The 71,145-nt window shown below is 43.3% G+C and overlaps 5 protein-coding genes and 1 long non-coding RNA gene across 13 annotated transcripts in view; 3 read left to right on the top strand and 3 right to left on the bottom strand.

Annotated features, from left to right (window-relative positions):
- Nucleotides 1–11,420: 11,420 nt before the first annotated feature.
- LOC106610947 (beta-soluble NSF attachment protein) lies at nt 11,421–15,807 on the bottom strand. The gene is made up of 10 exons (XM_014210652.3): nt 15,603–15,807; nt 13,857–13,939; nt 13,658–13,774; nt 13,195–13,241; nt 12,908–12,985; nt 12,769–12,824; nt 12,379–12,463; nt 12,040–12,144; nt 11,827–11,895; nt 11,421–11,700 (listed from the first exon to the last, which is right to left on the bottom strand). The coding sequence occupies exons 1-10, from the start codon at nt 15,698–15,700 to the stop codon at nt 11,548–11,550; spliced, it is 891 nt and encodes a 296-aa protein (XP_014066127.1). The 5' UTR covers nt 15,701–15,807; the 3' UTR covers nt 11,421–11,547.
- LOC106610948 (uncharacterized) lies at nt 15,147–24,982 on the top strand. 3 transcript variants are annotated; one of them, XR_014378729.1, is made up of 4 exons: nt 15,147–15,266; nt 22,069–22,206; nt 24,445–24,534; nt 24,645–24,982. It is a non-coding gene; the product is annotated as an uncharacterized LOC106610948 (long non-coding RNA). The 3 variants fall into 3 exon arrangements; XR_014378730.1 differs by lacking the exon at nt 15,147–15,266 and adding an exon at nt 16,079–16,251; XR_001330028.3 differs by lacking the exon at nt 15,147–15,266 and adding an exon at nt 21,545–21,805.
- A 337-nt stretch (nt 24,983–25,319) lies between these two features.
- Nucleotides 25,320–28,067, bottom strand: hao1 (hydroxyacid oxidase (glycolate oxidase) 1). 3 transcript variants are annotated; one of them, XM_082955473.1, is made up of 9 exons: nt 27,766–28,067; nt 27,049–27,182; nt 26,847–26,947; nt 26,602–26,756; nt 26,318–26,493; nt 26,114–26,205; nt 25,876–26,034; nt 25,712–25,781; nt 25,320–25,579 (listed from the first exon to the last, which is right to left on the bottom strand). In XM_082955473.1, the coding sequence occupies exons 1-9, from the start codon at nt 27,930–27,932 to the stop codon at nt 25,512–25,514; spliced, it is 1,122 nt and encodes a 373-aa protein (XP_082811599.1). In that variant the 5' UTR covers nt 27,933–28,067; the 3' UTR covers nt 25,320–25,511. The 3 variants fall into 3 exon arrangements, with proteins under 3 accessions (XP_082811599.1, XP_014066067.1, NP_001135240.1); XM_014210592.3 differs by having other exon boundaries at nt 27,049–27,221; nt 27,766–28,063; NM_001141768.1 differs by having other exon boundaries at nt 25,322–25,579; nt 27,049–27,200; nt 27,766–28,014.
- Nucleotides 28,068–28,303: 236 nt separating this feature from the next.
- On the bottom strand, nt 28,304–39,511 carry LOC106610949 (thioredoxin-related transmembrane protein 1). The gene is made up of 8 exons (XM_014210654.3): nt 39,250–39,511; nt 38,619–38,734; nt 38,411–38,456; nt 38,182–38,310; nt 30,597–30,642; nt 30,393–30,494; nt 29,690–29,753; nt 28,304–29,592 (listed from the first exon to the last, which is right to left on the bottom strand). The coding sequence occupies exons 1-8, from the start codon at nt 39,465–39,467 to the stop codon at nt 29,471–29,473; spliced, it is 843 nt and encodes a 280-aa protein (XP_014066129.2). The 5' UTR covers nt 39,468–39,511; the 3' UTR covers nt 28,304–29,470.
- A 5,380-nt stretch (nt 39,512–44,891) lies between these two features.
- Nucleotides 44,892–57,379, top strand: LOC106610916 (1-phosphatidylinositol 4,5-bisphosphate phosphodiesterase beta-1). Its single transcript, XM_082955488.1, has 19 exons — nt 44,892–45,388; nt 48,254–48,331; nt 48,632–48,700; nt 48,945–49,085; nt 49,224–49,303; nt 49,696–49,749; nt 50,488–51,690; nt 51,827–51,990; nt 52,161–52,307; nt 54,245–54,385; nt 54,542–54,696; nt 54,792–54,956; nt 55,208–55,307; nt 55,423–55,527; nt 55,687–55,799; nt 55,909–56,030; nt 56,145–56,578; nt 56,667–56,743; nt 56,863–57,379. Exons 1-17 carry the CDS (start codon nt 45,290–45,292, stop codon nt 56,341–56,343), a joined length of 3,135 nt encoding a protein of 1,044 aa, XP_082811614.1. The 5' UTR covers nt 44,892–45,289; the 3' UTR covers nt 56,344–56,578; nt 56,667–56,743; nt 56,863–57,379.
- A 12,924-nt stretch (nt 57,380–70,303) lies between these two features.
- The window catches only part of LOC106610950 (uncharacterized), an 8,631-nt gene continuing 7,789 nt past the window's right edge, over nt 70,304–71,145 (top strand). For 3 of the 4 annotated variants that reach the window (XM_014210655.3, XM_045723525.2, XM_045723523.2), the window contains exon 1: nt 70,304–70,625. The gene's annotated coding sequence lies outside the window, so the exon portion shown is untranslated. The remainder of the gene's footprint in view (nt 70,626–71,145) is intronic. The other variant, XM_014210656.3, reaches the window with a different exon arrangement.

Raw genomic sequence — 71,145 nt, 5'->3', positions numbered from 1 at the left:
AGGCTTGCAAGCTGAAGAACACCATCCCAACCGTGAAGCACAGGGGTGGCAGCATCATGTTGTGGGGGTGCTTTGCTGCAGGAGGGACTGGTGCACTTCACAAAATAGATGGCATCATGAGGGAGGAAAAGTATGTTGATATATTGAAGCAACATCTCAAGACATCAGTCAGGAATTTAAAGCTTGGTCGCAAATGGGTCTTCCAAATGGACATTGACCCCAAGCATACTTCCAAAGTTGTGGCAAAATGGCTTAAGGACAACAAAGTCAAGGTATTGCAGTGATCATCACAAAGCCCTGACCTCAATCCTATAGAACATTTGTGGGCAGAACTGAAAAAGCATGTGTGAGCAAGGAGGCCTACAAACCTGACTCAGTTACACCAGCTCAGTCAGGAGGAATAGGCCAAAATTCACCCAACTTATTGTGGGAAGTTTGTGGAAGGCTACCTGAAGGCTACCTGGGAAGTAAACAATTCAAAGGCAATGCTACCAAATACTAATTTAGTGTATGTAAACTTCTGAACCACTGGGAATGTGATGAAAGAAATAAAAGCTGAAATAAATCATTCTCTTTACTATTATTCTGACATTTCACATTCTTAAAATAAAGTGGTGATCCTAACTGACCTAAGACAGGGAATTTTTACTAGGATTAAATGCCAGGAATTGTGAAACTGAGTTTAAATGTATTTGGCTAAGGTGTATGTAAACTTCTGACTTCAACTGTACATCACGTGAAGCAGCCACAACGGTCAGTAAGAGTGTCCATGATTTAGTCTTTGAATGAAGAAGTGGAGATAAAACTGTCCAGTTTTAGTGGGGTTTTTTGCAGCTTGTTCCAGTCGCAGCGAAATGAAAAGAGGAGTGACCCAGGGATGTGTGTGCTTTGGGGACCTTTAACAGAATGTGACTGGCAGAACGGGTGTTGTAACTATTTATTATTCATATCTTACTTTTTTGGGGGGTATTTTCTTAAAACTGCATTGTTGGTTAAGGGCTTTTAATTAAGCATTTCACTGTAAGGTCTACTACACCTGCTGTATTCGATGCATGTGACAAATACAATTTGATTTGTATGTGGAGGATGAGGGCTGCAGTAGGTATCTCAGATAGGGGGGAGTAAGGCCTAGGAGGGTTTTATAAATAAGCATCAACTAGTAGGTCTTGCGACGGGTATACAAAGATGACCAGTTTACAGAGGAGTATAGAGTGCAGTGATGTGCCCTATAAGGAGCATTGGTAGCAAATCTGATGGCCGAATGGTAAATGACTCCCGAGTGGCGCAGCGGTCTAAGGCACTGCATCTCAGTGCTATAGGCGTCACTACAGACCCTGATTCGATTCCAGGCTGTATCACAACCGGCCGTGATTGGGAGTCCCATAGGGCGGCGCACAATTGGCCCAGCGTCATTCGGGTTAGGACATCGTTGCATTTCGCTACACTCGCAATAACATCTGCTAACCATGTATATGAGACAAATAAAATTTGACTTGCCTAGTTAAAAAGGTTACATTTAAAAATGAATGTAAAAAAAAAAGTAAAGAACATCTTGCCACTGAGAGTACCCTAACCTGCCGATCTATAAATAGTCATAGTGGGCAGAGTCAAGCACGAGATAGCAAGATCCTATTGGAGCATTCTAGCAGACATTTGCATATTTCCATAATGGGTGCCTACTCTGAAGTGCACGTGTGCATTAACTCAATTCGCCTTTGTATTGTCACAAATAGAACAATAAATATACAGAACAACGAGACAGATATTTCACCGGATGTATAAATGTGAAGCATCCGGTTAGCGCACTCGCAAATGCTTCACAATGTATTTCTTTGTAGGCTATAAGCCTTGATATAATTAAGCAATAAGGCAGGAGGGGGTGTGGTATATGGCCAATATACCACGGCTAAGGGCTGTTCTTAGGCACAAGGCATTGCCTGGACATAGCCCTTAGCCGTGGTATATTGGCCATATACCACAAACCCCAGAGGTGCTATAGGCGTCACTTATGGGGTTACCAACGTACAAACTGGTTACCAACGTAATTAGAGCAGTAAAAATAAATGTTTTGTCATACAGTGGTATACATATACCACAGCTGTCAGCCAATCAGCATTCAGGGCTTGAATCACCCAGTTTAAAATGGAAATAATATGTCTGGCTCCTGACCTATTTAGTGTTAATATGCTGTTTAATATGACATTTAGCTTATTTAAAATGATGAGCACTTCATACATTCACCTTTTCATGTTTATTAAAATACTTAATTCAAATCCCATGGTTTGGTTTGAATAATTCAAAACCAAAACGTAGGTCCAGGTAGTCACAAAAATAGATGGGTGTTGGTTAAATTGGGGGTTTTCAATGAATTTGGAACTGCAGTTTTTTTCTCCTGTGAGTGCGGAGCGGTTTTTAACAGAGCGTTTGGAAAGGACATGTGCTCCCATGAGCGGGATTTCTGACCGCTCAACTCCGCTCACATACTCTGTAACCAACTATAGACCATTTATACACATTCATCATTACTACCAACACACCAAGAGTGAGTTAGCTATATCGACAATTCTATTTTTAGTAACAGAGTGTTTTCCATACAAGGGTAGAATAGATGGATACTAGATTGAGTTATTCTTATTTGCTAAGGTTAGTCAAAACTAGAGTGAAAAGACAAACATGTTTACTCTGCTGAAGGTAACTAACGTTACCAGTTTAGCAGTGACTACCAGGACTGTAAATTAGCTAACGTAGGTTATTTACCTAGTCCAGCTAACATTACGTTACTTCTAATCAAGAATATTCCGCTTTGATGTGAAGGTATCACATCACTTCTCAGCTGTCGTCTAAAATTCGTTCAGCCTGAAAATCCTTCTGATAATCTTTGGTCCCCATAAGCATCATTCTTGATAGCCGCAGACCACGGGCAACATCTGGATAAAACCCTGGTAGGTAGAATGGTAAAAAATAACTCAATTTCGCGCTTGTTTGTAATTAACACCGCCAGACAGAACACCACACGGGCATGATGACAAACGTTAGTGGAAAAACAAACATTTTAAAAAAATGTGCAAGAAAACATTTCTCAGATTACTATGTGTTGGTCGTTTGAAGTAAACAATGCCATGAACCAAATTCATGGGCACGTCCCATCTACCTACTGGAGTGGTTTCTGCATTCGCTGTGAATGCTGGCCTTTCTGGTTCACTATGAGCAGACGAATACACAGGAAGTTGAAACTGGTCAGATTGGACCGGTTGGCCAGATAGGACCTTGTGCAGGTTGGAAACAAATGGTGGACAGCGGGCCAAAAGTGCCAAGTTTGGGCCGCAGACATGAAGGAAAGAACATAACTGTTACCAACTTAAATGTAAATACTTATTGAAAATATCTGCACAACAAATACTTCTCTTGCATTTTGTATCTTAGGTTTCTGGCTGTAATGGGTGCCAAGGACCTGAAGTCGACAGTGTGGCAGATGCTACCTTGCATTCTGTCAAACAGTCTCGCCATCACCGCCGCCTGGGCAGGGGATGAGGCCTGTTTCAGGAACTTGTTTCTGATGACCATTCTTCACAATAAGATTTGATATTAAATGTGTTACATTTGTTTTGTGTACTTTTAAGTAAATTCTTAAACGTGTTTAAGACCATGTGGGATTCAACTGTAACTCCATGTTCTTTCTTTGTGTTTAGGAGCCATTCTGAAGAACCCTGCAACCCGGGATGCCACGGATGAAGGGGTCCAGATTCAGATCACCCGTTACCTGAAAGGGGACTCTGATTGTGTTGGCAGTGCACAGGGGAGAGGGATCCACTGCAGTGAAGGTCAACATCAAGTCTTGGACCACCCTGTGTCAAAGCCAGCCCCTTCCCCCAAGCCACGAGACTAATCCAACAACTGAACCCTGGACTGACTACTGCACCACACACTTACCATTTATTCATATTCTGTACACATCAAGAATGGTCCACCACCCAAAAGACATCCAGCCAACTTGACTTAAGTGTGGGAAGTATTGGCGTCAACATGGGCCAGTATCCCTGTGGAATCATTTCGACACCTTGTAGAGTCCCGACGAATTGAAGGTTGCAACTCAATATTAGGAAGGTGTTCTTAATGTTAATGTTTTGTACTCTACGTATATACTTTCATATAATAATTATATGCTGTCACTGCACTGTACTTATTCCACTCACTATACACATTTCCATAGCCTACTATGTCCCTATAGGCTTTTTAAAAATCTTATTTTCATTTACATATTTTGTTTTATATGCATGCTTCTTGTACTTGATTTAGTATTTTCATTAGCATATATTTACAATGTTACTTATTTTATTACTATGACACCTTTGTCACCATTGCACTGTGTGAGAAGCCTGCAAGTACATGACAATAAAATTAGATTTGACTGGATTTGATTTGTAGTTATTAGTGGATCCAGGTGACCAGGACTGCCCTCGTTATCTGATATACCGTATTTTGCACACATTCTATTTTACAGTAATTTTCCAAATGAACATGGCATCCAATGTACCTTGAATAATAAAAAGCTATAAATATTTATAAAAATAAGTGGCGATAGGGAGAAGGCATGCCGCTGGCTTTATGTTGAAAAGTCTTCTTGCCTCCCGCTAGCAGCAGTAGTGTCACCGGTCGGGAGAAGGGCGGGTCGTGGGTGGGCTGTGTGAGGAAAATGGCACGTGAACGGCAGGAGCACGGCCGCAGGCACCCCGAGAATGAGGCGATGGGGGAAAAAAGCTGTTGCACGGTGTGTGCGACCGCTCTGGAGGGACGCCGGCCTCCCGATTGCTCATTGCTAACTGGGTACTCACACAAATCCTCTCAGGATCCCTCCCCTTGACCCATTTTCCTCAACTTTCTTCACTGCCTCAGCATACGACACCCTCTGCTCTACTCTAACCCTGGTAACCTCAACCTGCTTCTCTCACACCGGACATTTCTGATCTTCAGCCCCATGGGCATCCCTACAATTAGCAGAAACCACTTCATTCCCCATTGCTACACCTTCCTTTGTCTCATGCTCTTCTGCACACTTTTCACACCTAAGAACCTCCTTCCTACACACTGCTGCCAGATGCCCATAAGCTTGGCACCTGTAAGAACTTAATGTATTTGGCATATATGCTCGTACAGGATAACTGACATATCCTAACATCACTTTGTCTTCACGCCACCCTGTCTGTCTGTCTGTCTGCGTTGCATCAAACAACGAGCGTCACAAACACGTGAATCTTTCCCTTCAGTTGGTCCACTTTCACATTTACCGTTACCCCAGTAATCACAAGTCACAATGCTTGTCCCAATTGGTTTGGCCCAAAGCGCCTGCTCCCTCTGACCAGCAGAAATGCAAACAATCACAAGACTACTTCTGGTTACCTTCACCGATTCCACAGCACCAAACTCCTTTTTCACCCACCCTGAAACCACAAATGGATCAGCCAAAAGGCAGGGGTCCACTTTCTCCAGAAATGTCACTCCTACTGTCACAGACTCATCTTTATCCTGACCATCGGTGCAAGCATCGGGCTCTGAGGACTTCACCGAACCTGCCTCCTCCGATAAATCGCCTTCCATAAATTAACTTCCATTTCTCCTCCAGACCTACGGCGTACGGCTCACTCTGCTCCTACTTTCTAACATTCTTCTTCGACAAACCATCTCTCTTTTTTCACAATTTTTACCCGACTCAAGCTCACCCTCTTCCCAGGGGCGAAAATCTGATATCCACTTTGGAGGGGACAATTACATGAAATTTTCTCAAGAGCAATTCCTGAGGGGGACACCAAAAGTAGTGCTGTAACACATAGCCTACATTGTAATATGGTAAATGTATATTGAGGAACCAAAGAAATAAGGTGTTTGCCGTACTCCTAACTACCAGTACCCAAAACTACCCAACTAATCACAACAGCAATACCATTGCCTTTAACAAATTTTAGTTCAGTCACCAGTTTAAGTTGAGAGTGGGGGTATCCATGGCATTTTCCAATTATGTTCCTATTTTACAAGTCAAAAAAATTGAGAACCTTTCATAATGTTGCCAAACAAAGACTCAACAAACTTACCTGAGACTCCCTGTCTCTGCCAGTCTGTCCCTGCCTATCTGTCCCCAGCTCTTCTGTCTGTGTGCCATCTGTTGCCTGCTCTGCCTAATGATATCATTGTGAAACATTTCCATTAGAATTTAATTTCTTTCTTATGAACATTTTATCAACTAGTCTGAGATATTAGGCTACGAGGGTTCTTACTATGCGTTTTGGTGTATTGAAAAATACTCTGATGTTCGCCATTTTTCTACCTGGCTGGCTGGCTGGCTGGCTACACACACAGTGTGTAGGTTATTTACAGTAGGAGATGGGCTTCTATCATCTTCAATCATTCTATATGGGCTTCGATCTAAAAGGTAGCTAGCAAATGTGAAACGGATTAAAATGACAAGAGTTGACAGCTGTATGAGTTCACCATTTACACAACATATGCTGCAACCTTTTGTAATTTTAACCGTTTGTTTCATATTGGCTGGCTTCCAACAATAGCTGAATTTGCAAAGCTAGCGAGCACCAATTCAGTTTCAGTGGTGTTTGCTATAATCTTTGCTACCCGGGTTAAATAAAGGTGAAATAAAATAAATAAATAAAAGTTCCCTTGCGAAAATTTAGCTTTTGCAACGAGACCATTAAATCTATTTAAGACAATGGTAGAAGAGAGTGTAGTTCTGTTCAGTTTGGACTTCAGTTTATCGCTAACCTTATCACAGGGACTTTGAAGCACTAACTTACATCATCTGCATGCTGATTCCATCTTTGACGACGCCACATAAATGGAATAGGTACTAGCTAGCTTAATAGTCAATATTTGCGTGCTAGCTCTGCATATTCAGCTAGTGTGTGTGTGCGCGATTGACTGAATGAACCTCACGGCAGTTACGTAGCAAGCTAAGGAACTGGCAGTGGATCAAACCATTGTGAGGCAAAGGCGCGGGGGGGTCGCAATCTTTTGAAACTTAAAAACGCGCTATTAAGTGTCTATAATCAGCACAATTGCTTTCATTGCGTATTATTAATATTATTTAAATTACATAGTTATGTTTCAGTGATATATTGGGGGGGACAAATCATATTTTTCCCAGGATGGGGGGGTCGTGTCCCCCCCGTCCCCCCCGGGATTTCCGCCCCTGCCTCTTCCTCCGTCTCTCTCTTTGACCTCCAAATTAATCATAGAGGGCAGAACAAGCAAGGAGTTGGGCAGAGCCAAGCACAAGCTAATGAGATCCTATTGGCGCATTCTAGCATTTATTAGCATATTTCTGTTAGGGAACGCCTACTCTGTGAAGTGTGAGTGTGCATTCTAGAAAACGTAGTCCACTTGGTTTGTTACAGATTCTTGTTGTGGAAACAGAAAACTGTATGGTGATCACATTTTTTATCGAAATTTGCAGAATGTCGGCCAAAATCTATCTCTCTCCATCTTCTCTCACTGCCGGCCACTGGGCTTCCTCTCATCACAATATTTGGTAGTGAGTGGAAACGCCAATCCGATGCTTCACATTTATACATCTGGTTAAATATCTGACTCATTGTTCTATCTATGATTGTACAGATGGTAGAGCTTCATACTGTATATAGTATATACTGTACAGTCATTGGCATAGAGTCACAGAATTACATGTAATCTAACATCTCAAAAAAAATACTCAGTTGTATATTTATATTATTCTGATGTGGCTCATGGAATAGAATGCATTTTTATAATGTTGATTGTAACAATAGGAAACATTAAATGGTACAATACAGAAACTCAAGAGTTGAGTTGACATTCATGCAGTCTGTCACGCCTACTCCCGCTCCCCCTCTCCAGCGCACAACGTCGCTGGTCTACTAACCACCGGTCCAGGCACCATCATTACGCACATCTGCTCCCCATCATTACGCACACCTGGACTTCATCATCACCTTGATTACCTTCCCTTTATTTAGTCCTCAGTAGCCTCAGTCATCAGGCAGTATTGGTTTTGTTCACATTCAGTACGCTTCTCACATTTTGATTATTTGGCTTGTTCATGTTTATTAAACTCACCTTTTGCACCTGCTTCCTGACTCCAAGCGCATACGTTACAGAATACTGCCTCAATAATTATGGAACCAGCAGAAGATAAAGAAATCTCCCAGACGGTTGGTGAGTAGGGATACCTACTTTGCCAACACCACAATCAGCTGACGCAACTAAGTGCGGCTATGGATGAGGTCGAGGTCCTCCACTGCCTCGACACCAGCCGAGAGGTTTCACCTCCAACTAGCGGAGGGCCTCCTACCACGAGTCGTCTCAGCGAGCCAGCCCCCAGCCTACCCAGCAATCCCCCAGACTGTCCCTCCCGGACAAGTATGACGGGACTCCATCCAAATGCCGTGGCTACCTACTCCAGTGCTCCCTCTATTTCGCCCATCTCTCCTCGCCCTCCTCCTTTGACCATCCTGTGGCAGAGTGTGAACCTATGGAGGTAGGGGCCACACACCTCTCTGTGGCAGAGTGGCGTCGCCGGAGACAGCTGGGGCTGTGTTCCTATTGCGACAAGGAGGGGCACCAGCTTCAGCGGTGTCCGATGCATCCCAACCCAGGATGCACTGGGGCAGAGAGGTGGGCCTGTGATCACCTGTCTGTAATGAACACGAAGGGAGACAGAGAACTGGTTTCAAGCGCAGGGCGCAGCAGGTGTTTATTGCAAAGTAACACAGGAGGAGGCAGGTAGCTGGGTCCAGGGGCAGGCAGGTCATACACAGGGGGTCCAAAAGGGGGGTCATGGGGGGTCAAAAGGGGGTCATGGGGGTCAGCTTCAGTATCTGGTGGACTGGGAGGGGTACGCTGTTGGGTCCCGGTGGCTGACATCCTGGATCCAAACATCGTCTGGGATTCCCATCTCCGCCATCCGGAACGGCCCGCTCCTCGCCCTCGGGCCCGTACTAATAGCCGGCGTCATCCTGCGGCTGGAGCTGCATGTTGTGAGGGGGTACTGTCACGCCTACTCCCGCTCTCCATCTCCAGCGCACAACGTGGCCGGTCCACTAACTATTTGATTCAACTAGGGTGAAAGTTAGGGTGAAAGTTAATCAACAATATATACAACTATAATAATAGAGCATATCAGACAGCGAGCCTGCGAGGTTAGTATGGCCCCCACCCTCGTGTTTGTCGAGCCCCGACAGGGTAGCAGCCCAATAGCGGCGCATGGAGGATTATTCCTAGAGACCAGACAGCTGTAGCCGGAGCACAGACCCACAGAGGCCAGAGACATACCCAGGTCCTGGGCTGCAATAGTGGGAGGGGTTTCCTTCCTGCATTATGACTGCATCATCCAAGCTCTCCAGCATCTACAGGGTTCTGATACACACACACAAACAAGGAAAACACTTTGATTGATGCATGCACACACAAAAACATGCCTACACACACTCACACGCAACTCTCCTTGTTCTTGAAGACAAAGTTATTCAGCTTGAGGTCTCTGAGCAGTCCGTTGTCATGGCGATGTGCCACGGCCGGCACCGGCTGTCGGAACAGGCATCGGGCTCCATTTGCTGGTAGCCGCCAGCACTGGGCTCGGAGCAGCGCCTCTGGGTTCCCATAGGAACGTGGGAAGAACAAGTAAGCACAGGCATCCTCGACAACCACATCACACAGCTCGATAATGTTGGGGGGGGGGGGGGGGGGGGGGAGCAGTAGCATGAACACAGAACCTACCGTGAGACAGGAAGCACCTAGAACACAGAAACACTGTTGAGAGGTCATACAGATTCTACAATATTAGCCTATATTATAGATGGAACACCTGGAATACAGGAATACTGTTGAGGCCCTATATGAAACCAGTAAGACAAGATCTGCATTATGGCGTTAGCACAGCCTACATACAAACACAGGCCTATTGTACATGAGCATCAACTGTCCTGTTTCTGTTGAGCTTGGTGGCACATGCAGTAAGAAGAGGAGATGAGGGGGAAAGGCTGAAGTTTGGAGACAAGGAGAGAAGACACATGATAGTGCTCCCTTACCTCCTTTCATCTCTTTTCCATCTCAATAGTTGGCTTCTTCTTCTAGTTTTCCGAAAATAAATAATAAATACCTTTATATATTTTAATCCACCGATCTTGCACACCAGCTCGTTTATATAGGCTACTCTGCTAGCGTGTCGTGGAACACACCATCCACGTTGTTCATCATTTTCCATTGAATGCATAGTTCCTCGTTGATGATCCCTTACATAGATCCATCTCTCTATCTCTTTCTCACACACACGGCAGCAAATGCAAGTTTGTTGAAGTTTAATTTTTTGTACATTATGCACGTGATAATGAACATAGCGATACATTGAGATAACCTATAGTTTGACAATAACACTGAACACACACATCATTACCATGGCAACATGCTGAGAGGAATACACACACAGCACAAAAGCACAACACAGCAACACACTACAACACAGACACTTGCCCTAACCTCTGACTCCTAACACCTGTGTAGATCTGAGAGAATTGAATGTGTGCTTATACCTATCCAATTTCTTCCAGATCATTAGCGTCTAGCGGGCTAGGGAACGTGTCTATGGGGTAGTGCATAAGGGTCCAGGGGTTAAGGGAAGTGTGTAGAGGCTAGTGGAAGTGTGAAGGGGCTAGGAGGATTGTCTAGGTGTTAGGGGAGAAGCGTGTAGGGAGGAGTGTTGTGATATGAGGGAGGGGCAAGAGGAGAGGAAAGTAAAGGGTTCAAACATATATACATATTTTCATAGGAGAATAATCAATAGAAACACTTTTATAACAGAGGACTCCGTTTTGACAAGAATTATTAACACACCGTTATATGACCATGATACAGTCCCACAGAACAAGTGTTCATTCCCTTTGGTTTCTCTCTCTCACACACATGCGTACACACACAAACATACACACACACACACACACAACTACAACAAGCATTGGCACAGATATATTGGCTTCAATGTGATACATTGGACGCACACACACACACACACACACACACACACACACACACACACACACACGACCTTTACATACACTTTACATACACTATCTGTATAGCCCTACACTTTAAAACATGAACCTGTACAGGGTCCAATCAAGGGAAGATATTCAGTGGAGACGTTAGGAAGGTTAAGTGTGTCATACACTGTAAAAAAAAAAGTGTACTGATTCACCTTAAAAACATGAGTGTAAGAGTACCCCACTTTTTTTTCAACTCCTGGGTAACTCCTACTTGTAAAGTTGAAACAGCTAAGGTTTTTGACAGTGTGCGAGTCTGAGGGGAGATATGGTAAGACATGATGAACTACAGAGTCATGGAGTTCTTTACACTGAACACATCAAACACATAGACCTGTCTCCCTTCACCCCACTGACCTAACCCTATATCTCACCTCCATCTCTTTCATCTCTCCATCCTCTCTCCCTACCTAGATCTTTCTCTATCCCTCCCTTCTGTATCCCTCCCCCCCAACCCACCCCTCTTTTCTCTTTATTTGAGATCTCCAGCATCTCCCTGGATGGTCTTCTTGATACGGAGCAGCATGGTGGTGAGCCATTGGTCCAGACGAGAGATGGAGTCAAACTCTTTAACAGCTTCAGTAAACGCCTCACAGTTCTGCTCCTCATGGGCATCCAGCAACTTCTACAGAGAGACAGAGAGGGGGAGGGAGATGGGTGTGGGCTTGTGAAGAAGGAAGCTATGCTGTTAAACAAGCAACGTGAAGTCCGTTAACACACACACACACACAAAGGCGCTCATCATGTCTACCTTCAGCAGCTTGCACTCTCTGGAGTCTGCAAAAGCAGGAAACATCTCCTCATACTTCTCTATGGCCAGCTGTAAAAACACACACACACTTGTAATCACTAATAATTGACAGGTACTCTCTCGGTTCAGTTGGAATATCTGAATAATATATGTCTACTCTGTGTGTCTTGTTTTAAAACAGACAACTACTACCATTAATAATGATAATAATACCTTTGCGTTGAGTTCGTCCACAATGAAGTGACAGAGGGAGGCTTTAAAGAAGTACTCTTTGGCATTATACTTCAGCAGGGGGTTGTCCATAGTATTGGTGGCCACCTGACCACACACACACACACACACACACACACACACACACACACACACACACACACACACACACACACACACACACACACACACACACACACACACACACACACACACACACACACACACACACACACACACACACACACACACACACACACACCATTACATCACTCAGAGAGAGCTGATCACATTTCAGGGCTTTAAAATACATGCAAAGCAGACACAAACACACATACACACCTGCTCGTAGATCTCAATAGCTTTCGGATACTGCTCCAGCTGAGCGCTGTAGTGGCCCACCTTCAGCAGACACTTGTTAGCAGAACTGAGAGAGAGAGAGAGAGAGAGAGAGAGAGAGAGAGAGAGAGAGAGAGAGAGAGAGAGAGAGAGAGAGAGAGAGAGAGAGAGAGAGAGAGAGAGAGAGAGAGAGAAACATAAGGAACAGCATAGGTCCTAGTATAGAGCTCTGGGGAACCCCTTATGACGACTCCCACTGAACCCTAATCTCTGTGATAAATAGTACTAGAGTAGTATAATACAAAAGCATTTGAGTACAGTATAGTAGTAGTAGAGTGTAGCATAACTGAATAGTATAGTATTCATTTATACTACAGAACACTGGATACTCACCTGTTGGACTCCTCCCCTTTATAATAATCGGCTGCCTGCTCATAGTGGGCAATTGCCTGGGCAACAGGAGACACACACGTAAAGTATTGTTCATAAGGAGTTAGATGTGAGTGAGTGTGTGTGTGTGTGTGTTCTGTACCTTCTCTATGTCCACCAGCTCAGACTCGTACACCTCTGCGATGGTGATGTGATGTTTGGCTGCGATAGTAAACCTACCCTGTAATACACATGTGGACAACACTGATACATAATCATTAGAATATACACTGTATCAGCCTTCATATCAGGTGGAATCAGCCAATGATGGCTATTGCACACTATTGCACATAGAAATGGGTGAAGCAGGTTAATAAGATGACAGTGGTATGGTTAGCGGTCACAGGTTAGGAATTAGAGGTCAGGGCTCAAGGGTTGGACCAGGCTTACCATGTCAGTGTAAATATCGATGGCTGCATTTATACAGTTGATAGCCTCTTCAGGAGAGATGGGGAGAGGGAGGAGTGAAAGGGGAGAGAGAAAAAGAAAGGGGGGCAGAGAGATAGAGAGAGCAGGGAGTAAGAGAGGTTAGGTTTTCCTACCAGAGAGAGTGAAAGAGAAAGAACACAGACAGAAACATATAGTACCTACTAGTAGGGGCTTCTATTAGGGAGGCTTTGCCCTCTGGGACGGCAGCTAGTGGTTAGAGCGCTGGACTAGTTAACCGTAAGGTTGCAAGATCAAATCCCCGAGCTGACAAGGTAAAAATCTGTTGTTCTGCCCCTGAACAAGGCAGTTAACCCACTGTTCCTAGGCTGTCATTGAAAATAAGAATTTGTTCTTAACTGACTTGCCTAGTTAAATAAAGGTAAAATAAATAAATAGTCTAGTATGTATTGGAGTGTGTTCCTACCCTGAGGATCAGCCTTCTTGTAAGCATTTCCTGCGTCGACGAAGCTGGTGGCTGAGTCCAGTTTATTCTGCAGCTGCATGTGAAGCCGGGCCCCCTGGCAGAACGCATTACCAGCAGCTACACACACACACAAACACATAATGATCATATCTATGGAACATATGTAGTGTGTGTGTGTGTGTGTGTGTGTGAGACCCACCGGTCCAGTTCTTGACCATCTTGAACATGTTGGCTGCTCTGGCGTACATCTCACATGCATCTTCTACTTTGTGGTGACTTCCCCTGAAATACACACATATTTAACAACACAGGTATACGAGTTCAAGACCTGGACACCATCAGAAAATGTGTTTTTGTCTAGTGGGTCTCATTCAGGAGGATGCAAACTGAATGTTGTCTACTGAAGAAAATCTATACTGAACAAAACTATAAATGCAACACTCAACAATTTCAAAGATTTTACTGAGTTACACTTCATAGAAGAAAATCAGTCAATTGAAATAAATTCATTAGGTCCTAATCCATGGATAGGGCATAGGCCCACCCACTTGGGTGCCAGGTCCACCCACTGGGGAGCCAGGCCCAGCCAATCAGAATGAGTTTTTCCCCACAAAAGAGCTTTATTAGAGACAGAAATACTCCTCAGCACCCCCCTTCCCCTCCTCAGATGATCCTGCAGGTGAAGAAGCCGTATGTGGAGGTCCTGGACTGGTGTGGTTACACATTGTCTGCGGTTGTGAGGCCGGTTGGATGTACTGCCAAATTCTCTAAAATGACGTTGGAGGCGGCTTATGGTAGAGACATTAACATTACATTCTCTGGCAACAGCTCTTATGGGCATTCCTGCAGTCAGTATGCCAATTGCACACTCCCTTAAAACTTGGGACATAGGTGGCATTGTTTTGTGTGACAAAACTGCACATTTTAGAGTGGCTTTTTATTGTCCCCAGCACAAGGTGCACCGGTTTAATGATCATGCTGTTTAATCAGCTTCTTCACATGCCACACTGGTCAGGTGGATGGATTATCTTGGGAAATGAGAAATGAAATGCTCACTAACAGGGATGTAAACTAATTTGTACACAACATTTGAGAGAAATACGCTTTCTGTGGATATAGAACATTTCTGTGATCTTTTATGAAAAATGGGACTAAGACTTTACATGTTGCATTTATATTTTTGTTCAGTATAATTGAATATCTCATGAATAGAGCTGGCCTACTCTACATGTCAGAGAGCCATGTCCGTTCTGCAGAATATATCATGGCCCACTACCAATAAGCACCCTACTGTTGTCGGTAATGAGCAACAACCCGGGCCGGGTGGCGCAGCGGTTCGTTACAGATCCGGGTTCGATACCGGGCTGTGTCGCAGCAACCAGGAGTCCCATAAAGCCGACCGGGACGTCCCTGTCCCGCGCACGCACGCTGACATGGTCGCCAGGTGTACAGTGTTTCCTCCCACACATTGGTGCGGCTGGCTTCCGGGTTAAGCGAGCAGTGTGTGAAGAAGCAGTGCGGCTTGGCGGGTCGTGTTTCGGAGGACGCATGGCTCTCGACCTTCTCCTCTCCCGAGTCCGTAAGGGAGTTGCTGCGATAGGACAAGACCGTAAGTACCAATTGGGGGTAAAACAAAAGAAGCAACAACCCCGGTGGTCAAATGGTTTCTGTTGTCAGATGACCTGAGCACAGAACATATTTTCCCTGAGGCCTGACTGCGACAAACAGGACCGTCATCCTCCCCCTCACTACTGCAAAATTATACTTATTTACATTTACATTAATATAGGCCTAACCATCATACAGCTAACCAATACACTCGCGATGTGTTGTGTCTAATGTCAAGAAAAATAGACACATCCCCTTGCCGTGATGCAGCAGTAGTGAATCTGCGCTCGTGTACTGACTCGGTAGGATACATGAGAACCAGGGCATCTCATCTCACCCGAACATCCCTCCCAAGAACGAGCCGGAGGATTTGACCTTCTTGTCTGCTTCGGCCATCAGCTGCATGGCCTCCTTCTCTTTTCCGGAGGTATCCATCGCTGTTTGGGCTGTGTGTGTGTGTCGTCGACAAGGTAAAAACAAATATTCAGCTGGGAATGGATTCCGAGAGATGGTGCTGATGAGAGTCCTCCTCGGTCGTATGACTTTATCTATTGATTCCCTCTTGGTGCATTACCGCCACCTATCGATCTGGATAAAATTTCAACAAGTTTGACTCCAGCACGACTTATTTGTAAGAATCATACTGCATTTATATATTTTTTTCTACCATAACAAGTGCACTATATAGCGTTTCATACAAGACTGAAAACAAAACTCTGCAAAGTATGTTTTATGCATTTGAGACTTGAGTGGTTCTTCTGAAAAATCCTGCAGCGAAGCGATGCGGAAGTTGCGTCAAAATGGCTCCAAAGTTGAAAACATAAACACAGCCATCTTCAGAAACTGTCGTTTTAACTACTATTGTTTGCTAGCTATTACATTTTCAACATAGCTCATTATTAAAGCAGCGTAACCAAAGAATATCGATTAATCTTTAAAGGTTGTCTTCAGAGAAGTCACGTTCGCTTCCCCAACAAGAAACTCGGGTGAGCAGCAACGTTCGTCTTCCAATGACTAGCTAACGTTAGCTGTTCTTCTAGTAGCAGGTGAGGTAGCTAATTTTAGCTAAGTGGTAACGTTAACTTTTCAGCATAAATTGTGAGTTTGATTGCTGGAGAGGAAACGCACGGACCTGCCTTGTTGACAGTGTTGTTAAGAAGGTAGAGCAGCACTTTATTATGGACAGACTTGTTGTATCAATACTCCAAGCAGTTTAGTCATCTCAACGTGCTCAATTTCCACATTATTCATTAAGAGATGTAGTTGAGGTTTAGGGTTTAGTGAATAATTTGTCCCAAATACAATGCTTTTAGTTTTGGAAATATTTAGGACTAACTTATTCCTTGCTACCCATTCTGAAACCAACTGCAGCTCTTTGTTAAGTGTTGCAGTCATTTCAGTCGCTGTAGTAGCTGACTAGTGTATAGTGTTGAGCCATCCACATACAGACACACTGGCTTTACTCAAGGCCCGTGGCATGTCGTCAGTAAATATTTAAAAAAACTAGTGGCCTAAACAGCTACCCTGGGGAATTCCTTATTCTACCTGGATTATGTTGGAGGCTTCCATTAAATAACAGCCTCTGTGTTCTGTTAGACAAGTAACTCTTTATCCACATTATAGCAGGGGGTGTAAAGCCCTGGATAATGTGTGAAATGCTTGATAATGTATGTGATAAATATGTTTTCTGGGTGATTTAAATATTGACTGGCTCTCATCAATCTGCCCACTCAAGAAAAAACTTAACTGTAAGCAGTGCCTGCAATCTGGTTCAGGTTGTCAGTCAACCTACCATGGTAGTTAAACAGCACAGGAATGAAATCATCAAAATTGCTTTAAAGCAGTATCCAAATCCATAGGATGTAGTGATCACAATATAATAGCCATATCTAGGAAAACCAAAGTTCCGAAGGCTGGACCTAATATAGTGTAGAAGAGGTCATACAATACGTTTTGTAGTGATTCATATGTTGATGATGTAAAGAACATTGTGTGTGATAATGTAGCACTTGGTGGTCTACAGCAGCTTTCCACAGGAATGGGCTTTAGGTGAGGTAGATAAACCTGTAGCCATATTACTTCAACAGTATTTAACATTAGATTGTCTCTAAGCTTTACTGGAATGTGGTTCTTTATATAGACCACAACACTGCCTCCGTTGGCATTTCTGTCTTTTCAGTAAATGTAATAACCATGTATTGCTACCACTATCAAAGGTACAGTTGAAGTCAGAAGTTTACATACACCTTAGCCAAATACACATTTAAACTCAGTTTAACAATTCCTGACATTTAATCCTAGTAAAAATGTCCTGTCAGTTAGGATCACCACTTTATTTTAAGAATGTGAAATGTCAGAATAATAGTAGAGTGATTTATGAGCTTTTATTTCTTTCATCTCATTCCCAGTGGGTCAGAAGTTTACATACACCCAATTAGTATTTGGTAGCATTGCCTTTAAATTGTTTAACTTGTGTCAAGTGTTTCGGGTTGCTTTCCACAATAAGTTGGGTGAATTTTGGCCCATTCCTCCTGACAGTTGGTGTAACTGAGTCAGGTTTGTAGGCCTCCTTGCTCACACACGCTTTTTCAGTTCTGCCCACAAGTTTTCTATAGGATTGAGGTCAGGGCTTTGTGATGGCCACTCTAATACCTTGACTTTGTTGTCCTTAAGCCATTTTGCCACAACTTTGGAAGTATGCTTGGGGTCATTGGTCGCAAATGGGTCTTCCAAATGGACAATCTTTAACTTCCTGACTGATGTCTTGAGATGTTGCTTCAATATATCCACATACTTTTCCTCCCTCGTGATGCCATCTATTTTGTGAAGTGCACCAGTCCCTCCTGCAGCAAAGCACCCCCACAACATGATGCTGCCACCCCCGTACTTCACGGTTGGGATGGTGTTCTTCGGCTTGCAAGCCTCCCCCTTTTTCCTCCAAACATAACGATGGTCATTATGGCCAAACATTAATATTTTTGTTTCATCAGACCAGAGGATATTTCTCAAAAAGTACGATCTTTGTCCCCATGTGCAGTTGCAAACCGTAGTCAGGCTTTTTTAATACGGTTTTGGAGCAGTGGTTTCTTCCTTGCTGAGCAGCCTTTCAGGTTATGACGATATAAGACTGGTTTAACTGTGGATATAGATATATTTGTACCTGTTTCCTCCAGCATCTTCACAAGGTCCTTTGCTGTTGTTCTGGGCTTGATTTGCACTTTTCGCACCAAAGTACATTAATCTCTAGGAGACAGAACGTGTCTCCTTCCTGAGCGGTATGACAGCTGCGTGGTCCCATGGTGTTAATACTTGCGTACTATTGTTTGTACAGATGAACGTGGTACCTTCAGGCATTTGGAAAATGCTCCCAAGGATGAACCAGACTTGTGGAGGTCAACTTTTTTTTTTTTCTTCTTCTGAGGTCTTGGCTGATTTCTTTTCATTTTCTCATGATGTCAAGCAAAGAGGCATTGAGTTTGAAGATAGGCCTTGAAATACATCCACAGGTACACCCCCAATTGACTCATGTCAATTAGCCTATCAGAAGCTTCTAAAGCCATGACATCATTTTCTGGAATTTTCCAAGCTGTTTAAAGGCACAGTCAACTTAGTGTATGTAAACTTCTGACCCACTGGAATTGTGATACAGTGAAATAACTGTAAACAATTGTTGGAAAAATTACTTGTCATGCACAAAGTAGATGTCCTAACCGACTTGCCAAAACTATAGTTTGTTAACAAGAAATTTGTGGAGTGGTTGAAAAACGAGTTTTAATGGCTCCAACCTAACTGTATGTAAACTTCTGACTTCAACTGTATTATCTAAGTGAGTTTCAGAGATAGTCAGAATATGAATGTCATCTGTTACAAGCAAGTTATTGACTTCATGGACCTTGTTTCTCAGGCTGCTTATGTTAATATGGGCTGTTTTTAGCACTTTTCTGGGTTGCTTGATTGTTTTGAATGTTTTACTGGGAAGCTTATCAGAAGTAAACTTGATAGTGCAGGGTGAGCTGTACAAAGTCGTCTTCCTGCTAGGGCAAACCGCCTTAGTGCTAACAGTGTAACTGGTTCATAGGCTCATGATTACGGCATACAATAGCTGTAGGATCAAACAGGTATTCGGGGACATAAGTTACTTACTTTTTGTCTGCTAGCACCCCTAGGATAATGTACTTTTGATGCAGCATTATGACGACTCATTGTCACAATGGTAGGGATTAACTGAGCTGGTCTTGGTCCATTGATATGTCATCGTTTCAACTCAGACTTGAAATGCGAGTCCAGGAGCCAAGATGATTTGGATGGACTCCGTCATTCCTGTAGAGCAGTGGTCAACCGGTGAATCGCCAAACATATCTGTAAAAAACCCAACGATAAAGCCTTGTGTTCCTATTTTATTTTATTGGTGTCTGTTGATGGTAGGTGCAGCCAATTCAGCTGGCCTGCGCGCCAGGTAGACAAACTGTTGCAATTTCATGTGTCTGAAGGTACAAACTCTGCCTTCCTGGTGGGCCTGGAGAGGAAATCAAGTGCACTATGCTACCGCTGGCCAATCAGATTGCTCAGATGACCGAGTCTGCAGTAACGTTGCAGGCATAAAAGAAAGCTGCGGCAAAATTGATACTGAGATTTCAAAACCCATGACTAGAGAGAGGCTGTCAACGAATACAGCAAAGAGCTGCTGTTTTTATGAGTGAGTTCTTACTCAGCACTGTCAACACTTATAACCCATAAAATGCGCGTTCTTCCCATTTCCACTCAACGCTACAACAAGCAGTGCAGCAGTAATGAGTAAGAAAGTGTATTGATAGGCTTGGGTCTTTTTTTATATTGAGGAATATTTCACTTTCTCTGGTCATAGGAGTAACAAAATTAATTTGTGCATGAGGCAGAAATAATGCCGTGCGACTCGAGTTTCACAATCAGCTGGAAGACTGTGCCCCTTTTTGGTCAGTGGAGGAAAGGGAGAGCAGAGGGATGTTGAGAGACGGACCCTCAGTCTGCTGCTCTCTCCCTCTGCTGAGACTGACCATCAGATGCAGGCACCATCAGTCCAGTAAAATAAAAAGCAAATGATTTAAATGTATGTTCACTTAGCTGTGCCTCACAAGTAATACAACAACTGATCTATTGTGTTGATCATGATAGTGTGATCATATTTCTCCTCCTCGCTGGTCTGCAGGTACATGACTTAATGACGTGGCTGTCAAATGTCATGTACATTGCACTAGAACAACAAATAGCTGTATCAGACATTTTCAGGAAAATCAGCATGCCAATAAAATGTATCATTGCATTGGTTCGATATTGACATCTAGCTATATAATTAAGATAGCTTCTCTGCAAGCAAGAAGTACTCTTACAAGTACACATTTTTACAAAACTTTTTGGCACAGGTTCGACACAAGCAAATGTAGTTTTGATTCACCAGTTGCAAAATATTATTTGGATTTTCTCACGTTACATGTTTGCAAGTGTTGTATTTATTCACACATCACCTGCTTGCTAGTGTTGTTGCATTTGTCAAAAGTTACATGTTTGCAAATATTTTTTGCAAGTACAAAACTGATTAGACAGGCGCAACTCATTTTACACGCTTGTACACTTATGACATTAATTTACCTGTATACTCGAGGCTGTGTGTGGTAAAATAAATCAGCTACAAATATTACGAACATTTTAGTAAAATAAAGTAGCTCCTAATGGACTCTTTACAGCTGCGCAGAGGCGATGTTTGTTCAGCTGTGGCGCAAATGTATTTTGGTCAAGGATCTCGCTGAGTGAGCAGGAGTGAAATAGTTAACATTTGCACAGAAAAGGAGGCAGGGTACAAGATGAAATTCTGAACCATCAAGCTAGTTGGTTACACGTCCTGCATACTCGGATTTATAATTACCCAAACTATCACAGCGAGCTTAGTGTTATTTTAAAGTGACATCCACCAACACGACGTAAAACTCTCGGAATACGGCTGAAAACATGGATTTATCGGCTGGAGTTGCTGGCTGGATAAGAAGTAAACGGGGAAAAATATGAACTGGCGAGGTGTTAAACAGCAGGATATGTGTAAAGAGGAGTAGATGAGGTTAGTTTAAGTCGCGTCTTGTTCGCGGTTTTGAATGTTTTTCTTGTCGGTTTGTAAAAATAACTTTGTGCGCGCGCGAGGGCACCTAGTTAATGTAATGCGATGAGAAGTGTGTGTTGGTCAACTGCGTCATGGCGGCAGCAGACAGGTGTGTGTGTGAGGGCAGAGCTGAAGAGGCTGCAAAGACTAAAATGCACACCCCACAGGACACGAATATCCCAATCCTGTCGACCCCAGAGGTTACCGGCCAGCGTCAACCGATACTATCGCTGGAGAGGATGCAGGGTAACGAAAACGGCTTTAGATTATATCCGAAGGACTCTCGGCTGAGGTTGTGCCCGGTGAGGTCTGGAGAGGTATTTGTAATGGAAGACCGGCCAACAGCACACCTGGAGAGGACCTGAGGGAAACCACCCGATCCTGGCCGGGGGCTGTTCAAGTTTAAATAATTGGTAGGTCTTGTGGGTATGTGGTAAGACAAGTGGTAGTCTTTGGCAGATTCATTGTTGTCTGTGAAAGAAGTTGCCCTGATGAAAGCAAAATTATGCCATATTAGATTCTACTTTTAGGGCTGGTTTCCCATGCTGTCACTTTACTGTCATGGCCTGAATTAAGACAGACAGAACCACACATTCTCTAGTCAGATCAACAATGCACAGTCTTGCACTGACTGTTGCTAAACATGTTCTCTAAATTTTGTGTGTGTGTGTTCCAGTATGAAAATCCGTGGACCATCCCCAACCTGCTGTGTGTATGTTGAATCGCGCTGGCTCCGGTCCTGGGAGTCCTGATCACTGAGCAACATTTTCACCTCTCTCTGGGACTGTTCACTTTGGCTGGATTTACTGATGAGGTATGCACGCCTGCCTGCACACACTTTGCAAATACTTTGATTTTAAATTAAAACAATAACCATACACCACCACCACTATACACACACTGCACCCTCTGGTAACCCTGTGTGTTGTCTCTGTAGCTGGGTGGTTATATAGCCAGCAACTGGGCCAGTAGGAAATCTGCGTTAGGCAGCGCTCTCGAACCATTAGCTGATAAGATCCTCATCAGCGTTTTCTACATCAGTCTCCCCTACGCTCAGCTCATCCCAGGTCCGTTTGTGTGTGTGTGTGTGTTGAAATGTAAGTCCTTCCTTGCTGCAATATTCAACTAAATCAGTGCTAATAATCCCAATCAATGTCCACACAATCGCCATAGAGGGAGAGAACCAATTAATTAGTTGTTCATTTTGTGCTCTTCTGACCGTGTGTGTGTGTGTCTGTGTTCTCACCTCCCCTGACAGGGTTGGTGATTGTCAGAGACGTCGATCTGATTGCTGCTGTTTCCTACGTCAGATACAAGATTGTCCCCCTCCTGTACAGTGAGGGGGAAAAAAGTATTTGATCCCCTGCTGATTTTGTACGTTTGCCCACTGACAAAGAAATTATCAGTCTATAATTTTAATGGTAGGAGAGAAAGGGAGTGCTCCTAATCTCAGTTTGTTACCTGTATAAAAGACACCTGTCCACAGAAGCAATCAATCAATCAGATTCTAAACTCTCCACCATGGCCAAGACCAAAGAGCTCTCCAAGGATGTCAGGGACAAGATTGTAGACCAACACAAGGCTGGAATGGGCTACAAGACCATCGCCAAGCAGCTTGGTGAGAAGGTGACAACATTTGGTGCGATTATTCGCAAATGGAAGAAACACAAAAGAACTGTCAATATCCCTCGGCCTGGGGCTCCATGCAAGATCTCATCTCGTGGAGTTGCGATGATCATAAGAACGGTGAGGAATCAGCCCAGAACTAGTCAGGAGGACTGTGTCAATGATCTAAAGGCAGCTGGGACCATAGTCACCAAGAAAACAATTGGTAACACACTACGCCGTGAAGGACTGAAATCCTGCAGCGCCCGCAAGGTCCCCCTGGTCAAGAATACATATACATGCCCGTCTGAAGTTTGCCAATGAACATCTGAATGATTCAGAGGACAACTGGGTGACAGTGTTGTGGTCAGATGAGACCAAAATGGAGCTCATTGGCATCAACTCAACTCGCCGTGTTTGGAGGAGGAGGACTGCTGCCTATGACCCCAAGAACACCATCCCCAACGTCAAACATGGAGGTTGAAACATTATTCTTTGGGGGTGTTTTTCTGCTAAGGGGACAGGACAACTTCACCGCATCAACGGGACAATGGGCGGGGCCATGTACCGTCAAATCTTGCGTGAGAACCTCCCATCAGCCAGGGCATTGAAAATGGGTCGTGGATGGGTATTCCAGCATGACAATGACCCAAAACACACGGCTAAGGCAAGAAAGGAGTGGCTCAAGAAGAAGCACATTTAAGGTCCTGGAGTGGCCTAGCCAGTCTCCAGACCTTAATCCCATAGAAAATCTGTGGAGGGAGCTGAAGGTACAAGTTGCCAAACATCAGCCTCAAAACCTTAATGACTTGGAGAAGATCTGCAAAGAGGAGTGGGACAAAATCCCTCCTGAGATGTGTGCCAACTACAAGAAACGTCTGACCTCTGTGATTGCCAACAAGGGTTGTTTTCTGGATTTTTTTTTGTTGTTATTCTGTCCCTCACTGTTCATATAAACCTACCATTAAAATTATAGACTGATCATTTCTTTGTCAGTGGGCAAACGTACAAAATCAGCAGGGGATCAAATACTTTTTTCCCTCACTGTAAGTCATACACACATAGCGGGCTGGTTCAGGCCTGTCACGGACACTAGTCCATCGGTCAGAATACATGAAGGAGATGGATGGGAGTGTGTCCAGTACTGTTGTGTTTAGATCTGTGGCGTTGCTCTGTTTATACTACGTCTGTCTGTCTGTCTGTGTATGTTTTTAAACCCCTGCTACAGCGCAGCTCAAACCCACCACCCTCAGTAAGGTCTTAAAGTCTCTGTACCTCACACACACCAGTGTTTCCCTATATGCAGTTAAATCGTGGCCGCCACTGAAAATGTAGGAAGGAAAAATAAGGGGAAATACACACATGCGTCATACACAAGTAAAACAACAGTCCTCATTCATTTGTCTAGTTGGTTAGTCATGTGTTGTGTGTGTGTACGTGCATGCAGGTGAACACAGCGATCCAGCTCTTCCTGGTAGCAGCATCGTTGGCCTCATCCGTCTTTCACTTCAGACAGTCCGCTCCTGCAGACCCTACGGTAATACACAAACACACACCATAGCCAGTCTGTTTCTGCAGACTACTCACTGGAAATCTTAATGGTACATTGTTTCTGTTGTGTGTGTGTGTGTGTGTGTGTGTGTGCAGGTATATCACACAGGTAATGACGACTGTCAGGCTACAGCTACTGTCACTACGGCATGAAGACTCATGCGGTGCTCAACGGTACTAAGTAACCATGGCAACTCAACAGCGCCAAATGAACTCCGCAACACCAAGTAACTGTTGCAACTTAACATGCTTGCTGCACCCACCGGTCTGCCAGAGGACTCAAGTTGAACACACCCATACTTGTGTAAACTCCAAAATGAACTCTTGTGAACGTGTGTATTTATTAACCCTGTATTGCCATGGGAATCATCCTGGCAGATTGACAGTTTTTTTTAATCAGATGAATGTGATTAAATCATGAACCTGCTCTGATAGCCTCTCGCCGTGTGTGTAAATCAACTCCTTGTTTAGATTGCTAGTATGGTCTGTAAAGAGGATCAGGATTCTGCAAGAGTGTATGTGGCGGGAAATGTAAGCCTGTGTGTAATGCGGAAACAAAGCTTTCCAACATTACAACCAATTGTACCAAAAAGGTTTACGTGTCAAAGCTGTTAGTGACACCTGCTGGTCTACTGAAGTCACTTCAGCTGTTTTGTCAGATTGACTTGATATTTTGCCGTTAGTTTGGTGAGTTAGTCAAACCCTAATCTCGTAAACCGAGACTTCAGTGAGATGAGATGTGGAAGGCTAGTAAAATCCCAACACCAGTAATATTGGAAAGAAACATGATTTAATGAGGCTTCAAATTCCATCAGGTGGTGACAGTCTTACATCCAATTCGTAGTGCTTTGGAAACTATCGAAAAGCAGTGAGAATTACTACGACTTACTAATTGATTACATTTATTTATCCAGGTGTTACATGGCTGGTGCCTTCAAACCCAATTTGCGTGTATCAGCTTCTTCAGATTCTGGAGGTGAATTCAGGCCTTCTGACGAGGGATCTGTTAACCTCTGCCACCGAACAACATCCTGCAGACAAAACACAGGGTTCAACCTTTACCTCTGAACTCAGATAAAGGAGAGGAGAGGTTGAGAATTAGTAGATGAGGAAAGGCAATGTGAGGAGGAAATGGTCAGAGTAGGTTAATTATCCATGGTTACCTGCCAGGGCCATCGCCAGGTGTAGCTCATCTCTCATGAGCTCCAGAACATCACTGACGCCCTGCTCCCCCTACAAACACACGTTTTGACATTTTAGTTATTTAGCAGTAGGTCAAACAACCACATATGGTCCTTGCATTATCTGCACACACACACAGTGGTACCTGGCAGGCGAGCCCCCAGAGTACAGGCCGTCCGAGGAAGACAGCGGTAGCCCCCAGAGCTAAGGCCTTCAGGACGTCTGTTCCCCTCCTCACCCCTCCGTCAAGGTACACCTCACACCTCCCTGCTACTGCTGACACCACCTCAGACAGCACATCCAGCTACACACAACATATGTCACAGGACAAGAAGTGAAATATTACTGAAGAGGGTGTGTGTGTGTGTGTTGGGCTCCCTCACCGTAGCTGGGACCCCGTCTAGCTGCCTTGCGCCGTGGTTAGACACCAGGATCCCATCTACACCGTGGATAAGTGCTTCTAACGCATCTTCAGCTGGTGGGAAGAAGGGTGGATATAGATCCATAGATGTATAGACATGTTACTACTTCTCTGCCATGAAACTTAAACCTGCCTTATGTGGCGTGTACTGTGTGTTGTGTGTCACCTCTCAGGACACCTTTGACGACCACCGGGAGGTGTGTGTTTTTCTTCAGCCAAGCAATGTGTTCCCAGCAGAGAGTAGGGTCGATAGCCTGAGCGACATACACAGCCAGTCCACTGTCCTCACCGTAACCCTCAGCACTGGAGAACGCCAGCTCTGCCGAACCAAAGTTAGTCATCCTACACACACACAAACACTAAAATAAGAGGTAAGCTTAAACAATATATTATTTGATGAAGTGTGTGTGTCTGTGTATATGGTGTGATGAGTGTGTTTTTGGTTCCTACTTCAGATGAGGGGGAAGTTTAAAGCGGTTGCGCACGTCATCTCGTCTCTTTCCGAGGTAGGGCGTATCCACGGTAACAAAGATGGCCTTATACCCTGCCTCTTCAGCCCGGCGCACCAATGACAGAGTGAGGTCGCGGTCCTTATAGATGTACAGCTGTACGGATTATATATAGGTCATAGATGTTCACCAGACCGGTGATGTTAACTGTGATGTAATCAAAACCTATATGTAGCAGTACTCCACCTGCATCCAGAGCAGGCCGTCGCCAGCTGATGACCTCACTTCCTCTATGGTAGAGGTGGCCCAAGAACTCAGCATCATCCCCGTCCCTGCCGCTCTGGTTGCTGGGAGATGGAGCTTTATTACACACATACAGTATACACAAGAGGCTGGAAGCAGCCGTGTGTGTGTGTGTGTGTGTATGTGTGTGTACGTACACACACACCTCTGGCGGTGGCCGTCTCTCCATCAGGGTGGGCCATCCTCTGCATTGCGGTTGCCCCGACACACACAGGCATGCTGATTCGCTGACCTAACACACTAACACTCAGATCCACGCTGGACACATCCCTCAGTACCCTAGGGAACAAAAGCCACCTATACACACAGAGAAGTGATCTGGTGTAAACCAGTGCTGTGTCAGACGTTGAACAGGACTTTGAGTTGAAGTGAGGTGGTGAGTCAATTATTAAACTACTGTGGTGGTTTCTAGGATATTGTCTGCCTAAAACAGCCGAAAAAAAACATTGAACAGCACTGAAACACCCCAAAAACACTTCTAACTCACCTCACTAACATATTCTATGAGATGATGATGATGGAGAACATAATCTGTGCAGATCTTAAGTAAACGGTGTGTGTGATGCAGTGAGCAGCAGTATTCTACACTAGTGTTGAATGAAGCCTTGTTGTCTGGTTGCAATGTTACAACTAGGTTTGATTCTCCACATTGCAATAGTTGTTACAGGACAGAACGTGCGTGTTCATGTTGCCTGGAGAAAACAGCACTGTGTGTCTGTGTAACCTAACGTAGCAGGCGTAAAAAGTTCCCACTTCCGTTTTTCAGGGGAAACGGAAGTTAGGTTGAAAATACTGTATCCCTGAAAACCGGATGTTAGCGTTTTCTGGAGACTCCGCATAGGCAAGTGTGTGTGCTAGTTACCTGGAGAACGCAGCAGTGTTATCTGCCAAGGTCTCTTGCTGGTCGGCTCCAGAGCAGTAGTAGTCAAACACAGCTTTTGGTAGAACTCTCTTGGCCATAGACTCATAGTCAGCCACACACACTAACTTCTCAGACATGACTACACACACACACAGACTAACACACATACAGACAAATGCACACTTTAACACACTTTGATCCACACACGCAATAACACATACAGGCTGACTAACTCTAACACTACCTGATCCACACACACATAGTCCTCTCTGACTGCTGTCACAGACACCCCCAAGTCTCTCCTCTCTGATCATCTGACCACCAGCAATCATTAACGCCAAGTTTACACAGCGCTGCTTGCCACTCCCTCCCACACACACACACCACACACACACACACACACACACACACACACACACACACACACACACTCTAATTTAAGCAACCCTGACCCTTCACCCCACAACCCTTATATATGATAACACTGTCCACACAGCACAGACAGGAGATGGGCACCATAACTAGACAGTAAAGAGGCCTTTGTATAAAAATGTTTATTTTGGTGATTAAATGATCCATTATCAAGGATGGAGGGGCCTCCTCACATGGCAACAACACTCAGTCATTATCATAGTCATCCATCAATAATAGAATCATACCTAGCTCAAACGGTATGAATGCATATGGCAGTCTTAACAATAGAAAACTATTTCAAATCGAAGAAAATAAAGTTTATATTGTGATAATCATAGAATATTGGACAACGTTATAAAAAATGGATGAAAAAAGTGGACGAAAATAGGAAAGTGAACCCTTCCAGACCCCCCCCCCCCCCCCCCTCCCCCATACACACATGGAAAAACACATGACAAGCATTCGTCAAATCACTCTTTTTGTTCAGCATAAATTGTTGTCTTTGTCGTCCTGTCTGAAGGGAACATTTCCCTTGGAACCGGTTCAGGGAACAGAACAGAAAACCGGACAATAACTACATTTTCTAAGGAACAGAATCAGAACCCCCCGAAGCATAGCTGTAACCTACTGACGTTACAAGCGTGATTCAGAAGATAGGGAAAGAGATTCTTAATTAGAGAAGAATGGATTAACTTTTTCAATGCTAGTTAGGATACTGTAGTTATCACATTTCACATTGTATTTATTAACTACAAAAAGGTAAGATGTATTTTTAATTCTGGTGCCACTCTGCACACACAAGCTCATTAGCTAGTTATAGCTAGTTTTGGTTCAATGTTAAGCCTTCTCTGAAGTTCAAAGACATTCAAAGTTCCTCCAAAGAAGCCGCTCCTCCGTAGGTATAATTCTGTGGGCCTAATTCAGATAATGCATGTCATAACAAGATGCCCAGCGCTTTAAGCCAAGCTTCCTCCTCCACCCGCAAAATTTCAGCTGCACGTAAACAACTCACTGAGCTACAGCTTGCCTGCTCCATATCAAGCTGCTCTATCTGCACTGCATGATTGGTGAAGTAATTTAATGTCGAGCAAATTATTATTATTTTTTTTTTACAATTTCAGAGGTTTAAAAAGGACCAGAAAGGAACAATATAAACTGTTACTTTTATTTGGTTTGAACCTTTTTCAGAACTTTATTTTGTTGGTCAGAAAACAGTGGAATGTAACGAAAAAAAATAATGGTTCTGTTCCGAACGAAACGATTGGAAAATAATTTAGGTTCCAACCACTGGTTAGGAGGTAGGTTTTGCCTGTCCTCTCCTCTGTCTCAGTGTCTCCGGCTCCTCCTCGTTAGACCCCTCACCCTCATCTGTCTCCGACGCTTGCCTCTTCTCCGCCATACTCACACACACTCCTGCTCGAAACAAACACACGCTGTAGAGCACTAATAACACACTGTCTTTGTGTGTGTATGTGCATACGTGCTTTGTTCTGTGGGATCATCCTCTCACCTGCTCTCTCCTCTTTCCGCTTCTGTCGGGAAGGACAGAGGCAATCTGCAACCAGGACCAGCACCTACCCAGACACACAGACAGACAGACACACAGACACACAGACAGACAGACACACAGACAGACACACAGAGACAGACAGACAGACAGACAGAGAGACAAGAGTTTAAAGCAGCTCTGTTGAGTGGAGGGGAGAGTTGAGACAGGATCAGAGAAGTTAGACAGGGTCAAACTAAAATAAAGACAACTATAGTTAATAATCTAGTTTAGAATGAAGGTAGTTTAAATTAGTTAAGAGGTTAATGTCAGTGTAGGCAGGAGTTGAGTTCCAAACTTTAAGTAGAATGCAGCTGGTTACACAAGAGTAGCTGAGGGCACCCCACACATCTGTCCTCCTGCACATCTGTCCTCCTGCTGCCTCTCCAGTCTACTCTACCAAGCCATCCTCCCACTCCCACTCTTACATAAGATCACATTTCACTGCAGAGAAACTCATTGAAGTGTGTGTGTGTTTGTGTGTCTACGTACTCTAGCAGGCTGTAAGAGAGAGACGATTTGGCATCTTTCTCAGAACAATGACATACTCAACATGTTCAGTACCCTTCAAAAGCATTTGTGTGACATAAAAATAGTGTTTTGTGTTTATTAATGGTTTAGTAGTAATACAATAATATAGTGAAATTATTATTCGTGTGTAACTCACCAGTCCCATCAGCAGCCCAGTGACAAGTGTTGCCATGGCAAAAGAGAGGTAGGAGCCCCACACCGGCATGCCCAAATCCCCCGTCAGATACCCATGAGTCCACTACACACGCACACACACACACACACACGATTCTGAGTGAGTGTGGATCGTTTACACCATTTTCTCTCTGTGTGTGTGTGTGAGAGAGAGATTTGGTCTCACCCGGATCCACAGTGAAAGCCTGAAGAGTCCGGCCATGCAGCTCATCCTGGAGGGAGGAGATCCACAAAGTCAGAGGTAAGGTCAGAATATATTTACAGAAGAGAAGACGAATTCCACGTTTATGTATAATATACAGTACCAGTCAAAAGTTTAGACACATCTACTCATTCCAGGGTTTTTCTTTATATTTACTATTTTCTACATTGTAGAATAATAGTGAAGACATCAAAACTATGAAATAACACATATGGAATCATGTAGTAACCAAAAAAGTGTTAACAAATCAAAATATATTTTATATTTGAGATTCTTCAAAGTCCCTTTGCCTTGATGAAAGCTTTGGACACTCTTGGCATTATCTCAACCAGCTTCATGAGGTAGTCACCTGTTACTTCCGGCGGCGACAGAGATGGCCGCCTCGCTTCGCGTTCCTAGGAAACTATGCAGTATTTTGTTTTTTTATGTATTATTTCTTACATTGTTACCCCAGGAAATCTTAGGTTTTATTACATACAGCCGGGAGGAACAATTGGATATAAGAGCAACGTCAACTCACCAACATTACGACCAGGAATACGACTTTCCAGAAGCGGATCCTCTGTTTGGCCTACCACCCAGGACAATGGATCGGATCCCAGCCGGCGACCCAAAACAACGACGCCGTAGAAGAAGGGGCAGACGGAGCGGTCTTCTGGTCAGGCTCCGTAGACGGGCACATCGAGCACTGCTCCCGAGCATACTACTTGCCAATGTCCAGTCTCTTGACAACAAGGTAGACGAAATCCGAGCAAGGGTAGCATTCCAGAGAGACATCCGAGACTGTAACATTCTTTGTTTCACGGAAACATGGCTCACTCGAGACACGCTATCTGAGTCGGTACAGCCACCTGGTTTCTTCACGCATCGCGCCGACAGAAACAAGCATCTCTCTGGTAAGAAGAAGGGCGGGGGTGTATGCCTTATGATTAACGAGACGTGGTGTGATCATAACAATATACAGGAACTCAAGTCCTTTTGTTCACCTGACTTAGAATTTCTCACTATCAAATGCCGACCGCATTATCTACCAAGAGAATTCTCTTCGATCATAATCACAGTCGTGTATATCCCCCCCAAGCAGATACATCGACGGCCCTGAAAGAACTTCATTGGACTCTATGTAAACTGGAAACCACATATCCTGAGGCTGCATTTATTGTAGCCGGGGTTTTAACAAGGCTAATCTGAAAACAAGGCTCCCCAAATTCTATCAGCATATCGATTGTGCTACCAGGGGTAGCAAAACCCTGGATCATTGTTATTCTAACTTCCGCGATGCATATAAGGCCCTCCCCCGCCCTCCCTTCGGAAAAGCTGACCACGACTCCATTTTGTTGCTCCCAGCCGATAGACAGAAACTAAAACAGGAAGCTCCCGCCCTCAGGTCTGTTCAACGCTGGTCCGACCAATCGGATTCCACGCTTCAAGATTGCTTCGATCACGTGGACTGGGATATGTTCCGCATTGCGTCGAACAACAACATTGACGAATACGCTCATTCGGTGTGTGAGTTCATTAACAAGTGCATCGGTGATGTTGTACCCACAGCGTCTATTAAAACATTCCCCAACCAGAAACAGTGGATTGATGGCAGCATTCGCGCAAAACTAAACGCGCGAACCACTGCTTTTAATCAGGGCAAGGTGACCGGAAACATGACCGAATACAAACAGTGTAGCTGTTCCCTCCGCAAGGCAATCAAACAAGCTAAGCGTCAGTATAGAGACAAAGTGGAGTCGCAATTCAACGGCTCAGACACGAGAGGTATGTGGCAGGGTCTACAATCAATCACGGACTACAAAAGGAAAACCAGCCCCGTCGCGGATCACGATGCCTTGCTCCCAGACAGACTAAACAACTTTTTTGCTCGCTTTGAGGACAGTACAGTGCCACTGACACGGCCCGCTACCAAAACCTGCGGGCTCTCCTTCACTGTAGCCAACGTGAGTAAAACATTTAAGCGTGTTAACCCTCGCAAGGCTGCAGGCCCAGACGGAATCCCCGGCCGCGTCCTCAGAGCATGCGCAGACCAGCTGGCTGGTGTGTTTACAGACATATTCAATCAATCCTTATCCCAGTCTGCTGTTCCCAAGAAAGCTAAGGTAACTGAGCTAAATGACTATCGCCCCGTAGCACTCACCTCCGTCATCATGACGTGCTTTGAGAGACTAGTCAAGGACCATATCACCTCCAACCTACCCGACACCCTAGACCCACTCCAATTTGCTTACCGCCACAATAGGTCCACAGACGACGCAATCGTCATCACACTGCAATACCTATGGAAGAATGCTGTTCATCGATTACAGCTCAGCATTTAACACCATAGTACTCTCCAAACTCGTCATTAAGCTCGAGACCCTGGGTCTCAACCCCGCCCTGTGCAACTGGGTCCTGGACTTCCTGACGGGCCGCCCCCAGGTGGCGAGGGTAGGTAACAACATCTCCACCCCGCTGATCTTCAACACTGGGTCCCCACAAGGGTGCGTTCTCAGCCCTCTACTGTACTCCCTGTTCACCCACAACTGTGTGGCCATGCACGCCTCCAACTCAATCATCAAGTTTGCAGACGACACTACAGTGGTAGGCTTGATTACCAACAATGACGAGACGGCCTACAGGGAGGAGGTGAGGGCCCTCAGAGTGTGGTGTCAGGAAAATAACCTCACACTCAATGTCAACAAAACAAAGGAGATGATCGTGGACTTCAGGAAACAGCAGAGGGAGCAGCCCCCTATCTACATTGATGGGACAGTAGTGGAGAAGGTGGAAAGTTTTAAGTTCCTCGGCGTACACATCACAGACAAACTGAAATGGTCCACCCACACAGACAGCGCGGTGAAGAAGGCACGGCTGCGCCTCTTCAACCTCAGGAGGCTGAAGAAATTCGGCTTGTCACCAAAAACACTCAAACTTTTACAAATGCACAATCGAGAGCATCCTGTCGGGCTGTGTCACCGCCTGGTACGGCAACTGCTCCGCCCATAACCAGAAGGCTCTCCAGAGGGTAGTGAGGTCTGCACAACGCATCACCGGGTGCAAACTACCTGCCCTCCAGGACACCTACACCACCCGATGTCACAGGAAGGCCAAAAAGATCTTCAAGGACAACAACCTCCTGAGCCACTGCCTGTTCACCCCGCTATCATCCAGAAGGCGAGGTCAGTACAGGTGCATCAAAGCGGGGACCGAGAGACTGAAAAACAGCTTCTATCTCAAGGCCATCAGACTGTTAAACAGCCATCACTAACATTGAGTGGCTGCTGCCAACATACTGACTCAACTCCACCCACTTTAATAATGGTAAAATTGATGTAATCAATTTATCACTAGCCACTTTATATTATATAATGTTTACTTACCCTACATTACTCATCTCTTATGTATATATTGTACGCTATACCATCTACTGCATCTTGCCATCTGATGTAATTAAATGTATCACTAGTCACTTTAAACTATACCACTTTATATAATGCTTACATACCCTACACTACTCATCTCATATGTATATACTGTACTCTATACTATCTACTGCATCTTGCCTATGCCGTTCGGCCATCACTCATTTATATATTTGTATGTACATATTCGTATTTATTCCTTTACACTTGTGTGTATAAGGTAGTTGTTGTGAAATTGTTAGGTTAGATTACTTGTTATATATTACTGCATGGTCGGAACTAGAAGCACCAGCATTTCGCTACACTTGCATTAACACCTGCTAACCATGTGTATGTGACAAATACATTTAATTTGATTTGAATGCATTTCAATTAACAGGTGTGCCTTGTTAAAAGTACATTTGTGGAATTTCTTTCCTTCTTAATGCGTTTGAGCCAATCAGTTGTGTTTTGACAAGGTAGGGGTGGTATACAGAAGATAGCCCTATTTGGTAAAAGACCAAGTCCATATTATGGCAAGAACAGCTCAAATAAGCAAAGAGAAACAACAGTCCATCATTACTTTAAGATATGAAGGTCAGTCAATCTGGAAAATGTTGAGAACTTTGAAAGTTTCTTCAAGTGCAGTCACAAAAACCATTAAGCGCTATGATGAAACTGGCTCTCATGAGGACCACCACAGGAAAGGAAGACCCAGAGTTACCTCTGCTGCAGAGGATAAGTTCATTAGAGTTATCTGCACCTCAGCCCAAATAAATGCTTCACAGAGTTCAAGTAACAGACAGGATTGGGGAGTAATGGATTACATGTAATCAGTTACGCTACCAGCAAAAAATATTCTAATCAGATTATAGATACTTTTGAAAAACTAGATGATTACTTTTAAATTCAGGAAAGATGTTTGTGAAAATAAATCTAAGACACTTCTCTGTTATCTCAATGACATTCAAATCAGCATGGAAAAAAGGCACAAGTTTAAGTTTGTTGCACATGAGCGAGTCTGACCACAAGTCAGAGACCGCTGTGATGATACACTAAATGTGTTTGCTGGATCGCGGGAAAAGAGCAGGAATAGGCTTTTGCAGGCTACAGTCCAAGCTGTCTTCCAATGGTGCGACTGCTGTCGGCATCAAAATATTATCCAACTTGAATAAACGCTTGGAGGTAAAGATGACAGTAATAATGTAGTCTACGGCGATACGGATATAACTTATTATTGATATCTACATAGCGCATTGATGTGAATCACACTGCTGCTCTCTCATTTAGCTATTTGCGGTTGTTGTGGATGGTTGTTCATAAATCTAAATGTGTATTTCAACCCAATAATCGTTGAATTCAAGAAGTTTAAGCTGCCTGTTAATCATTGTTTTTGAAACCAGTGGACAGACAGCCAGTGAAAAATGCACTCTTGCAACCGCTGCATAGTGCGGATCCCAGCCTATGGAATAAAAGTGGGGCTTTTATTGCTCAATCTAACCTAATGGACACATGCTCAAACTTGCACACCTTTGATAGACGTAAAGGGGCAATCTGTAGTTGCTACATCCATTTCTGGATTTATAAATTATATCAATTGACTCTTGAAGAATACAGTTGAAGTCGGAAGTTTACATACACTTAGGTTGGAGTCATTAAAACTCGTTTTTCAACCACTCCACAAATGTCTTGTTAACAAACTACAGTTTTGGACGGTCGGTTAGGACATCTACTTTGTGCATGAAACAAGTCATTTTTCCAACAATTGTTTACAGACAGATTATTTCACTTTTAATTCACTGTATCACAATTCCAGTGGGTCAGAAGTTTACATACACTAAGTTGACTGTACCTTTAAACAGCTTGGAAAATTCCAGAAAATGATGTCATGGCTTTAGAAGCTTCTGATAGGCTAATTGACATAATTTGAGTCAATTGGAGGTGTACCTGTGGATGTATTTCAAGGCCTACCTTCAAAATCAGTGCCTCTTTGCTTGACATCATGGGAAAATCAAAAGAAATCAGCCAAGACCTCAGAAAATAATTGTAGATCTCCACAAATTCATCCTTGGGAGCAATTTGCAAATGCCTGAAGGTACCACGTTCATCTGTACAAACAATAGTACGCAAGTATAAACACCATGGGACCACGCAGCCGTCATACCGCTCAGGAAGGAGACGCGTCTCCTATAGATGAACGTACTTTGGTGCGAAAAGTGCTAATCAATCCCAGAACAACAGCAAAGGACCTTGTGAAGATGCCGGAGGAAACGGGTACAAAAGTATCTATATTCACAGTAAATCGAGTCCTATATAGACATAACCTGAAAGGCTGCTCAGCAAGGAAGAAGTCACTGCTCCAAAACCGCCATAAAAAAGCCATACTACGGTTTGCAACTGCACATGGGGACAAAGACAGTACTTTTTGGAGAAATGTCCTCTGGTCTGATGAAACAAAAATAGAACTGTTTGGCCATAATGACCATTGTTATGTTTGGAGGAAAAAGGGGGAGGCTTGCAAGCCAAAGAACACCATCCCAACCGTGAAGCACGGGGGTGGCAGCATCATGTTATGGGGGTGCTTTGCTGCAGGAGGGACTGGTGCACTTCACAAAATAGATTGCATCATGAGGGAGGAAAACGATGTGGATATATTGAAGCAACATCTCAAGACATCAGTCAGGAAGTTAAAGCTTGGTCGCAAATGGGTCTTCCAAATGGACAATGACCCTAAAGTTGTGGCAAAATGGTTTAAGGAGAACAAAGTCAAGGTATTGGAGTGGCCATCACAAAGCCCTGACCTCAATCCCATAGAAAATTTGTGGGCAGAACTGAAAAAGCGTGTGCGAGCAAGGAGGCCTAAAAACCTGACTCAGTTACACTAGCTCTGTCAGGAGGAATGGGCCAAAATTCACCCAACTTATTGTGGGAAGCTTGTGGAAGGCTACCTGAAACGTTTTACCCAAGTTAAACAATTTAAAGGTAATGCTTTCAAATACTAATTGAGGATATGTAAACTTCTGACCCACTGGGAATGTGATGAAAGAAATAAAAGCTGAAATAAATAATTCTCTCTACTATTATTCTGACATTTCACACTCTTAAATTAAGTGTTGATCCTAACTGACCTAAGACAGGGAAATTTTACTAAGATTAAATGTCAGGAATTGTGAAAAACTGAGTTTAAATGTATTTGGCTAATGTGTATGTAAACTTCTGACTTCAACTGTATAACTTATAAATCCCTCATGAGCTTAGTTCAACTGTCATACTCCATCAGAACACAATATAAGCTTGTTTTATCCCAATGTTTGTAAACATTGTAAATGTAAACCAACCCTTAAAGTACATTTTAACATCCATATATGGACAACTATGTAAACTTAAACATTGATTTATCCTGCAATAGATGTCATTCAATTGGTAACATACATTTTTGTCTTCTAATGCCTCTTAAGGGGAAATAAATCTAAATGTAACGGAATGTAATTAGATTACGTTACTGAGTTTGGGTAATCCAAAAATTATGTTACTGACTACAATTTTGGACAGGTAACTAGTAACTGTAACAGATTACATTTAGAAAGTAACCTACCCAACCCTGGAAACAGACACATCTCAACATCAACTGTTCAGAGGAGACTGAGTGAATCAGGCCTTCATGGTCGAATTGCTGCAAAGAAACCACTACTAAACGATACCAATAATAAGAAGAGACTTGCTTGGGCCAAGAAACACAAGGATTGGACATTAGACCGGTGGAAATCTGTCTTTTGGTCTGAGTCCAAATTTGAGATTTTTGGTTCCAACCGCCGTGTCTTTGTGAGACACAGAGTAGGTGAACGGATGATCTCTGCATGTGTGGTTCCCACCGTGAAGCATTGAGGAGGTGTGATGGTGCTTTGGGGATGAGTCGGACCGCAGAGTGAAGGAAAAGCAGCCAACAAGCGCTCAGCATATGTGGGAACTCCTTCAAGACTGTTGGAAAACATTCCTCATGAAGCTAGTTGGTTACTACATGATTCCATATGTGTTATTTCATAGTTTTGATGTCTTCACTAGTATTCTACAATGTAGAAAATAGTTTAAAAAAAAATGAAACCCTGGAATGAGTAGGTGTGTCCAAACTTTCGACTGGTATTGTATATGGTGTGTATATTTACAGAGGAGAAGTAGGAGACTTCCATGAAGGCAGTGGTTCCACCTCCTCCCACCTCCTGTTAGAGACATACGCATGGAACTCCTCCGCCTCACGGACAGACACATACCTCCTCACGCTACCCTCCTTTACACTGTAGAATACACACACACAGATAAATACTGTATACAGAGTTAGAAAGGTTAGAGGTCATGGATCAAAGGACAGGGTCAGAGGTTAACTGAGATACTAACTGGAAAATGGTTGGCAGTGTGGTAACCAAAAACCGTCCACTGAGACCTGAGAGAAAAGAAACACACACACACACACACACACACGAGAGAAAGGAGAGATGGGTGGTTAGAAGGAGACTCGGTATGGCATTGCATCTCACACAGCGGGGAGAAGACAATATTGAGGACAGTAAGAGCCAACAGGATCAACTTCATAATATTTCCATACCAGGCTGTTCAGTGACGTCCACTTCTCCTACAGAAACCCCCATGGCTGCTGCCAGGCTGGAGAATCTCTCCCACTGCTCCTTCAGCTGGGCACATGCCGGGCACCAGGGAGCAACACTATACACACACACACACACACACACTTTGTCTATGGTCATTATGGAGATTCTACAGGTGGGTGGTGTTCAGGGCACAAGTCAGGTGTTCTAAAAACCAAATCTGACCAAATCTGAATCAATCATAGACGTCTATGATTCACTATTTGGACAGAAAGTATAGTTCAGTACAGTAGAGCAGGGTTCCCAAATGTTTTCACCCAGCCCCCCTTCCAGCATTTCGTTCAGAACTGAAAATGAACCTGGTTTCAACGTCAGGAAAATACGTTGGCGTGATCTATATAGGTTGAAGATAGCATAGTTTCACATGCAATGTTCCAACAGCTTCAACATGAACCATCTGAATTATTGGAATAGAATACGCTCACTCTGGACCTAAACCAAAAGTTTTACTCTAAAATCTTATTCGGCACTTAATAGCTTCAATTATATATCTCCTCCTTCCCCCCTCCCGTTTTCTTCTTCCGCCAAACATGCATACATCAGATCATCACTCCGACTTCGTACTGTACTCACAACTTTATCATCCACTCGCCATCCATAGTGACCGTCCAGTTAGCATCTGTTATTGTCAGGACGCCTGCCTCTGTTTCTACTACAGCAGAACTTGCGATGGAGCTGACTAATATTATTGAGAGGAGTGGTTGGAAAAGCTGACTACATGATAATTTACATGAAGGTGAATTAGTTTGACATAACAGTTTACAGGAACGTTTTGTTTTCAGCTGCGCCATGTTGCTTTTCCGAAACGAAAACTGCCTAGAACGCTAAACACGGAAGTAACAGAAACAGGGATTTTTTTAAGGTCGACCGACTCATCTAACAACCTGAAGTGTGTGCGTGTGTCAATGTTTGTGTATGTTTGTGCGTGCGTGCGTGTGTGTGTTTTTTTTAAGGTGGTCTGATATACCGCAGACAGATGGATCTAAAAGTAGTGAAAAATGATTAACCAACCTTTATTGGTGTCTCTATTCTAAAAGGCATAACGGAATGGCCACACATATGGGAAATGGTGAAATTAAACTTAGGTGTCCCTCTGTTGATTAATGGGAATCTGAATGAGAAGGCCTTAATACAAATTAGTGGCCCTATAACCCTGTCCCTAATGATTTGTAACTTTATAATTTATATGAGCAAACAGTTACAGTGTCTGCCTGTCTGTCCCCAAACAAAAAAATATTTTTACATTTGGGAAGTGCTAGTTGTTTTTAAATATATTTTTGAAAGATATGTATAAAATACACTGATCTGTACAGTATGTAATGTATAGCAATGCACACACAATGGGCATGTAAATTATGATAGAACACATATCAAAACAATGTGAACATGACAGAGAGAGGGATATGCTTGAGTTTTTTATTCACTGTCACCAAATTATTTTTTCAATTCTGAAATGTTCTTTTTTTTAAATTGAATATTTAAAACATACAATATACTTGCAGTGAAGCCGCTCAATAACTACATCACATTAGTCATCTAACAGACTCCCTCCAGAGCGACACGCAGAAGCAACCAGGGTCAACGCCCTGCTCAAGGGCACGTCGACAGAACTCCCACAAGGCCAAAAACGGGGACACGAACCAGCAATCCATCAGCCACCGGCCCAAGCTCCCAACCGCCAGGCCACCAGCACTCCAAGATCCCCCCCACAGTTCCCCAAGACCTGCCCCTCAACCATCCAAGACCCCCCCCCCCCAGAGAAAAATTGATAAATTAAATAATTCCATTCCCCACCCCCAAGACCCACCCGCCCCCCCATGCACCAACAACCAACAAAATGAACAAAAGAGAAAAAAGACAAAGGAAAACAGAAAACAACTATGCAAAAAACAAAAGACATCAAGGACAACAAAAATCATAACAGCAAGGCCAACTGAATATGTTTGAGTGCATGTATGGCACTATTTACATGTGTGTGTGTCTGTGTATGTGCACATGTGTGCATTTGAATGAAAGTGTGTGTATATGCATGTGTACAAACACCTGCATGGCATCAGCCTCAGGCAATGTTCTGAAATATTCTTATTTTTTTGTCTTTTAAAATGCTAATAAATCCATTTATGGATATGGGAAAATCCACTCTGGACAAATGGCCTGCGGGACAAAAAGATACATTATTTATATCACTGCTACTTTAGCCATGTGTTATACTAAGTAAAAGAACAGCTAATAAAATGTATATACTTGGAAGGATTGTACAGAAACATACCTCAGTAGGGTAGAGTGCCAACACAATCAAATGGCACAGCCATTGGTGCCACGAGGTCTGAGTGTGTGGGAGGGAGCTGGCCAGGGAGTGGCCTAGGCATCTGAGTTGGAGCCGTTGTGATGGTCGAATCAGGGTGCATTTTGTAGAGCGTCTGCCCAATATACTTGCTGTTATTGTAAGAAGACTAACCAGGTGAAAGCTATGATCCCTTATTGATGTCACTTGTTAAATCTACTTCAATCAGTGTAGATGAAGGGGAGAAGACAGGTTAAAGGATTTTTAAGCCTTGAGATAATTGAGACATGGATTGTGTATGTGTGCCATTCAGAGGGTGAATGTGCAAGACAAAATATTTAAGTGCCTTTGATCGGGGTATGGTAGTAGGTGCCAGGCGCACCGGTTTGTGTAAAGAACTACAACGCTGCTGGATTTTTCATGTTCAACAGTTTCCCGTGTGTATCAAGAATGGTCCATCACTTAAAGGACATCCAGCCAACTTGACACAACTGTGGGAAGCATTGGAGTCAAAATGTGCCAGCATCCCTGTGGAATGCTTTTAACACCTTGTAGAGTCCATGCCCAGATGAATTGAGGCTGTTCTGAGAGCAAAAGGGGGGTAGGTACAACTCAATATTAGGAAGGTCTTCCTAATGTTTGCTATACTCAGTGTATAACCATATCATAAAAATAACAATCAAAGTCTCGGAGGAAGTGTAGTTCAGCCGATAAAGATGAGTCTTAAGGCCTGCTTTAAAAGCCCCAACAGTCTGAACAGCCCTGAGATTGTCAGGAAGGGAGTTCCAAAGGTGTGGGTCGTGGGAGGAAAAGGCACGGTCCTACATTGTTCGGCGCCGGGTCCTGGGTTCACGAAACAGTTTGGCATGCCTTGACCGTATGCGTGGAGGTTCATAGGGGGAGAGTAGATCTGACAGGTAGGTAGGTCCGATGCCATTTAGGGCTTTGAGGGACAGGTAGCCAATGAAGGTCAGCAAGGAAGTGGGTGATGTGGGCAGATGTTTGTGTTTGTGTCAGAATCCTTGCAGCATTGTAATTTATTAATTGAGTTTGCAAGTAGGCCCCTAAGTACTGCATTCCCATAATCATATTTATATCATACATACAGTATATTAGTAACATTCTCACAGTTCAAATACAAAGGTCATCCACTACTTTAAATGTACATTCATTAAAGTGAATACATTAGCCTTGGCCTCAGTTTTGAATACAGACAATCTGAGGAAGAATATAACAGCAACGTAAATGAAGCCACAGAGAAAAAGATGAATCCACTAAAGTTTCTCTATAGAATGACTAAATAACATGTTCCTTACCAATTTGAGTCTCAGGCCCAGAGTCTCAGGCCCAGCCACTGGGCCGGCTGCCAGTTTGGCTCTGAGGGGCAATCTTTCTGCCTGTTTGTGTGACCTCACATCTCCTCTCCAGTCTATCATTGCATCCACATTGTAACAACACTATTCTCTATTTAGCACTGTGGAAACGTCTAGGAGCAACAACGGCTCAGCCGCGAAGTGGTAGGCCACACAAGCTCACAGAATGGGACTGCCAAGTGCTGAAGCGCGTAACGCCTAAAAATTGTCTGTTCTCGCTTGCAACACTCACTACAGAGTTCCAAACTGCCCCTGGAAGCAACGTCAGCACAATAACTGTTTGTCGGATGCTTCATGAAATGGGTTTCTATGGCCGAGCAGCCGCACAAGCCTAAGATCACCATGCGCAATGCCAAGCGTCGGCTTGGCATTGCATCAAACATCTCAGACTCACATCAAACATCTCCAATCCAAAGTTAAATCTAGAATTGGCTTCCTATTTCGCAACAAAGCATCCTTCACTCATGCTGCCAAACATACCCTCGTAAAACTGACCATCCTACCGATCCTCGACTTCGGCGATGTCATTTACAAAATAGCCTCCAATACCCTACTCAATAAACTGGATGCAGTCTATCACAGTGCCATCCGTTTTGTCACCAAAGCCCCATATACTACCCACCACTGCGACCTGTACACTCTCGTTGGCTGGCCCTCGCTTCATACTCATTTACATTTTACATTTAAGTCATTTAGCAGACGCTCTTATCCAGAGCGACTTACAAATTGGTGCATTCACCTTATAATATCCAGTGGAACAACCACTTTACAATAGTGCATCTAAATCTTTTAAGGGGGGGGTTAGAAGGATTACTTTATCCTATCCCAGGTGTTCCTTGAAGAGGTGGGGTTTCAGGTGTCTCCGGAAGGTGGTGATTGACTCCGCTGTCCTGGCGTCGTGAGGGAGCTTGTTCCACCATTGGGGTGCCAAACCCACTGGCTCCTGGTCATCTACAAGACCCTGCTAGGTAAAGTCCCCCCTTATCTCCGCTCACTGGTCACCATAGCAGCACCCACCTGTAGCACGCGCTCCAGCAGATATATCTCTCCTTCCAGTTCTCTGCTGCCAATGACTTGAACGAACTACAAAAATCTCTGAAACTGGAAACACTCATCTCCCTCACTAGCTTTAAGCACCAGCTGCCAGAGCAGCTCACAGATCACTGCACCTGTACATAGCCCATCTATAATTTAGCCCAAACTACTACCTCTTCCCCTACTGTATTTATTTATTTTATTTATTTTGCTCCTTTGCACCCCATTATTTCTATTTCTACTTTGCACTTTCTTCTACTGCAAATCTACCATTCCAGTGTTTTACTTGCTATATTGTATTTACTTTGCCACCATGGCCTTTTTTTGCCTTTACCTCCCTTATCTCACCTCATTTGCTCACATTGTATATAGACTTATTTTTCTACTGTATTATTGACTGTATGTTTTGTTTTACTCCATGTGTAACTCTGTGTTGTTGTATGTGTCGAACTGCTTTGCTTTATCTTGGCCAGGTCACAATTGTAAATGAGAACTTGTTCTCAACTTGCCTACCTGGTTAAATAAAGGTGAAATACACACCATATCAACCACACACACACACACCATATCAACCACACACACACATACCATATCAACCACACACATACACACCATATCATCTACATACACACCATATCAACCACACACATACACACCATATCATCTACATACACACCATATCAACCACACACATACACACCATATCATCTACATACACACCATATCAACCACACACATACACACCATATCATCTACATACACACCATATCAACCACACACATACACACCATATCAACTACATACACATCATATCAACCACACACATACACACCATATCAACTACATACACATCCATATCAACCACACACATACACACCATATCATCTACACTACACATCATATCAACCACACACATACACACCATATCAACTACATACACATCATATCAACCACACACATACACACCATATCAACCTACATACACATCATATCAACCACACACATACACACCATATCAACCACACACATACACACCATATCAACCACACACATACACACCATATCAACCACACACATACACACCATATCAACCACACACATACACACCATATCAACCACACACATACACACCATATCAACCACACACACACACACACCATATCAACTACATACATGCTGTAGCTCGCCCACACACTCACGGCTCTTCACCACGTGAGGATGGAGTGGGAGAGTTAGAGCTGAAATAGCTCCTGCAGTAGTCCTGCACACACACACCAACCACAGGTCAAGTTGTTTAGGATTCAAACCCTTTCAACCACCCATGCTGGAAAACCTGTACAGGTATGTATGGTCTTATGGTGTGGTCCTGTACGTGTGAGCCAAACCCTCTACTGTCTTTCAGGATTATTTCATCAGAAATTACATACATGAAAATAGACTTATTATGGATCCAAAAACTGTCTATTTGGTTTTATATTCTCTCTCTCTGTGTCTTTGTGTGTGTGTGGGCGTGCAGGCTCAATAAGCATGTCAGAGTGAGTCAGTGTGGAGAGGCAGTAGCAGTTCTGTCTCAAAGAGAGCGAGCAGACAGATAGAACAAGGCATTATGCAGCTAGTACTATATTATCCAGTTATACACTAGGTATGCAAGAGGACAGGGATACTACAAGGATAACCCTAAGACATTATTCAGCTAGTACAGTAGGACAGAAGAACTGACTAGACAGGACAAAGGAGACTGTTGATTGTAGACAGATATGCAGCTTGTTTCAGTGATGTAACTACCAGATCACTATCATCCAACCCTCTCAGTCTACTGACTAAAGAGGAGAGAAGAGGAGAGCAAGACAGGAGAGGAGAAAGACTAGAAGGCAGGTTAAAGAGGACTTCTGGCGCAGCAGGTTGGAGGTGTGTGTGTACTATGGCAGGGGCTCAGCCAGGGACACATGCTCTGAAGCTCAAACCGCTGACCGTCCCCGATACTCTGAAGAACGGCAGCCGCTTCATGAAATGGGACGATGTGAGTATCAGTGGGTGTGTGACGGTGTGTCTCTGTGTGTGTGTGTGTGTGTGTAGTTTGTGCTGATTTTAGCAGCGAGAAGTGTCAGACATTTAAGATAAAAATGTGCACACACTTGACGTTTGTGGTTGTGATTGCGCATGTAATGTTGGCTGCAAATATGTTTCAACGTAGTTGCTGCGTGTGTGTGTGTTTGCAAGAGTGTGTGTGTTTGCGAGAGTGTGTCTAAGTGTGTTGGTATGTTGAAGGTTTTAAGCACAGAGCATGGATACAGAGAAATGTGCTGGCATGTTGCTATGGTAACTGCCATGGTTTAAATCCCTCCTCAATTAGCCAAGATGTTCCACCACCTAAAAGAGAGAGTGTGTGTGTGTGTGTGTGTGTGTCAAATCAAATAAAAATGTATTGGTCACATACACGTGTTTAGCAGACGTTATTGCGGGTGTAGCGAAACGCATGTGCTTATATCTCCGACAGTGCAGCAATATCTAACAAGTAAAATCTAACAGTTTCACCTCACATACCCAAAATACAAGTAAATCTACGTAAGGAATGGATTAAGAATATATATACACTACCGTTCCAAAGTTTGGGGTCACTTACAAATGTCCTTGTTTTTGAAAGAAAAGCACATTTTTTGTCCATTAAAATAACATCAAATTAATCAGAAATACAGTGTAGACATTGTTAATGTTGTACATGACTATTGTAGCTGGAAACGGCTGATTTTTTTATGGAATATCTACATAGGCGTACAGAGGCCCATTATCAGCAACCATCACTCCTGTGTTCCAATGGTACATTGTGTTAGCTAATCCAAGTTGATCATTTTCAAAAGGCTAATTGATCATTAGAAATCCCTTTTGCAATTATGTTAGCACAGCTGAAAACTGTTGTACTGAGATAGAAGCTGTTTTTCAGTCTCTCGGTCCCAGCTTTGATGCACCTGTACTGACCTCGCCTTCTGGATGATAGCAGAGTGAACAGGCAGTGGCTCGGGTGGTTGATGTCCTTGATGATCTTCTTGGCCTCCTATAGCATCGGGTGCTGTAGGTGTCCAGGAGGGCGGGAAGTTTGCTGCCGGTAATGCATTGGGCAGACTGCATCACCCTCTGGAGAGCATTGCGGTTGTGGGCGGTGCAGTTGCCGTACCAGGCGGTGATACAGCCCGACAGGATGCTCTCAATTGTGCATCTGTTTGTGAGGGTTCACACACTGTCTATGTTGGTGGACCATTTCAGTTTGTAATCAAGCCTACTACTGTTGTGTCATCTGCAAACTTGATGATTGAGTTGGAGGCGTGCTTGGCCACGCAATCATGGGTGAACTGGGAGTACAGGAGGGGACTGAGCACGCAGCCTTGTGGGGCCCCAGTGTTGAGGATCAGCGAAGAGGAGGTGTTGTTTCGTGCCTTCATCACCTGGGGGCGGCCCGTCAGGAAGTCCAGGACCCAGTTGCACAAGGCGGGGTTCAGACCCAGGGCCTCGAGCTTGATGATAAGCTTGGAGGGTACTATGGTGTTGAATGCTGAGCTCTAGTCAATGAACAGCATTCTTACATAGGTATTCCTCTTGTCCAGATGGGACAGGGCAGTGTGCAGTGTGGTGGCGATTGCATCGTCTGTGGTTCTATTGGGGCGGTAAGCAAATTGAAGTGGGTCTAGGTGTGGCAGGTAAGGTGGAGGTGATATGATCCTTGACTAGTCTATCAAAACACTTCATGATCACAGAGGTGAGTGCTACGAGGCGATAGTCATTTAGTTCAATTACCTTTGCTTTCTTAGGTACAGGGACAATGGTGGCCATCTTGAAGCATGTGGGGACAACAGACTGGGATAGGGAGAGAGTGAATATATCTGTGAACACACCAGCCAGCTGGTCTGCGCATGCTCTGAGGACGCGGCTAGGGATACCATCTGGGCCGGCAGCCTTGCGAGGGTTAACACGCTTAAACGTCTTACTCAAGTCGGCCACGGAGAAGGAGAACCCACAGTCCTTGGTAGCGGGCCACGTCAGTGGCACTGTATTATCCTCAAAGCAAGCGAAGAAGGTGTTCAGCCTGTCCGGAAGCAAGACGTCGGTGTCCACGACGTGTCTGGTTTTCCTTTTATAATCCGTGATTGTCTGTAGACCCTGCCACATACGACTGGTGTCTGAGCCGTTGAACTGGGACTTAACTTTGTCCCTATACCGACGTTTAGCCTGTTTGATTGCTTTGCGGAGGGAATAACCACACTGTTTGTATTCTTCCATATTCCCAGTCTTCTTGCCCTGGTTAAATGCGAAGGTGTGCGCTTTCAGTTTTGCGCGAATGCTCCCATCTATCCACGGTTTCTGGTTAGGGTAGGTTTTAATAGTCACAGTGGGTACAACACCTCCTATACACTTCCTGATAAACTCAGTCACCGTATCGGTATGTGTGTCGATATTATTTTCTGAAGCTACTCTGAACATATCCCAGTCCGCGTGATCAAAACAATCTTGAAGCGTGGATTCCGATTGGTCAGACCAGCGTTGGAATAGTCCTCACCATGGGTGCTTCCTGTTTGAGTTTCTGCCTATAGGAGGGCAGGAGCAAGATGGAATCGTAGTCCGATTTGCTGAATGGAGGGTGGGGGAGGGCATTATATGCATTGTGCGTGGGTGTGCGTGTGTCGCTATATATTTCTTAGTAGAAAGGTCATTCGGGACCAGAGTGATTCATGCTTATGCAATGCCTTATTCAAACCCAACTCAGCTTCAAACACACACACACACACTGAAATCACAATACAATATATTCAAATGCACATTACATACGTTATCACAACCACCAACGTCAAGTGTGTGTGTGTGTGTGTGCTAATATCTGTCTCCATGTGGTCAGGATCTCTCCACAGTGACTCCCATCACCCCGACTGTGGATCCACACGGATACTTTCTTCACTGGACCGATCAGAACAAGGTACACACATGCACATGCACACATACACAGACATAGACACACAGACATAGACACACAGATATAGACACACAGATATAGACACACAGAGGAGATGACACCATGCTATCTCTCACGTTGGGACTCCTACTGTGTATCCTGCTTCTTGCTGGGCTTAGTCACCCTGTGTGTGTGTGTGTTGATTAGCGCCTGTGTGTGTGTCCCTGTGTGTGTGTGTGTGTGTGTGTGTTAGAGTGAGTGATGAATATTATAACATCCCTCTCACTCCTTCTCTCGTCTTTACTCTCTCTCTCTCTCCTGTAGGAGACAGAGTTTTTAGACATCACCCATATAAAGGATGCCAGAACAGGGAAGAGCACCAAAACACCAAAGGTACTTAACCCCCAGGACATCCAAACCCTTCACCCAGGTGTGTCAAATCAAGCTCCTGTTGGTTTACATCATTACCTTTGATTCAGAGTCTGATTCAGCCAATTAACAATACAAATCAGTAACACTGATAAATGAAACACCAGGTGGAAATGATTTTTTTTTTTGCCCTTGCTGACTGGAGACAACACCCATGGTCTAACCTTTGACCCTGACCTCTAACCTTCTGACCTGCTGTCCTTCCTAGGAGGCGAAGCTGCGTGAGCTGCTTGATGTGGGGAACCTGGTCGGTCGTATAGAGAATCGTCTGTTGACCATAGTTACAGGACCGGACATGGTCAACATTACATACCTCAACTTCATGGCCCTGCAAGTGGAAGAGGCCACGGTACACACACACACACACACACACACACACACACACACACACACACACACACACACACACACACACACACACACACACACACACACACACACACACACACACACAGAGACTGTTCCTTTCTCTCTTTGTGTTGTATAGGAGTGGGCTGAGGAGCTGTTCTCTCTGGCCTCCAACCTGCTGAGTCACAACATGAACAGAGAAACCAGTCTGGAGAAAGCGTGAGTCTATCAGGAAAATTCATTTTGGGGCTGAATCTGCAGTAGGTTAAACAGTGGTCCTCCCAGGGATATTTGTTATTGTTTTGGTTTTGTTCATGAAAGGAGGAAAGGAGCATCCAGCGTCATGGTAACATTTCTGTTCTATCATGCAATGAGGTGCAATGTTGTCCAAAGGAGAAACAACAGTGTTCGTTGTTTTAAGCAACGTCTTTGTTGTTGTAATATCGTAAACGGAAGTGTCAGTTTCACCGCTACGGATTCCAGCTTTAAAGGGAAACGTTGGTGTCAGCCTGATTGGTGATGGCGATGGAGATCACTGGAAATGTAGGCGTCACAGAGGAGTGTTTATTCTTCACTTTCTCGCTCCCTTTTTCCCAATCTTTCTCTAACAGGTACGTCACAGTGACCTTGCAGCCAAACTCAGAGGGGCGGATCCCAGTGAAGAAGTGAGTAAATCCCATTGGTTCCTCAATATTTTTAGGGGGTCGTCCTGAGCAAGGCGTTGTGCAGAATCACTGATCTATTTAAATCACCTTGTATCCTAAATAACCACTAATTATGGGATCAAGTTTTGTGAATCTGTGCAGCGCTCATAGAGATAGATAGAGGACTCATCTTTATATCTGTGCCATTATAGCGTCTGTGACAGCATGGGCAGCGCCAATGGAGGTATAACCCATAGGAATCCCGACCCAGTTAACTACTTTGACTACTTTAAAATGGTGGACGCATGGTGGAAGCCCTGAATGGCGCTGCCAATGCCAAAACGGCCTTTTGGCCACTAGAGGCCTCTATCATTCTCTATTGCAGCACTTTGCTCAGGGCCCATCCCTTCGGACACTGATCATCACTCCCATGTCTGCTGATTAACTTCCTGTGAATTCTGTAGGATGTGATTGATTGATATTGTGCATGTCCCGCTCCTTTTACCCAGCATCGTCCGCATGTTCTCAGCAGACAAAAAGAGAGTAGAGACAGCCTTGGAACACTGCAACTTACCCTTTGGACGGGTATACATTATAACTATGGAATATTACACAATATAACAAACTATACAATATTGAAACTGGTAGTACTGGTGGTATTTTAAGTGGTAGTTCTTTCCTCCCACATTCAAGCCAACTGTTAAAATCATCACTTCTTGAGACCTGACTCATCTCAGTGGTATTTGTGTTCCTCTGCAGAGCAACTCTATTCCCCTTGAGGACTTCACCCCTGACGTTTACAGATCTTTCCTCTCCCACCTATGTCCTCGGCCAGAACTCAGCTCAGTCTTCTCTCAGCAGTAAGTACTATCAGTACCTCCTGGCCTCAACTCTAAACCCTGACCCTTTCTCTCCCACATCTGTCCTCGACCAGAACTCAGCTCAGTCTTCTCTCAGCAGTAAGTACTATCAGTACCTCCTGGCCTCAACTCTAAACCCTGACCCTTTCTCTCCCACATCTGTCCTCGACCAGAACTCAGCTCAGTCTTCTCTCAGCAGTAAGTACTATCAGTACCTCCTGGCCTCAACTCTAAACCCTGACCCTTTCTCTCCCACATCTGTCCTCGACCAGAACTCAGCTCAGTCTTCTCTCAGCAGTAAGTACTATCAGTACCTCCTGGCCTCAACTCTAAACCCTGACCCTTTCTCTCCCACATCTGTCCTCGACCAGAACTCAGCTCAGTCTTCTCTCAGCAGTAAGTACTATCAGTACCTCCTGGCCTCAACTCTAAACCCTGACCCTTTCTCTCCCACATCTGTCCTCGACCAGAACTCAGCTCAGTCTTCTCTCAGCAGTAAGTACTATCAGTACCTCCTGGCCTCAACTCTAAACCCTGACCCTTTCTCTCCCACATCTGTCCTCGACCAGAACTCAGCTCAGTCTTCTCTCAGCAGTAAGTACTATCAGTACCTCCTGGCCTCAACTCTAAACCCTGACCCTTTCTCTCCCACATCTGTCCTCGACCAGAACTCAGCTCAGTCTTCTCTCAGCAGTAAGTACTATCAGTACCTCCTGGCCTCAACTCTAAACCCTGACCCTTTCTCTCCCACATCTGTCCTCGACCAGAACTCAGCTCAGTCTTCTCTCAGCAGTAAGTACTATCAGTACCTCCTGGCCTCAACTCTAAACCCTGACCCTTTCTCTCCCACATCTGTCCTCGACCAGAACTCAGCTCAGTCTTCTCTCAGCAGTAAGTACTATCAGTACCTCCTGGCCTCAACTCTAAACCCTGACCCTTTCTCTCCCACATCTGTCCTCGACCAGAACTCAGCTCAGTCTTCTCTCAGCAGTAAGTACTATCAGTACCTCCTGGCCTCAACTCTAAACCCTGACCCTTTCTCTCCCACATCTGTCCTCGACCAGAACTCAGCTCAGTCTTCTCTCAGCAGTAAGTACTATCAGTACCTCCTGGCCTCAACTCTAAACCCTGAGCCTTTCTCTCCCACATCTGTCCTCGGCCAGAACTCAGCTCAGTCTTCTCTCAGCAGTATGTACAGTCACTAATTCCTGACTCTCTCTCACTCACTCTTTCTGCAGGGGTGCTAAGGGTGCCTACCTGTCGGTGGATCAAATGACAGAGTTTATTAACGAGAGGCAGAGAGATCCTCGTCTGAATGAGATTCTGTATCCTCCTCTCAGACCCTCTCAGATACAGACCCTGATGGAGAAATATGAACTCAACCAGAGCCTGCTCAAGCAAGGTGTGTGTGTTTTGTGTGCATGCATTTGTGCCTGGGTGTAAACTTGAGTGTGTGCATGATTGTATGAGTGTATATAACCCTCCTTTGTGTGTGTGTGTGTGTGTGTGTGTGTGTGTGTGTGTGTGTGTGTGTGTGTGTGTGTGTGTGTGTGTGTGTGTGTGTGCCTGTAGGGCTGATCACATTGGAGGGATTCAGCAGATACCTGGTGTCTGATGAGAACGGAGTGATTCCTCCTGAGAAGCTAGACCAGTCTGAAGACATGACCTTCCCTCTGTCTCACTACTTCATCAACTCCTCACACAACACCTACCTCACAGGTACACAAACAAACGTGCACGCACGCACACACCTATAATTTGTTGACTCGCACACTATCGCACTTGGAAGCTGATGACAAATCTACTTCATCTGTGTGTATGTATATTTATAAATGTGGTGTGTGTGTGTGTATCTGTGTTTATGCATATTTATAAATGTGTGTGTGTGTGTGTATCTGTGTGTATGCATATTTATAAATGTGGTGTGTGTGTATCTGTGTGTATGCATATTTATAAATGTGGTGTGTGTGTATCTGTAACGGGTGTCGTAATGATCAGACCAAAACGCAGCGGGAACGTGTATACTCATCTTCTTTTTAATGTGAAGAAGGAAAAACAAACAAATCACGTATACAAACGAACGACACTAACAGTCCTATCAGGTGCTCAGACACTAAACAGGAGACAACTACCCACAAATACCATAGAAAAAACACCCCTCCTAAATAAGACCTTCAATTAGAAGCAACGAGGAGCAGCTGCTTCCAATTGAAGGTCAAGCCCATAAACTAAACATAGACATAGAACGACTAGAACTAACATATAAATAAACTAACAAGAACATAGCCCCGGAACACTCTAAACAAACACCCCTCTTACATAATAACATAACCCAACAAACCCCGAACCACATAAAACAAACACCCCCTGCCACGTCCTGACCAAACTACAATAACAAATAACCCCTTTACTGGTCAGAACGTGACAGTGTATGTATATTTATAAATGTGTGTGTGTATCTGTGTGTATGTATATTTATAAGTGTGTGTGTGTGTGTGTGTGTGTGTGTGTACAGTGGGGGGGAAAAGTATTTGATCCCCTGCTGATTTTGTATGTTTGCCCACTTACAAAGAAATGATCAGTCTATAATTTTAATAGTAGGTTTATTTGAACAGTGAGAGACAGAATAACAAAAAAATCCAGAAAACGCATGTCAAAAATGTTATAAAATGATTTGCATTTTAATGAGGGAAATAAGTATTTGACCCCTCTGCAAAACAGGACTTAGTACTTGGTGGCAAAACCCTTGTTGGCAATCAGAGGTCAGACGTTTCTTGTAGTTGGCCACCAGGTTTGCACACAACTCAGGAGGGATTTTGTCCCACTCCTCTTTGCAGATCTTCTCCAAGTCATTAAGGTTTCGAGGCTGACGTTTGGCAACTCGAACCTTCAGCTCCCTCCACAGATTTTCTATGGGATTAAGGTCTGGAGACTGGCTAGGCCACTCCAGGACCTTAATGTGCTTCTTCTTGAGCCACTCCTTTGTTGTCTTGTGTTTTGGGTCATTGTCATGCTGGAATACCCATCCACGACCCATTTTCAATGCCCTGGCTGAGGGAAGGAGGTTCTCACCCAAGATTTGACGGTACATGGCCCAGTCCATCGTCCCTTTGATGCGGTGAAGTTGTCCTGTCCCCTTAGCATAATGTTTCCACCTCCATGTTTGACGGTGGAGATGGTGTTCTTGGTCATAGGCAGCATTCCTCCTCCTCCAAACACGGCGAGTTGAGTTGATGTCAAAGAGCTCCATTTTGGTCTCATCTGACCACAACACTTTCACCAGTTGTCCTCTGAGTCATTCAATGTTCATTGGTAGACTTCAGACGGGCCTGTATATGTATTCTTGAGCAGGGGGACCTTGCGGGCGCTGCAGGATTTCAGTCCTTCACGGCGTAGTGTGTTACCAATTGTTTTCTTGTTTTCCAATTGTTTTCTAAGATTCAGCTGACCTCTAAATAACCCCAACTATAACCCTGAACCCTAACTCAACTCCAGTATTAGTTTGTCGTGTTATTGATTACTTTCCTCTCAAGGGTCACGTTGCTCTATCTTAGCTTATTCCATTAAAGAATAGCTCCAGTTGAGTCTCATCAAAGCAGGTGACTGTACAAAGGCCCTACTCTACTCACCGTAATGTAATGTCATGTAAATGTATTTAACCTGTCCTCTCAGATATAACAAGCAGCAGTTGAGTCGTATTTACCCTAAAGGCACGAGGGTTGACTCCTCCAACTACATGCCACAACTCTTCTGGAACGCTGGCTGCCAGCTGGTGGCACTCAACTTCCAAACTATAGGTGAGACATTTTGATTGTGTTGCCTTGGATGTGATCTAATAAAAGCAATTGTTCACAAACTATAGGTGAGGCAGCACTGATTACTTGACCTATAACCATTGACCTCTCTTAACCTCTGACCTCCCCCTGACCTCTCTCTCTTGCTCTCTCTCCCAGACCTGACTATGCAGTTGAACCTGGGCATGTATGAATACAATGGGAAGAGCGGCTACAGACTGAAACCAGAGTTCATGAGAAGACCAGACAAACACTTTGACCCGTTCGCTGAGAGCACCGTGGACGGCATAGTGGCCAACACTGTCAAGGTACGAGTTACAAAATACCATAACACAACACACTGTGGTTAACTAATTAACCAGTTAGTTTAGACTAAACCAGAGTTATGAAATGAGCTTCTCTCCTACAGATAATCTCAGGCCAGTTTCTGAGCGACAAGAAGGTAGGTGTATACATAGAGCTGGACATGTTTGGTCTTCCTGTGGACACCAGGAGAAAAGCCCTGAAGACCAAGACGTCCCAGAGCAACGCTATCAACCCAGTCTGGGACGAAGAGCCAATTATTTTCAAGAAGGTGAGAAACAGTGACCGACTGGGTTTGAAACCAGGTCTCCTGCATACCATAAAATGGGACTGTGTTGGCCCTCTGAGCTAAAGCCTAGGGAAATCTTCAGGTCTCAACAAGCTGTATAACCATAGAACGCAAGTGTATAATATTGAAGTGTAACAGTATAACTGCGTAAAACTGTATTTTTTTTAACTGTATAATTGTGTATAATGTTAAAGTATATCCATGTATGACTGTGTATAATTGTGTTGTTGCAGGTGGTTCTCCCCACGTTGGCCTCTCTGAGAATCGCTGCGTTTGAGGAAGAAGGAAAGTTCATAGGTCACCGTATTATCCCTGTGCCAGCCATACGGCCCGGTAAACATTCTATTTACCTGTAAACAGTAAACACTGCCTCTGTAATGAGTTTGTCATCTCTTTCTCTGTAGTCCCCATTGTCCTCAGGTTATTAATTGTGTTTTATCTATCTCAGGTTATCGCTACATCGGCCTGAGGAATGAGAAGAACCAGTCTCTGATTCTGCCTGCTGTGTTTGTCTACATTGAAGTGAAGGACTATGTCCCAGACACCTTTGCAGGTAGGTCTGGTATACGACAATGTCTATTAGACCTGGAGGTCTCTATGTAAGCTTAGTACCAGTGTAGAGTTCAGTTTGTCCACATGGTATCAAGGCTAATCCCTAGTGTGTGTGTGTGTGTGTGTGCGTGTGTGTGTGTGTGCGTGTGTGTGCATGCAGATGTAATCGAGGCGCTGTCTAACCCCATCCGGTATGTGAATCTCCTGGAGCAGCGGTCCCAACAGCTGGCTGCTCTCACTCTGGAGGAAGGGGAGGAGGAGACCAGCAAAGAGGTTTGTGGTCAAACTAGGGTTTTTGGTTGAAAATTATGGACAGTAAAAACAATGTAAGTATTTAGAAGTACTGTTACATTGCTAATGTTGTTGTGTTATTGTATTAAAGGTTGAGGCTAATGCTGATCAACCCGGGCTTGCTGAGCCAAAAGCCAACCTACGATCTGCTCCTTTGGAGAATGGTCACAGCCCCATCACAGCCCCAAGACATGGTGCAGAGCGTTCTGATAGGTCAGAGAGAGAAAGGGGGGAGGGGTTGTGTGTGTGTGTGTGTGTGTGGTGGTGTGTTGTCAGTATAAGATGGTGTGCAGTCTGTGTTCCACTGTGTGGTCTCTGCCTGTTCAGATATGGAGGCGGCCACACTAGAGGAGCTCAGGCAACACAAGCTGATCGTGCGGGAGCAGAAGAGACACTACAGGGAGATGAAGGATGTGGTGAAGAGACACCAGAAGAAGACTTTGGAGATGGTGAAGGAACAGACAACCAAGTACAACCAGGCTCAGAACCAACACACACGCAGACACAACGCTCTCCTGAAGACTAAACAACATGGTAAGACAAGGTAGGTAGGGTGGAGGGTAGGCAGATCTGAGTGTGTATGTGTGTTGTCCCTAACCCCTGACTCATGTCGTGTGTGTTAGAAGTTTGTCACCCGGAGGGAAGGCTGAACTGAAGCAGTTTGATGAGGATGGAGAGAACAACAACAGCAACAGCTACTGGAGCTGAGACAGGAACAATACTACAGCGAGAAATACCTCAAACGAGAACACATCAAACAGGTCTCACACACACACACACACACACACACACAGAGATTATATATTACATAATTGTACATTCCAATACTGTATATCGCCACTATTGCAGATGAGTGAGAAACTGACTACGGTGACTGAGGAAAGCCAGAACAACCAGATGAAGAAATGAAAAGACATCTGTGACAAGTGAGTTTGATATGACTGTGAGACATCAGTTTAACAGAGATGTGAAGTTAGTGTACTATAGAGATATAATTGGATAGAATTCTATCAAATATATAATTTGTGATGCTTCACCTTTGCAGAGAAAAGAAAGACCTGAAAAAGAAAATGGACAAAAGGAGAACAGAGAAAATCAAAGAAGCTATGACAAAACCCTAAAACTTCAATCATTAAACCCTCTCCCTGCTGAGGTAGGGTACCATCCCCCGCCTCAGCCTGGCCCCATTGTCCAGTGGCAGAGGTCACTTCACACACCTCTGTGTCAGGGTACGACCAGGCTTCCAGGGAGCTCATTCAATCAGGGAACCTGGTCAGCCAATCACAGACCCTATCTGGTAGGGTAACAGCCCCCCCTTCTATCAGTACCTCAGTCTCTCACTGCAGCTCCAGGGATTAACAACAAGTTGACTAACCTGGCTGCTCCAACATTCAAGGACTCACCTATGGTCCTCACTCCTTGGCTGCTTATTCTGTGGACATTCCATCACTAGTGTTAGTGCACTGATGACCATAAAACCACTCACTATACACTCCAACTAGTTTTCTCCTCTGTAAAGTCATGTGTGCCTGTCCTGGGTGTGAAATAAAGTGTGAATTGTATCCCTGTCTCCTGCTGGTCATTATCAGTCCTCTTACCGGGACTCTGGGACAGTTGAATCTATACTAAACCGGCACATCTTTCGGAAACCACGACCAACAGGTGGTGCTCTTTTTCATGGATAGCACAGTTCACACCGCATGCCATGCCCCTGACCAGGCATGCCGGGGCGAAGAGGAGGACCGGAGACTCCAGTGCATAGGGAAGAAGCTCCAGCAATGAGAACTCTGTTTGTGTGTGTGACAGAAAGAGAGGCTGGATTTCTGTATGTATGACTTTATTTATTATTCTGTTGTTAGGGGGAAGTTGGAGATCAACAAATCATATGTGAATGAAGTGGTACAGAACATCAAAAGGGTAAGGATGGAAGGATTGGGGGTCAGAGAGTCTCTCGTGGATAGTGGTGTAAAGTACTTAAGTAAAAATACTTTAAAGTACCACTTTAAGTTGTTTTTTGGGGGAATCTGTACTTCACTATTTATATTTTTGACTACTTTCACTTTTACTTCACTACATTCCTAAAGAAAATTATGAACTTTTTACTCCATACATTTTCCCTGACACCCAAAAGTACTTCTTACATTTTGAGAGGTGGAGGGTGACAGGAAAATGGTCCAATTCACATACTTATCAAGAGAACATCCCTGGTCACCTCTACTGCCTCTAATCTGGCGGACTCACTAAACATTTGTAAATTATGTCTGAGTGTTGGAGTGTGCCCCTGGCAATCTGTAAATTAAACAAAACAAGAAAACTGTGCTGTCTGGTTTGCTTAATATAAGTAATTTGAAATTATTTGTGCTTTTACTTTTGATACTTAAGTATATTGTAGCATATATATATATTTAACTTAAGTATATTTAAAACCCAATACTACTTGAGACTTTATTCTAGTATTTTACTGGGTGACTTTCACTTTTACTTGAGTAATTTTCTATTAAGGTATCTTTACTTTTACTCAAGTATGATGATTGGGTACTTTTTCCTCCACTGCTCGTGGCCAGACATCACTCTGTACTCTCGTTGGAGAATCAACGGTGTGGCGTCTGGTACTGTTATTTTCCTGTGAAGTGATAGCGCTTCCAGGATGGAGCAGTCCAATCACTGAAGGTAACCTCTCTCTTCCCTGCTCTAGCTGGAGGATGCTCAGGCAAAACGCCAAGAGAGACTGGTGGAGCAGCACAAAGACATCCAGCAGCAAATTCTTGATGAGAAACCAAAGGTGACATACCAACTAACCCATGACCTCTTACCTTTAAATCTGTAACCCTAAACCGCTAGCATCTAACTATAACCCCTGACCTCTACCCCTTTCTCCTAACTCTGACCTCTGACCTCAGCTGCAAGGTGCAGTGGAGGCGGAGTACCAGGAGAAGTTCTGTCTGTTGCCGGGGGAGATCCAGGACTTCCTGCTGAACAGGAAAGGGGGTGTCAAAAGTCACGTCGTGCCCCAGCCCTCCACCCCCCATGACATACTCTCTGAGGAGGAACTAGAGGAGGACCGGAGCAAGTGAGAAAGAGAGAAAGCGAGAGGAGATGGAAAGAGAGCTATTCTTCTTAATAAATGCTGGTTTACTACTGCACTCTAAAGGTAGTCATGGAGAATTTGTATTGTTATGTTATCTGTAGCATATTTTTGAAAGTTGAGATTTGATATATACTCCTACTGTACATTGTACTCTTGCCTGCCTTTAATGGTGCTTCCAAGACAACTGGGAACTCTGAAGAAAAAAACGAGGTCAATTCATGATGTCAGTGACTTTCCGGTCGGAAAGTCTGAGCTATAGAAAGATGCCAGAGTTTCGAGTTGGAATTCTGAGAGGGATGACCGTTCAAAACTATTTTTCCCAGTTGAAGCAAAAAAAAATTGAGTTCCCAGTTGTCTGAACGCATTGAAGTCGGAGAGACTTGCTGATTCGTTGAACGCGGCACGTGTATAACTACAACCAATTAGCAAGTCAGAAATTTCAGAGTTTGCTAGTTCCGACTAGCATGTGAACACGGCATGTAACCCGTGCAAGCGACGCATTCCTACGTTATACTTCCGTGTTCATGTCCTTGTTATTTTGAATTGGTGATTAAATTATCAAATGAAAACATGGTCAGATAAGATATATGAAAAAATGTGTGTGAATGAATTTACTACTGCCAAATGACTTTCATTTAGTTTTTGCCCTAAGACCATTCACCACGTTTTTTGCCCTAAGACCATTCACCACGTTTTTTGCCCTAAGACCATTCACCACGTTTTGCCGATTGAAAACCATTCAAAAAGCCAACAAAATTCTTGCTGCGTCACTTGGTCTAGTGTGGGGTTTGATTCAAATAATCAGCTAATCATCAAGCTTTGATAATTTGAATCAGTTGTGTAGTGTTAGGGCTAAACCCCAAACTGAACCCATTGGGGTCCCGAGGACCGGGTTTCGGAAACGCTGGTCTAGTGGCTGAACAGTGTGTTGCATGTGGCCAAGCAAAGAACGTGTTCTTATTCTACTGACTATATCTTGACTTCAGGCACGGTCCTGTTGTTCTGACCACATGTGGTTCTTATCTAGTCATAGTGTTGAGGTAGTCAGTGGGCGAGAGAGCGCCTTTTTGCACTAAAATGTGGATAATTTGCTTCTGTTTGCACCACTGCTGGCTGTCTGTGCTTTTCTCTTAAAATACGTTGCTACTGAAAAGGTTTCTTTAGGCCTTTTCACACTACATTGTTCTTAGCCCCAGGCAAAGACTGGTCCTGGGCTAGCTTATCCTGTTTGCACAAGCATTTGTTAACCCTGCCCTTATTAAAAAAAAGATTGCAGTTTTGAAACTGCAGTAAAAGTGCAGTAACTGCGGTTGACTGTGGTATTTTGGACGCAGTAATTGCAGAATAAGGGTGGGCTTCGCTTTAGCCCTGGGCTGAGGATTCACACTTGTACAAACACACATGGACCAACATTCTATCTCTGCCACTCCACCAATGTTAAGCAATAAGGCATTTTTTTTATTAACAAATTATTTCCTCTTGCTTTTAGTCTAGCATTTTATTTCCAACAGTTATGGTTTGTATAAACCTTCCTGTCTGCCTGTCGGACCTACCAAATAAGGGACAAAAGGTGGCGTGCCAGTGCACGGTGCCACGGCGGTATGGTGTTGTGTGAATGAATATACAGTGCATATTCATATTCTTACTCAATTGGAAAGGCAAAGCATTTGTATATTCCATTTAGCCTATAGCTTTACTAGAACTGTATCATTATGTAAATAAACCTCAAAATAAATTATCTAAGAAATCACAATTTGGACCTTTACAGCAAAAAAAACAACTTTTCAAACGCAAAAGAGGAAAAGAGGGGCATGAGTCACTCACCAAGTCTACATATTTTTTGCTGCTCTTGACTGATTCAAGCAGTCCTTTCTCCTCTTGCATAGCCAGAGAGAAGTCATTACATGACAAGTCACAGTTCACAGATATTTGAAGTTCATTTTTGATCAGCTCTGTGCTGCATCTGTTTCTTGAGTCTGACCATTTAATGGTAATCAGACAAAAAAATCCTTTCTACAAAGGCATTTGAGCCTGGCACACTGAGGACAAATGAGACAATCCTGAATATGTTGATCAAGTTGGCTTTCCCTAGGTTTTGGAAAACTGCCACCTACTTCTCACTGGTGGATTTTGTGGTATCCTGTCTGGCTTTCTGCATTTCCTCCCAGCTAGTACAAAACTCTTCATAGAGTTGGTCCATACTGACTGTCTGTCATTTTGAGGGCAACCACCACCTGCTCCAGGTCAGTGAAGGAGAGCTCCTCATAGAGGCACATCAGTTTCACCATTACATTTTCTGGTGAGAAATCAAACCACTTGTCAATGTATGTAATGACAGTGTCATAGAACTTCAAAGTCCTGTTGCTGCTTGGACCTTTGTGCTGACAATTGTTTGTCCATCAGCTGCTTAGTCTACTCAGACAAAACTGTCCTGTTTCAGCTGAAGCATCTTAAATTTTGAACTTTTGGACTTCCTCGTAAACATCTGTGATGCAGAGCGTTGTTTCGTCCAGCTTTTTTACGAGTTGGTCAAAAACACACACACTTTGTGGAAAAAGCACAGATAAATCTCAGCAGCTTCCGTTTTTTTTTCGTTTTCAAAAATACTATTCAGTGCCACAGGACAGGTCTCCCTAAGGGACCTGAAGTATGACGTAAGATCTGGCCAGCTTTGCTGGAGACGATCGACAGCTGGATGAAGAGAGAGCCATCGTGTGCAAACATGTCGCAGAATTTCACGCCACTCAGTGTCAACAAAGGCAACAAAAAAAATGCACGCAGTTCCTCTCTTCGGGAAGCATATACTGATAAGTGGCTGTAGATCTGTAAAACAATTGTCTCAATATCCACTGATCGCAGGCGTGCTTGCAGGCATTATGAGCTATGAGCTAATTATGGGCAATTAGCTTTCAGAATGCGATTGTTGGTACTGCTCAATAACTGGTAAACGGAGAGGTGTTTTCCAATTATGTCACGAAGAATACACCGATATTGCTATTTAGCTAGCTTGGCCTTGTGCATTTCTGTGGATGCATTATTTATGTGGATGCATGCTGAGTTAGGTCATTCTCCCCTTCATGGCCAATTGAGAATTCCCGACGCATAAAGTACAGAAAGCTTTCGTCGAGTCACCACTGACAGCCTTAACACACGTCTTTGCTTCACGTTGTTTGTTGTAGCTGCACAGTCTTTTTTGCATGTTTATCCATATTTCCTTGATATACCAAACCGACCGAACAATAACAGAAATGACTTTGCAGGAATTGGCGCGTTTACACTATACTGTGATTGGATGAATATACGGGACAAGGGAGGTCCCGGCTAATACGGGACAGTTGGCAACCCTAGAAACAGTGTTTGACATGCGATATAGTCCTGTGCAGTGAATGCAGTACACGGACATCAATTTTTCTAATCCAAGCAAAATCATGCAACGATATTATTATCAAGAATAGCTATATCCAATTAAATGTCATTAGAAAATCTATCAAACAGATACAAATGCAACTTTAGCTGCCCTTCGTGCTGTAGAGTTTGTGGCTTCTTCAGTTGGCTAGCTAAGTGGGAACACGTTTACCAGCCTATACAGCAACGGTTATTGTTAACCATAGCAACCAATGTTTTCGCACGGATTAAATTAAAGTATTTCGTTTTTTTGTAGGATTTTTTAAACTCAGATGGGAGGATGAAGTAGTATACATTTACTTAAAATACCATGCAGAACGCATCACAAGCATATGCCAATTAGGTGAATGTGCAGCTTTTGTGATTGGACAGTGAAAATTCTGCGTTTCACACTGGCTATTTCACACACACCGTGTTTCTGGGGCTAGAACCGAAAAATCGGGGCTAGCCCTGGGCTAAGGTTGGTGCCAACCAACTTTTTAATGTGCAAATGTGAACACTTGCTTAAAATCTCCCTTAGACCAGGGCTAAGGAGGCTCTTAGCCTTGGGCTAAGGTGCAGTGTTGAAAGCACCTAATCATTGTTTTCTACTTGGTATTAATGCTTTTAGAGTTTTATATGCATACGTTTTGCAAACGACATTGATCTGTTATTTACAAATGATGAGCTGTTGATTGTTTGGTTCCATACACTTTCAGGGATGCATGACTTTATGCAGCATTTTTGTTGACTGTTTAAATGTATTATTATATGCTTAATAACATGGATGTACTGGTTCAATCATAATTAAGGACTTAGTTTCATGTTATTTAATTAGTTTCCTTTTAGATATTTAATACAATTATATCCCAATTCTTTATCACCATTTCCAACTCCTGATGTAGTGTAAAATAACCCCAAAAAATGTCAGATCCAACAAAGACTTATTAACGGTTTCACATGGGACCTGCAACAATGTGTTGCAACTGGCAAAGTATGTTTTTCTTGTTGCTGTTGTTTTTGAAAAAGATTTTTCTGTAAGTACTGCACTTTACTTCACATCTGTTTGACTATTTTACTGGGGCTAAATGTCTGATTTGATAAACAAAATTACTATACTCTAGTAATTACAAAAAATAAAGTATAACGTTTGATCTAAAATTTGTATCAATACAATTACATGAATAATATAGGAAGAAAACATATGTAAACATGTTATGTAATTCCAAACTGTGTTTAACTCTCTTATTGAATAGGATTCTGGTAGTTATTTGAATGTTTCTGAAGTATATACTTGTATTGGATTTATTTGTATATAGTTGTATTTGTTTGGTTGCAGTATTATATTCCAAACAAATACAACAAAAACAAATAAATCCAATACAAGTATATACTTCAGAAACATTCAAATAACTACCAGAATCCTATTCAATAAGAGAGTTTAAACACAGTTTGGAATTTCATAACATATGTTTTCTTCCTATATTATTCATGTAATTTTATTGATACAATAAAATTCCAAACTGTGTTTAACTCTCTTATTGAATAGGATTCTGGTAGTTATTTGAATGTTTCTGAAGTATATAATTGTATTGGATTTATTTGTATATAGTTGTATTCGCTTGGTTGCAGTATTATATTGAATAATAATAAGAAAAGTCAAAGATAAGTTGGGTGTTAATAGTAAGAATGTTACTAGAATTATTTATTTAATTCACAAAGTTGTTCTAACTTGTATGGAGCCTTTGCTCTCAGTAATGATTTGCCCCTTGTTTTTGTGATTACTTGAACCACATTTAACTAAAATATTTATTATGAAATTAGATGTGTGTATTTTCTAACGTTTAAAAAAATACAGTTGAAGTCAGAAGTTTACATACTCTTAGGTTGGAGTCATTAAAACTCGTTTTTCAACCACTCCACAAATTTCTTGTTAACAAACTATAGTTTTGGTTAGGACAAATACTTTGTGCATGACACAAGTCATTTTTCCAACAATTGTTTACAGACAGATTATTTCACTTATAATTCATTGTATCACAATTCCAGTGGGTCATAAGTTTACATACACTAAGTTGACTGTGCCTTTAAACAGCTTGGAAAATTCCAGAAAATTATGTCATGGCTTTAGAAGCTTCTGATTGACATCATTTGAGTCAATTGGAGGTGTACCTGTGGATATAGAACATTTTGGCCAGAACTGAAAAAGCGTGTGCGAGCAAGGAGGTCTACAAACCTGACTCAGTTACACCAGCCCTGTCAGGAGGAATGGGCCAAAATTCACCCAACTTATTGTGGGAAGCTTGTGGAAGGCTAACCGAAACGTTTGACCCAAGTTAAACAATTTAAAAGGCAATGCTACCAAATACTAATTGAGTGTATGTAAACTTCTGACCCACTGGGAATGGATGAAAGAAATAAAAGCTGAAATAAATCATTCTCTCTACTATTATTCTGACATTTCACATTCTTAAAGTAAAATGGTGATCCTAACTGACCTAAAACAGGGAATTGTTACTAGGATTAAATGTCAGGAATTGTGAAAAACTGAGTTTAAATGTATTTGGCTAAGGTGTATGCAAACTTCCGACTTCAATTGTACATTCACACAATCTAACTGGTACGCACAAATGCAAACATGACATAAGTACATACACTCCACTGAAACCAAACACAAAAGGTTATTTTAACAGCCATACAAAACCTTATAACATCTGCCAGTCATTACTTGAATTGGCAACAGCTCTCCCTGCAGGACAAACGCTTGACAAACGTGGTCGCTGTCACTGTCGTCGTTGTCTTCGTCTTCTCTCTTCTTCTTCTCGCTTCTATGATATCATGGCGGTCCGCAAACAATCGTTTAAGTACATGCTGCCACCTACTGTGCTGGAATGTATGATCAATCATGATCTGCCCAATTCTGTACTACCATGAAAATAAAATTCAAAACCAAATAAATCCATAACTTCTACCACACCCTCCCCCAACAAACCCATTAGACTTTATCTATATCATGCTGAGACACTCCACCCTTTGGATTGTTCAGCATGTCAACAACCATTTCAACAGTAATATCTGTTACCCCCAATATCTATTTTGCCATCTCCAAAAAAACCTTCAACCTGGCATTTCTGCTTTCCACAAACCGAGTCGTATTGATAACCTTACCAATAAAAACTATGAAGTTGTAACGCCCTGGCCATAGAGAGGGGTTTTGTTCTTTATTTTGGTTAGGCCAGGGTGTTACATTGGGTGGGCGTTCTATGTGCATTTTTCTATGTTGGTTTGTTTCATTGATTTTGGCCGTGTGGCTTCCAATCAGGCACAGCTGTGAGCGTTGTTGCTGATTGGGAGTCACACATAAGGAGCATGTTTTTCCTTTGGGTTTTGTGGGTAATTGTTTCTGTTGAGTGTTTTGCACCTGACAGGACTGTTTGGCTGTCAGTTTTCTTGTTTTTGTATAGTGTTCACGTTGTTCAATTAAAATCATGATGAACACTAACTCCGCTGTGCCTTGGTCTACTCTCTCTCCCGACGGCCGTTACAGAAGTCAACTTTATTCATTATCAACGTGTCCTTTGACACCACACATTCATGAGCACAAGATTTCTGAACAGGCCTCGAAACCATCCCAGGACCATCAGAAGCACCTGCCCCGACAGTAGGTCCACTTACTACAGGTACATCCATGTCAGCTCCATCAGTCTGACAGTAGCTCCACTTACTACAGGTACATCCATGTAAACTCCATCAGTCTGACAGTAGGTCCACTTACTACAGGTACATCCATGTAAACTCCATCAATCTGACAGTAGCTCCACCTACTACAGGTACATCCATGACAGATCCATCAGTCTGACAGTAGGTCCACTAACTACAGGTACATCCATGTCAGATCCATCAGTCTGACAGTAGGTCCACTTACTACAGGTACATCCATGTCAGATCCATCAGTCTGACAGTAGGTCCACTTACTACAGGTACATCCATGTAAACTCCATCAGTCTGACAGTAGCTCCACTTACTACAGGTACATCCATGTCAGATCCATCAGTCTGACAGTAGGTCCACTTACTACAGGTACATCCATGTAAACTCCATCAGTCTGACAGTAGGTCCACTTACTACAGGTACATCCATGTCAGCTCCATCAGTCCGCACTGTAGTTCTACCAATTTGTTTTACAGCCCCTGCATACGATACATCATGACTGATTATATTACTCTGAGCCTCTCTAGCCTCTCTCTGTACCTGGCATCCACCAAATGCTGCACTGTGTTCTCCCCCATAATTACAGCACTTAACCTTCACATTGCTTCCACATTCACCATACTCATGTGCCCCTCCACACTTATTTTCTTTCCTTTACACTGAGCAGCTAGCTACATGTCCCATTCTTTGGCTTTTAAAACATTGCAGTGCATATGGGACAAGTTATCTAACATTCTAAATAAGGAATCCTATGTGTACTTTCCCCGGCAAGGCTTTCTCAAACCTCAACATCACTGATAAGCTTTGACTTCTTTTACCCTCTTTCCTACTGATCAACCTTTTGACCTCAATCACTCTGCCTCCACATTTTCTTTAATATCATCTGTGGACATACAGTACCAGTCAAACATTGTCAAGGCAAAGGGTGGCTACTTTGAAGAATCTCAAGTATAAAATATATTTTGATTTGTTTAACACTTGTTTGGTTACTACATGATTCCATATGTGTTATTTCATAGTTTTGATGTCGTCACTATTATTCTACAATGTAGAAAATAGTAAAAATAAAGAAACCCTGGAATGAGTAGGTGTCCAAACTTTTGACTGGTACTTTAGATATTGGGACCCCAGTGATGACTCCCCTCAATCTAGCATAAGAACAAAGGACACGGCTTTTAATCTTCTTCCCATTAAGCTTTTCCATTTTCAGAATCTTCTCTTGCTGAGCCTGACTACCACACAATATTAACAATCTACCATTTCCAATGAACCAAGCTAATTTCACTTCACTAACAGTTGAAGTCGGAAGTTTACATACACTAAGGTGGGAGTCATTAAAACTCGTTTTTCAACCTCTCCACAAATTTCTTGTTAACAAACTATAGTTTTGGCAAGTCGGTTAGGACATCTACTTTGCGCATGACAAAAGTTATTTATCCAACAATTGTTTACAGACAGATTATTTCACTTATTACTCACTGTGACACAATTCCAGTGGGCCAGAAGTTTACATACACTAAGTTGACTGTGCCTTTAAACAGCTTGGAAAATTCCAGAAAATGATGTCATGGCTTTAGAAGCTTCTGATAGGCTAATTGACATCATTTGAGTCAATTGGAGGTGTACCTGTGGATGTATTTCAAGGCCTACCTTCAAACCCAGTGCCTCTTTGCTTGACATCATGTGAAAATCAAAAGAAATCAGCCAAGACCTCAGAAAAAAAATTTAGACCTCCACAAGTCTGGGTCATCCTTGGGAGCAATTTCCAAACGCATGAAGGTACCACGTTCATCTGTTCAAACAATAGTACACAAGTATAAACACCATGGAACCACGCAGCCGTCATACCGCTCAGGAAGGAGACGCGTTCTGTCTCCTAGAGATGAACGTACTTTGGTGCAAAAAGTGCAAATCAATCCCAGAACAACCGCAAAGCACCTGGTGAAGATGCTGGAGGAAACGGGTACAAAAGTATCTATATACACAGTAAAACGTGTCCTATATCGACATAACCTGAAAGGCCACTCAGCAAGGAAGAAGCCACTGTTCCAAACCCGCCATAAAAAAGCCAGACTACGGTTTGCAACTGCACATGGGGACAAAGATCGTACTTTTTGGAGAAATGTCCTGTGGTCTGATGAAACAAAAATAGAAGTGTTTGGCCATAATGACCATCATTATGTTTGGAGGAAAAGGGGGAGGCTTGCAAGCCAAAGAACACCATCCCAACCGTGAAGCACGGGGGTGGCAGCATCATGTTGTGGGGGTGCTTTGCTGCAGGAGGGACTGGTGCACTTCACAAAATAGATGGCATCATGAGGGAGGAAAATGATGTGGATATATTGAAGCAACATCTCAAGACATCAGTCAGGAAGTTAAAGCTTGGTCGCAAATGGATCTTCCAAATGGACAATGAGCCCAAGCATACTTCCAAAGTTGTGGCAAAATGGCTTAAGGACAACAACGTCAAGGTATTGGAGTGGCCATCACAAAGCCCTGACCTCAAACCTATAGAACATTTGTGGGCAGAACTGAAAAAGTGTGTGTGAGCAAAGAGGTCTACAAACCTGACTGAGTACACCAGATCTGTCAGGAGGAATGGGCCAAAATTCACCCAACTTATTGTGGGAAGCTAGTGGAAGGCTACCCGAAACCATTGACCCAAGTTAAACAATTTAAAGGCAATGCTACCAAATACTAATTGAGTGTATGTAAACTTCTGACCAACTGGGAATGTGATGAAAGAAATAAAAGTTGAAATAAATAATTCTCTCTACTATTATTCTGACATTTCACATTCTTAAAATAAAGTGGTGATACTAACTGACTTAAGACAGGGAGTTTTTACAATGATTAAATGTCAGGAATTGTAAAAAACAGAGTTTAAATGTATTTGGCTAAGGTGTATGTAAACTTCCGACTTCCAACTGTACCTCTATATCAATGGAATTAGTTAGTCGGATAGGGTGTAAGTGAGGCCCTGTGGTCTCATTAAACACTCTCACAACCAGTTGTGTAAAGTTCTAATGTAAAAATACTTTAAAGTACTTAGTGCTATTAAGTAGTTTTTTGGGGTATTTCTACTTTACTTTTCCATTTATATTTTTGCTAACTTTTACTTTTACTTCACTACATTCCTAAAGAAAATAATTTACTTTTTACTCCATACATTTTCCCTGACACCCAAAAGTACTCATTCAATTTTTACAGGAAAATGGTCCAATTCCCAGGCTCAGTTGGTAGAGCATGGTGTTTACAACGCCAGCATGGTGTGTGCAACGCCAGGGTTGTGGGTTTGATTCCCATGGGGGGCCAGTAATTTAAAAAAAATTATAATTAAATGCATGAAATGAAATGTATTCATTCACTACTGTAAGTTGCTCTGGTAAAGAGCGTCTACTAAATGACTAAAATGTAAAATGTAAGATCACCTGGTCATCCCTACTGCCTCTGATCTGGCGGACTCACTAAACACAAATGCTTTGTTTGCAAATTATGTCTTGAGTGTGACCCTGGCTCTTCGTAAATGTAAAAAAAAACAAGAAAATAGTGCAGTCTGGTTTGCTTAAAATAAGTTATTTGAAATTGTTTATACTTTTACTTTTAATATTAAGTACATTTGAGTAATTCTATTTACTTTTAATACTTAAGTATATTTAAAACCAAATACTTTTAGACTTTTACTCAAGTAGTATTTTATTGGGTGACTTTCACTTTTATTTGAGTCATTTTCTATTAAGGTATCTTTACTTTTACTCAAGTATGACAATTGATACTTTTCCCACCACTGATCACAACTTTCCACTCCAACACGTCACTACTGCATTCTGTATCATGATCTCTCTTCTTCCTATGTCTTTACACTATTGACCATTCCGGTCCTTGACGCTCATCCTCCCATTACATACCCTCAGAACTGACACCCATATTGTTCGCATTCCAGCACAACTGTTGCTTCACCAACTTTTTCTACATTCCTCATTTTCGTCCGCACTACTCGCCGCCATTTCCGATCGTGTTACGGTGTTGTAACAACGGTGTTGTTTTGGCCAGACACATCCAATTTCACACCCACGAACTACAAACTCAGAGTAAGATTGGAAGAGTAATTTGTCAAAAGAGAGGATAACAAAAATCCTTGGTAATCCAAATTTGAACAATGAAAAAAAAAAAAAAATTAAGTCAAAAGCTCCAATGTCATTATATTCTGTATAACTCATCGTAAGTTGTATTTTATTTATTGTTGATTTAAAAACAAAAATATTTTGCTTTCAAATAACAATTTCCTCGCTATGCACTGATTACAGTCTGCAGTTGTGGGGAAAAACGCACGCGAGCTTTGATTTACATGTGCTGTTGTTGCTGTGCCATTTCCTTGCGTTTTGAGAGTGTGGAGTGTACCTTTTGTTCTGGTGCTCTCGTTCAAGTGACAATGACAGCCTGTCTATCAAGATGCATGGAACCCGCCCCATTCACCCCTCCTGCTCCCTGGCCGTAGCAAGCAGGGAGCAGTGAAGACGAGGTAGCTAGTTTTGAAGCCGTGGCATAAATGATCTCATCTCAGCCCGATCTCCGCTTTCTACAGAGGATCCTATGACCAACACCGGAATAAAGTAAAAATAAAGGTACGCCAAATGAATTAACCGACTGTATTTATTTGTTAGGCTTGATATGGTGCATTTATTGAAATGTTTATCTCCGAAACTCTTGTCAAATGTTAGTCTGGTGAGGTGAGGGGGGGCGCTAGCTACACATTTAGCTAGGTAACGTAGTTAACGGTAGTTAGGTAGCTAAACAATTTTCATGCGGGAGTATCCATGCCAGTTAGGGAGAGTGGAGAAATGTAGTTGGAAAAGGTTAGCTCGTCATTTTAAAACAGTGTTGTAATAATCTACCCCAATTATATCCGTTATTTTATAGTTCAACAATTATATCGCAGAGTGGGAATTGGCTAACTACAGTAGGTAACGTAGCTAGTTATTTCAAAATGGCCTCATCTCCGTTGTCGCCCCAGCGTCCCTGTTGCTCGAGCTAGACAAAGCATGCGGTACAGCTACCAGAGACGGATATGCTATTACAGTGAGTGCAATATAAATAACTAATTTCATGATGTACATATTTTTGTATTAACCTATTATGAATTGC

Source organism: Salmo salar, chromosome 09 (assembly GCF_965601325.2).
Source record: "Salmo salar chromosome 09, fSalSal1, whole genome shotgun sequence".
Lineage (NCBI taxonomy): Eukaryota > Metazoa > Chordata > Actinopteri > Salmoniformes > Salmonidae > Salmo > Salmo salar.
This window is presented reverse-complemented; position numbering and strand designations above follow the sequence as displayed.

Coding starts and splice junctions, on each gene's coding strand:
- LOC106610949 (XM_014210654.3), bottom strand. CDS start 39,467: ATGGCGCAGCTGAAAACAAAACGTTCCTGTAAACTGTTATGTCAAACT. Junction 30,643..38,181: donor AAGTCTCCTACTTCTCCTCT/GTAAATATACAC, acceptor TCCTCCCTCCAG/GATGAGCTGCATGGCCGGAC. Junction 29,754..30,392: donor CTGGGCTGCTGATGGGACTG/GTGAGTTACACA, acceptor GTGTCTGGGTAG/GTGCTGGTCCTGGTTGCAGA.
- LOC106610947 (XM_014210652.3), bottom strand. CDS start 15,700: ATGGATACCTCCGGAAAAGAGAAGGAGGCCATGCAGCTGATGGCCGAA. Junction 13,940..15,602: donor TTCTTGGGAGGGATGTTCGG/GTGAGATGAGAT, acceptor TGTGTATTTCAG/GGGAAGTCACCACAAAGTAG. Junction 12,464..12,768: donor AAAGGGGAGGAGTCCAACAG/GTGAGTATCCAG, acceptor TCTCTCTCTCAG/TTCTGCTAACAAGTGTCTGC.
- LOC106610916 (XM_082955488.1), top strand. CDS start 45,290: ATGGCAGGGGCTCAGCCAGGGACACATGCTCTGAAGCTCAAACCGCTG. Junction 48,701..48,944: donor AGAGCACCAAAACACCAAAG/GTACTTAACCCC, acceptor TGTCCTTCCTAG/GAGGCGAAGCTGCGTGAGCT. Junction 54,386..54,541: donor ACTCAACTTCCAAACTATAG/GTGAGACATTTT, acceptor TCTCTCTCCCAG/ACCTGACTATGCAGTTGAAC.
- hao1 (XM_014210592.3), bottom strand. CDS start 27,932: ATGTGTGTTAGTCTGTGTGTGTGTGTAGTCATGTCTGAGAAGTTAGTG. Junction 26,948..27,048: donor AGAGACGGCCACCGCCAGAG/GTGTGTGTGTAC, acceptor TCCATCTCCCAG/CAACCAGAGCGGCAGGGACG. Junction 26,035..26,113: donor TAGACGGGGTCCCAGCTACG/GTGAGGGAGCCC, acceptor TGTTGTGTGTAG/CTGGATGTGCTGTCTGAGGT.